The sequence below is a fragment of the Mytilus edulis genome, chromosome 12 (genome assembly GCF_963676685.1).
Source record: "Mytilus edulis chromosome 12, xbMytEdul2.2, whole genome shotgun sequence".
In the NCBI taxonomy this organism is placed as follows: Eukaryota; Metazoa; Mollusca; class Bivalvia; order Mytilida; family Mytilidae; genus Mytilus; species Mytilus edulis.
In genome coordinates this window covers 32,496,036-32,561,490 of record NC_092355.1, presented here as the reverse complement: position 1 = coordinate 32,561,490, position 65,455 = coordinate 32,496,036, and the positions used below count along the sequence as shown (strand labels likewise).

General features: G+C 32.7%; 1 protein-coding gene across 1 annotated transcript; it reads left to right on the top strand.

Annotated features, from left to right (window-relative positions):
• Positions 1–21,530: 21,530 nt before the first annotated feature.
• On the top strand, positions 21,531–39,489 carry LOC139498292 (uncharacterized). Its single transcript, XM_071286655.1, has 3 exons — positions 21,531–21,951; positions 30,363–30,557; positions 38,836–39,489. Exons 1-3 carry the CDS (start codon positions 21,564–21,566, stop codon positions 39,450–39,452), a joined length of 1,200 nt encoding a protein of 399 aa, XP_071142756.1. The 5' UTR covers positions 21,531–21,563; the 3' UTR covers positions 39,453–39,489.
• Positions 39,490–65,455: the final 25,966 nt, after the last annotated feature.

The following is a 65,455-nucleotide window of genomic DNA, read 5'->3' as shown; positions in this document are numbered from 1 at the left end:
TTTTGTCTAATTTCAACAGGTTTTTTTTCTTTGGAGTCCTTATGAAATTTCGAACTTATGAATTTTTACAGATTTGAGCTAGGACTTGTGTTTTTTCCATGCTATTAGAGGCCAAAATGGTGCTTTTTAGTACTAATGAAATTTCTGTGTCCAGCATATTATAGACGTTTTCAGAAATCGGTTATGAACGAGTTATCAGTCGTAGCCGCGGGGCGGCGCGGCGATCATCCGCCATTGACAAAGTGCAATATCAATCAGGCTGTTTCACTATATATACGATTGCTCAGTTTTCATTACTTGAATGGTTATTGAAACTTCAATAGAAATGAAGTATTTTGTTTCTCAAAGTTGAAGAAAAATGAAATATATCTGTCGTGGAAGATGTTTAAAATTAAATAAAATAATTAAAAATTAAATATGTCTGTTTTATTCGTAAAAATGATAAAGGTCCCTGTTTAACTATCCTTATTGATTATGAAACTTTCAAATATGTGCAAGGTATTTGAGGTATTGGAAGGCTCCAGCTCTGATCAATTATCTAAATAACAACATATGCTTCTAGTTGACACCTGTGGTTTCACCGCGGAGAGGATGTTAGAATACCCTCTGGCAATGTGTTACGTCAGTAACAGGTAAATGCAGGTAAACTGATTAAATGTTATCTTTTTTTTAAAAAAGAAAAGAACTCTATTGTGATTTTTGTGAGAAAACATACTTCCAAAGGACTGTAAATGTTTAACCAGATAAAAAATGTTCTGTTCAAGTTAGATAATGAAAAAATCTTAAAAACAAAGACAAACATAGTGAAGGAAAAAGGCCAAACAAACAGTGCACACGCACTGCCACAAATATTTCTAATAAATATATTCTGCTTCTTGAAATGAATTTCTTTGTTCACAGCTGGTATTTCAGTACTGAAACGCATGTTTCTAGTTTAGCTTTCCTGGGATCAACATCGATGTTGAGTCCCAGAGCTTTCCATTAACTTAATGTCATTTGCTTGGATTTAAATCCCGTTTTTCAAAATGTTTTTATTTTTTGAAAAAAATAACAAATTGTCTCTATAAAATATTTAAAATTATGACTTGACAATCATGCCAACAGTGCTGTACAATTTTTTGAAATTTATTACAATACACTAAAATAAAATAAAAAAAAAAAGACATGACAGAAGATGCAATTTCTCAGTAACAGGGTCAAAACTTATTATGTAACGTAACTTTTTTTTAATACATGCCATACAATACCTGTTACAAATGTGATTTTTGTATATTACTTAGTTACTTACCTGTAATACACGTTAATAAATGAACTGATAAAGCGTTTCCTATACATAAATGACCCCATGTAGATTTATTACAAATTAAGGTAACAAAACTGAAAATGAATAAATTTTTACTAAAACAAGCATATAACGAAAGGTATGGTGCAGTACGTCAACTACTGTTGTCCATGTTGTTAACTTTTGCGAACCTTTCGAAGCCAGTGGAGAAAGATAAAATAATAATCTTTTCATTTTTTTCAGTCTCTCTTTTCTAGGGGAAAAAAAATTTTGCAAAGTATATATATATACAAATTCTAGACACTTCTAAATGGAAATTATTTATTTTACATTTTTTGTATTGAATTCGGTAGATGAACTACAATATCTGTAAGTTATAATATGCAATACACAGACATATTGTTTCAAAAATGAGTCTGTCAAATTAAGGACCCCCCTAAATTTCAAATGACAAGAGCCAAGAAATTTCGTACTGTTTACACGGGTTTTAGATACAAGAACCCTAGCATGTAGCATCCAGTTTTCTTTACAATTAAAAAATATCTTTATTCATTTTTATTTTAACAGAAAATGTTAGCACGTATTATACTCAGGATGTGGCACTGTTTCTTTAACACTAACTTCCAATCCTTTTTGTTTTATATTAGATAAAAAAAAAAACGAAATAAAACACACTAATTTCGAAAAGAGGACGGAAAAAAACCTGCCAGAGCATCAATTATTGTTTAAATAAACAAGTTTTAGGGAAGAATTACAGAGATTGAGATTTGAAGTTTAATTTGTTTTCATCTTCAATAATATGGTACCTCAGTTGAATTAAACAAGTTTTGTTCATTAACAAACACACAATAAGCAAACAAACAAACAAACAAAATAAACAAACAATCAAAGATAAAATCCAGTAAAACGTAAGATGTAAATTTTTACATGAAGAAATTTTAGGGAAGATTTTAAAGAAACTATGAATTTGAAATTAAGTTTGTTTTCATGTTCATTCTTGAAAATCGAATTAAAACAAATTTCAATGTTATCTTTAAAAAAGGCAAATAGCAAGATGTAATTTAATTATTCTGCCATATCAAAAGTAAATCTTTATATTTTTTACTCCATGTAAGCAGGGAATTTCTATTGATGTAAGCTAGACACAAAGTTTTGTTTTGCTTACTCTACATTCAACTTCTTATTACAGCAAAATGAAAATCTTTATGTAAATCATAAATTTATTTATTTTTCAATTAAACAAAGATAATAATCTGAATCCCTTGTACTATGCATTTACTTTCTTCTTTCTTTCATGCAAAAAAGCGCACAGAAAAGTGCAATTTCATCAACTTTTTTCTAACCGATTTTCGTCGGTAATTCACGGTGAATTACCAAAGATCAATAAATTGTAGGCGGTTAAATTGTTGACATTATACCTTCACGGATTTATTACGTTCACAGCAGGTGTTTTCATTAAACAACAAGCCGATTTAACTGTTAATTATGACACCTTCACTTCAAAAACAATATATTAGCGTATCGATAAAACCCGAAAGGATCCGATTGATTGCACTTTATTAATGGCAAATCCACTCGGAGCTCGTTAATGGCGGCGACCGTGTTTTAACGAATACAAAGGTCTATTGTGTCCATTATTTGAATAGTGTGTCAACGCTTGCCCAGATGAACACTTATTTAACCACTGTGGTCGTATCATGCTGCGCTCAGCGAAGCTCTTTATTTTTATTTGGATTCCTTATGAAATTTCCAACCTAAATCATTCTTTTCAAATTTGAGTTGGGACTTCCGGTTTTCGAGCTACAAGGGTCTAAATTTCTGTGTCCAGCAGCAAATTATTGTGTCCAGCAAATTACTTTGTCCAGCATATTATTGTGTCAATGCTTGCCCAAACGAACACTTGTTCTACCACTGAAGTCGTATTATGCTGCCCTCAGCGAACCTCTTTATTGAAATATATTTTCTGTATGAATACATGTATTTCTTCATATTCATAAGATTGATTTCATTTTGGACACTTTTGATTGCGTAGTTTTAATTTGGCGGCTTTTGTAAATCTGTTTGTTCTTGGCCAGGGAGATATACCTGAGATTTTGAGAAGTACAGACATGTTTTTGGTCTACTAAAAGTTATATTTATTCTTGAAGATATATATTCTCTAGGACATTGATTTACTGACATAAATAAGACGCAAGTTGCACTTCTTTATGACATTATTTTTCAGCATTTTACACAATAAACCAGAAAATAACGTGAATATAAAAGTCTTTTTTTTTCTTGTCATCGCCCACCATAAAATATTATACACACTTGTTTCCAATTAACTACAGGTGTGAATGTAGAATTAGACAGTTTTTACTATGTCAACAAATCAATAATTGTACGGCTAATTGTAGAGTTATGATTGTCTGATAAAAATGTGTTTATTTAGGGAGCTACCATTTGATTTTTATGGGGGGGGCTAGGATGAAATTTGAAAAAAATAGGCAGGACAGGAGTTTTAATAAAAAAAAAAAAAAGGCAGGATGAGACACTTGCAAAAAAAAAAGGCAGGATGACAATTTATGTAAAAAAAGTCAGGATAAACTAAAAAAAAAAAAGCAGGACCGAATAGAGTGAAAAATAAAAAGGCAGGACAGAGATTACAACTAAAAAAAAAATGCAGGACAAAATTTTTCATCCTAGCCCCCCCCCCCCCCCCCCCCCCCCATAAAAATCAAATGGTAGCTCCCTTATAGATGTATAGTTATGTATTTTAAAGAATGTTGCACTTGAAATGTTAAAGTCTTACATATAAATATAGCGAGGTTATAAGTAGATTACGAATACAAGGATTTGTATGATTTATATATGTACATATATGTAATATGCAAGCCATTTTAGTTCGTTATCATATTGTTGTACATGTATTTTGGTTTGCAGGATATGGTTGACATGTAGCAAAATAGATTTGTATTAAGAGTGTGTCATTAACCCTTTTTGTACCAGTATATTTAGAGGTGTTCGATTGACACGTTCTGAGTGTGCTAGAACAGGCTGTTCTGTTCTGTTGAATCAAATGGCATGGAACAGCGGTTTCAGGGCGGCAAATGACTAAAAATAGCAGGAATTCTTTTTTTTAATTGAAACGTACAATGTATGTTTTAACACTTAAAATTTTCATAAAAACTTAATAATTGATAAATTATGTGTTGGACCCCGATTGTTGCAAAAGATATCTGAATAAACACATAAAAATGTACGTTGATAAGATAATCTTAAAGGACACTGTTCTGAATTATTTTATTCCTGTTCTAACTATGCTTAAAATGTAGAACTGTTTCTCACATCTTAACAGTGCTCAAATCTTCTTTCAATACAAGAAAGTTGCTGACGATGACCATTTTCATATGTCAATTGGTTAACTACGTTAAATAGCATCAGACTTCACATTTATTTTTTAAAAACATGCAAAATATACTAGATCAAGTTTTTGTCTTCCATCTTGATAACGTCACTGTTCCAATCACACCATCTCTCCAGGCACAGACAGAACTTGTTCTGGAACATGTTCTGTGTCATTTCATTGATGTTCGGAGCGTTCCGGACTTTCAGAACCATGAATCGAATGCCCCTCATCACTCTAATCTGTCAAATGTGATTGCTTGATCTGTACATGCGTAAAAAAGGTCGTTAAGTAGACTGCCTCGTTTATGAAAACAGTAACTTCAACTTAACATTGTGTATTTATGTCAAATATATGCATAAACTTTATTATTTAAAAGCAGTATTTATTGTATAGAAACATATGTAATAATAGTTAATCTGCATTGTTATAAGACAAAAAGGATATAAAGTGAGTGTCATTGGAACAGCATTACCTCCTCGTACAATAAATTGTTTACTTATGATTGTATTTTGTTATTGCAGATTTATATAATTGTAGTCGTGCTTCCCATGTATTTAAATAAACACAAACACGTTGATAGGTCTTAGGTTCTTTATTTCATCAGAATTGATGTTAATATTCTAACAAAAATGACCCTGAAATAATAACAATATATTTCTTATACAATTCAATAAGTAGTAATTATCAATTACTATAAAATCAATATATCTATATGCATAGAAGAAACTGTAGATTTCCTTTGCTCTTTAAAATAATATTTGTACAAGCTACACAAAACGATATTACACCATTCCGAATTCTGTATTAAATAAGTACATTCTATATTTCTCTATATTTAGTGATATTTTGATGAATCGTCGATAATAGCCAACAAATCCAAGAAATCTCCTGACATCTTCCGGGTTAGTAGGTTTAGGCCAACTCACTACCTTCTCTGTCTTTGCTGGGTCGATCTCAACACCATCTGCTGAGACAACATGACCGACGTATTTGACTTTCCTCTTGAAGAAGGAACATTTATCTGGTGCTAACTTCATGTTGTGTTGGCGTATCCTGTCGAAAACCAGGCGAAGATTTTCCAGTTGTTCTTCGAAGGTCTTTCCAAAGATGATGACATCATCGATGAAGATACAGCAGATCTTGAGATGTAAGTCAGATAAGCATTCTCGTTGTAATCCTGAGAATAATGGTGTTCTCGCTAAAGATGTAATGTATTCAGCCTTCTCTTGCCACTCAGCTGTTGGCTTCGAATGTTCCTCGGTGATAGTGTGACCAACAGAGGTAGTCCCAATAGCTGAGATATCGTACAGACCGGAAGAAATCCATGCTGGTGGTTTACGGTCTCTCCCTGATCTTCTGACTGGTACCGGTGACATCTCTAGTTCCTGGGGTTGTTCTTCGTGTTCTACAAGTGTATCCTTGTATTTAAAAATATAGCTCTACCACATAATTTTACTGGTAATAATAGAACATTTGATCATCAAGACAACTCGATGAGTTCTCCATTTTGACAACAACTGTTTATAAAAAATGCATTTTTGTGAAGGAATATTCAGTATTCAACAAATATGCTAAAACAAGTCTCTTTTTTGTGGACTTAGCCTTTCAGTTGTATCTGACTGTTTGAATGAGTCTCATGCGTTTCACTCATAAACTGATACGGACAGACATACATTGTACAAAGATAATGTCACAATTAAAATGGGGTTTCAAACAATCTGCACCATTGAGTGTGCAGTGAAATATGCTTGATCAACCACTAAGTCCCCTAACTCTTAATAGACAAATCTGTAAAGGATGAAATTGAGTGGCACCTAGTCTTCATAGAAACCCCAACATCATGTTAAAATTCTATATATTTTTCTTCTTTTTTCAGAAATTGGATGTGGTCAGATAACTTGAGTTACAAATAGAACACTAGCTCGCTTGCAAATTCACTGGGATGAGTATATTGTCAGACAGTATGATAAATCATCTGCACTGTCCTCATTCCATTGGTATGCAAATCACAGCATGTAGATGTAAGATGACACAAAAGAGCTTGGTGGCAGTTGAATTTTGGGATGGACTTGCACTGAAGTAATTTACAGATCAACACAGTTACATTGTATAGATGTACACTCGAAAAAGAAACAATGGCACATTTTGTATTGTCAGACCATACATACAATTAATTAAATAGAGGATACAAAGTAAACAAATACAGAATGGACAATGCATTAATATGTGGAATTTTATACCTGAGCAACTTTGATGTGATTTTGTTTTTTTGTTTCCTTAAACCCCCAAAAAAAATATTTTTAATTGGATTTCCGAAGGAAAAAAATTGTTATTTGTTTGGGAATGTACTGCGACGGGCATCCAGGCTATTGCCAAACATTATCTGTGCAATAACTTGAAGAGTATTTGGCAGATTCTTTTCAAATTTGGATGTGTTGTTTCATATGGAAAAATGAAGGTAAAGTTTGACTTTCAAAAATATCTCTTTTTTTCGTTTCCAAGTGGCAGCCATTTTTGTTGCAAAAATAGAAAGTTTGACCATTGTCAGTGCAATAACTCAAAAAGTATATTGCCATTTCTTTTCAAATTTGGATATGTTTCATAAATATCATGAGACAAAATGGAGGTCAAGTTTAATTTTCAAATTTATGGCTTTTTTCATTTCAGAGTGGCAGCAATTTTTTTGTATATATTGACTTTGACCTATGTCCATGCAGTAAAGCAGGAAGTATCTGGCAGATTCTTTACAAATTTGGATATGTTGTTTCATGCGACAAAATTAAGTTCAATTTGTAGAAAAATCTCTTTAGTTATTTCCCATAGACGGCAATTTTTATTGTGAAAATTGGGACTTTGACCATTATCTGTGCAATAAGTCGAAAAATATTTTTCAAATTTAGATTCAGAATCAGATTCTTTTCAAATTTAAATATAATGTTTCCTGCGAAAAAATGAGGGTCAAGTTTGATTTTCAAAAATATCCATTATGTCCTTTCAGAGGCGCAGCCATTTTTATTGTGAAAATAATGACTATGGCCATTGTTGGTGCAATAACGGGAAAAGTATTTGGTTGACGCTTTTCAAATTTGGATTTTGCCATGTTTCAAGATAAAGTTAAATTAGATTTTTACAAATGAAAATAGGGCTTTTGATTGTTGTCTGTGCGATAACCAGAACAGTATTTGACAGGTTCTTTTGTTTTGTTCATGTGGTAAAGGTCAAGATTAATGCTTACAAAAATCATTTTTATATGTTTCTGAGTGGCTACCATTTTTAGCTCACCTCATGAAGTTAGGGAGCTTATATGATTCCCTGAGCATCCACATCTGTGTCCGGTTAAAATCTACTCACACTTACTGACAGATCCTACATGAACCATATTAGACATAGCGCATGGTATTGGGGCCTTTAACATAACATTATTTCATTGCGTTCACGTTGTGAAATAGCGGAAAAACGTCAAAAACGTCATTTGGACAAAATGGCTAGACACAGTCAATTTTAAGCCATTTGGTAAAGAAAAGTCGTTTGGATATAGTTTTATGTAAATAAGGCACTTTGCTTTCTTATGGATGCAAGAAATTGCTTTGTTTTATATGAATATAAAATTTGAAGTAAAACGCATTTTAAACTGCTTTTACTTTTTTGCTTTGAAATGAAACAGTAAAAATAATTACCTATCAATATTTTGTCATGGAAAAAGGACATGAACATTTACACGTGTATCTGAATTTTTTTCGATCTTGATTTTCCGTTAATGGTGTCTCGAAACAGCATATCAGAAATAATGTCATTTACACAAATAGTCTTGCACTCTACATTTTAGAATATAGACAAAAATAACTTTTTTTATTTCTCGTCCGATTTCAACGGGGTTTTTTTTCTTTGTATTCCTTATGAAATTTCCAACAAAGGAAATTTTAGGAATTTGAGCTAGGACCTACGGTTTCCGAGCTACAAGGGGCCAAAAGGGGCTAAAACGACCTTCTCTTTTTTGGACGTCAAATTTTTATTTTTCATCTTATTTTCATTTTGTTTTTTTCATTGTTCCTTATGAAATTCCGCATCGGTACTATGTCAACGGATTTAACATAGCTTTTACCGTTTCCGAGTTATTAGGGGCCAAAGTGGTGCTAAATCCAAAAAATCGAACTTTTTTATTTCTCGTCCGATTTCAACGGGGGATTTTTCTTTGGATTCCTTATGAAATTTCCAACATAGATAATTGTTATGATTTCAGCTAGGACTTACGGTTTCTGAGCTACAAGGGGCTAAAAGGGGCTAAAACGGACTTCTCTTTTTTGTTCGTCAAATTTTTATTTTTCATCTTATTTTGGTTTTGGTTTTTTTTCATTATGTTCCTTATGAACTTCCACACCGGTAGAGTCTCAACAGATTTAACATAGTTTTTACCGTTTCCAAGCTATTAGGGGCCAAAGTGGTGCTAAATCCCCAAAAAAGAACTTTTTTATTTCTCGTCCGATTTAAACGGGTTTTTTCTTTGGATTCCTTTTGAAATTTCCAACCTTTTAAATTTTCCAAATTTGAGACTTACGGTTTCCCAGCTACAAGGGTCTTAATTTCTGTGTCCAGCATATTACTGTGTCCAGCTAATTACTGTATCCAGCAAATTACTGTGTCCAGCACATTATTGTGTCCAAATGAACACTTGTCGACCACTGCGGTCGTATCATGCTGCGCTCGGCGAAGCTTTTTATTGACTATTATTGCTTAAACTATAATAGAGAAAAACTTTAAATTGCAAAAATTTTCAGCAGTACAAGATCTTCAAATAACTCAATAGATCTGAAATCATCAGTGGACTTCCTGTTGGAGTTATGCCCATGAATGGCAATTTTTGGCTAGATTGTACATAGTTTGTAAACTTTTATAAAAATCTTCTCCTCTGAAACTATAAGCCAAGTGGAACCATTCTTGGCCACAATCATCCTTCGGGTATCTACTTTAAAAATATATCCAACTTTCCCTACCGTTCAACCAACATGGCCGCCAAGGCTAAAAATAGAACATAGGAGTTGACTGCAAATATTGACTAACATCTCAAAAATCATTGCAAATAGAGAAAATCTGATAAGGACAAAAATGTTCAGAATGACAAGATCTACCTAAGTTACATTTATCTCAAAATCATTGGGTGCCCCCGTATAGGGGTTATTGTCCATAAATGACGATTTTTTGCAAATTCTAATGCTTTTGGCTATTATCTCAAAAACTATAATAGATAGAAAAAAAAAACTTGCATATGGGTCAGAATTTACTGTCATGGAATTTGTGTTATATCTGACAATTTCTTAAAATGTATAGTCAATTAAGATTCAGAATGAATAAAACATAAAATGGAAGAAAACTTGCATGATGATGATATAAATAATCTCAATAGAATTCCACTTTTTCTGATGCAAGTGTTTCTTATACTAAATTTCAATGTGATTTTTGGTGGACATTTTGTTGAATTTATCGTGTCCGTAAAAATCATGTGGTTAAAAATACGTCATTTAGTATTTAGTAATCAATACAGTTGATTGTATCTTTCAAATACTCTTTGCTATATGAATATTAATATCAATAAGAGGTGTTAGATAACTATTAAATGGTGCTTAATAGGGTATACATGTCATATTAAAGCGAGAAAATATGTTATATTTGCAGAAATTGAAGATGTAACATTTTGTGTCATAAATGTTACATCCAAAAAATGTTACTTAAAACAGCTTTGAGATGTTCCCTGTCAAAAACATGCAGATTTACCCGGAGATAAACTGTTCCAACATTCGGGTATAATGTTGTGCATGGACGGTTTTTCCTAGAAGTACTTCAAATACGCAAGTGTTGGACATCCATGAAATAGTCAATTTGTTACATCTTATATACAACACTAATAAATTAAATAAAAGAGAACCAATTAACATAATAGCAATATTCAATTGATGTTTTGAAAAATTTATGACATAATGTCATACTAATGTACAACCATATTCAACACATGCAGTCTTTTCAATTTTCAATGGAAGAAAACAAGGTTGCAAAATTGAAGGAAGTGCAAACCAGACATTAGTTACATCATGTACATGAAATATTTCAGTTATATTTACCACATAAATATACATGTAATGAAGGATTACTGTGATTAATTTTGTTATTTCTAAATCTGATATCATCAAGATTGTTAACCTGACAAATTTGGTACGGCTAAGTTTGATGTAAACAGATTTATGATAGATGAAGAATGGTACAACCATTTCGCTGCAATAAGTCCGTGTAGAATATGGTTTCATTGTTACACCCTTGAATTGTTTGTCAAATTAAGGCTAATGAAAAATTCATGAATAAAAGTAACCCAATTTACACACGGAGATTAGTTCACATTGCACCACAATATTAATACTAGGAAAGGTCCATGAAAAGATAAGCTAATATAGATACTGCAGTATATGGTGTAACACTGAAACTAAATCAATTTTTGATGTAACAAAGACAACAAATTTGAAAAATAGTTTATAATAAAATAAGTATGAGGACCCAATTGGATTTAGTCAACTTTTTTTTCATCTGCACCATGCATTTCTGATATCCTGTAACCTTTCACCAAAAATTGATTGTGGTATATTCAGAAACATGAAAAGAAAACCGTAACTGTGTCCTGTTACATCCATGAGTTTAAAAGTGAAATTTCTTGAATATGGTTCAAAATTAGACAGAATACTGCTAGTATTTAATCTGTTTAGAGATAATGAAAGACTTAACCCTACACAGATGTTAAATTGTTCATAGAATTTCTGAAAACCAGTATTTACAAGAAGTTTTGGAGTCTGTGTTACATCATTCAATGAAATGAAAAAAATGCCACTAATATCATGTTGCATGAACAAGTTATCTTTTTTCATACAGAAATGGAAAGGCCTTGATCCCTAGGTTTAATTTACAGTGGCCTTTTCATTTTATGAGTAGTTTTAAATTTTCTAAAAAGACAGTTTTGGATGTAACAAAAATTTCATGACAGTAAATTCTGACCCATATATGTTCAGCAATGAAAGCTTTACAAACAATTCAAATGACAGAAATGATCAGACTCCTTGCTATTGGAGTTATTGCCCTTAAATGTTTATTTTTAACTGATTTTAGTGCATTAAACAAATATCTTCTAAACGGTTATAGATAGAATGAAAGTTATAACTGCAAAAATGTTAAGTAAAGGACAAGATCTACAAATAAGCCTGTAGGTCTGAAATCATCCTCAAATCAAGATTTAGACAAAACTGATACCAGGTGAGCGACACAGGCTCCTTGGAGCCTCTAGTTTTTGAAAGTTTCAACATTTCTCATTTCCGCTGTGCACTCGACTTGTTACAATTTACAGACAAAATTAACCGTTTTATGTTATTACAAGGCTCCTAGATCTTTATTGCCATATATCTTTTCAATAAAATAGTTATTCGTTAGTAACATTGTTGTTTCGATCCATTTTACACAATTTAGATTTTCTTTTTACATTCGACACAACTAGAGAACGGCAAAACTTCAAGACAGCACAAAATACCTGCAATACCATGTGCTAAGTCATTAGTATGTAGGATGTATCTGAGGATGAAAACTGTAATGCATGCTTTGGATGCTGACTTTAACCTATATTCTACGCATGAATGACTTGGTTAGGAAACATGGTTAAAGTCCATTTCCGTTAACTAACATGTCCCAGATCAACCAAATAGGTATGCATGATTCATCTAGGAATGACAACTGTAATGCATGCTCCGGATGCTGACTTTGACCTATATTTGACGCATGAACGACTCGTTTAGGAAACATGGTTTTCGTTAAAGTCTGTTTCCCTTTAATGACATATCCCAGATTAACCAAATAGGTATACATGATGCATATAGGGTGCAACTGCAATGCATGCTTCGGATGCTGACTTTTACCAATATTCTACGCATGAACCACTTGGTAAGGAAACATGTTATAGTCCATATGCATGATGAATCTATGGTTATATTGACCAGACAAGCTTGATATATCATTGGTAAAGGTTTATTCTATGGTTATCATGACCAGACAATCTTGGCATATCACTGACATAGGTTTATTCTATGGTTATCATGACAAGACAAGCTTGGTATAACGATGACACAGGTTTATTCTATGAATATCATGACCAGACAAGCTATGTATATCATTGACACGGGTTTAGTCTATAGCTATCATGATCAGATAAGCTTGGTATATCATTGACACAGGTTTATTCTATGGTTATCATGGCCAGACAAGCTTGCTATAACGTTGACACATGTTTATTCTACGGTTATCATGACCAGACAAGCTATGTATATTATTGACACAGGTTTATTGTATGGTAATCATGGACATACATGCTTGGTGTATCATTGAAACAGGTTTATTCTACGTTTATCATGACCAGACAAGCTTTGTACATTATTGCCACAGGTTTATTGTATGGTAATCATTGAATTAATGCATGTTATATCATTGAAACAGGTCAATTCAATGGTTATCATGACAAGACAATCTTGGTATATCATTGACACAGGTTTATTCTGTGGTTATCATGGCCAGACAAGCTTGGTATTACGTTGACAAGGGTTATTCTATGGTTATCATGGCCAGACACGTTTGGTATATCATTGGCACATGTTTATTCTATGGTTATCATGGACAGACAAGCTTGGTATATCATTGATACAGGTTTATTCTATGGTTATCATGAGAAGAAAAGCTTGGTATAACGTTGACACCGGTTTATTCTATGGTTATCATGACCAGACAAGCTTTATATATCACTGACAAAGGTTAATTCTATGGATATAATGACCAGACAAGCTATGTATATCATTGACACACATTTATTCTATGGTTATCATGACCAGAAAATCTTATAACGTTGCCATAGGTTTATTCTACGGTTCTCATGACCAGACAAACTATGTATATCATTGACACACGTTTATTTTATAATTATCATGACCGGAAAAGCTTGGTATAATAACGTTGCCATAGGTTTATTCTACGGTTATCATGATCAGACAAGCTATGTTTATCATTGACACACGTTTATTCTATACTTATCATGGCCAGACAAGCTTGGTATAACGTTGACACAGGTTTATTCCTTGGTTATCAGAGCCAGACAAGTTTGGTATACCATTAACACAGGTTTATTTTATGGTTATCATGACTCGACAAGCTTGGTATATCATTTAGACAGGTTTATTCTATAGCTGGGGAATTTGAAAATTTTCAACTAAATGAGACGGTAGCGTATAAACACTGCAAAATATAGTTGAATGAATGACAGTTTCTGATAGATCAATAATTTAGGAAGAAAATGAGTGGTATTATATAAAATCGGTGAAAGGAAAGTATTTTAAATAACATTTATTTGTTAGAATTTTAACATGTTTAAGTGGAAGCATTTCAAAATGGCGACTTAGATCCCTTTAGGTTTTTTTCGTATACGGCTGGATAGTAAATTGCACATTGATAGTAAACAAATAAATCTCGAATCGATGCCCGCGGTAATAATGTAATAAAGATAGACTGAAAATACAAATAAATAATAAAATTTTTATAAATTTTTTATCCAATTACCGAGCCCCTGTGGGGGGAGTCGGTCTCTACCAGAATCCTATGATCAGGGACTTCTCAGAGACCCTCCAACTGGTGTTTGTTAATACCAAACGCTTGAACGTTTCGCTCCACCTTATTGTAAATGAAAATCCAAAATTTTCATTTAAAAATCGATAATTCCAATCCGGTGATTGCATCTGCAATCTCAGCTCAATCAAAACCGAAAGTGAAAGTAGGGAACTTAAACACAGTGACTGCATTCGCAATCTCACCAATTAAAAACGAAAGTAGCACTTTCCGCCCGGGTTACACTAATGTCCTGACCAATGTCCTGACTGACAGAAAAAAAGTTAATTACATCGTCATTTCTCAATAGAATGACTTCAAATTTGGAATATAATTAGAATTAAACATTTGTTTAATAAATTTAAAAGAAAAAATGGAAAATTTTATTCGGAAAGATATAAAAAGTTGACCTGACCACTGTCGTGTTTGTCCTGACCGATTAAATTACGTATGCCCTGACAGCTAAAAAATTCAAATAACTTTTTTATTTTTCGAAGAATTTAACTGAAATTTGAATTACAACGAGTTTATATCATATTTTTAATAAATATAAAAGAAAAAAGTCAAAATTGAATTCATAAAGGTGAAAAAAGTTGACCTGACCACCGCCGACTTTGTCCTGACTGACGATCTTTCATATGCCCTGACCGCTGGAAAATACAAATAACTTTTTTATCTTTTGAAGAATTTAACTGATATTTGTTTAATCCTATTTTTAATAATATTAAAGAAAAATGTTAAAATTTAAATTTAAAAGGTAAAAAAAGTTGACCTGACCATCGCCGACTTTGTCCTGACTGACGATCTTACATATGCCCTGACCGCTGGAAAATACAAATAACTTTATCATTCTATACAGAATTAAACTCAAAATTGGCCATTATAAAGTTTAAATCATACTTGAATATATTTAAAAGAATTTAAAATGTAAAATTTGATGAAAAAAATTGTGCCAACGCGTAAAAAAAGAAGAATAATTTGTTACGAAAAAAAAAATCAAAATTAGGATACGCTATGTTCAGATAATAGTTCCCTATGGAAATTTGGCACATTAAGGTAGAGGCTGACACTGGTCATGTGACTTTTGAAGGAATTTCGTACAAAAGCGGTGAAGATTATAAATTGGGTTTTTTGTTTGTCTTGTGTTTATGATGTTTTTACAGGTTTCACGATAGAAATCCCGTTGTTGAACTTTTCCGATTATGTCTTTATGGAGTACCCCATTAACAACGGATCTCTTTAAATAATGTCAAACCTTTTTTCGTCAATCATGTTTTAACTTACACTGTTTTGTTTTCCTTACTCAGTCAGTGTTAAGTTTTCGTTATTTTGAGTTTTTGAATAACCTTGGTCTGACTACAAATGTCCGCATTCTGACCAATTATGATGTTCTCCCGACTGGTTTCAGGTTTGACGACTAAAATCCCAAAATTGTCACTTTACTGATTATGTCTTTTATGGGTAACTCCATCTACTACGAAACTCTTTAACAACTGTCATACGGGTGGGGGGTTGAGCATGTTATGAAACCAGGTTTGACCCACCATTTACCATGTTTACTTCGGAGAATGCCTGTACCAAGTCAGGAATTTAACAGTTGTTTTCCAATCATCCATGTGATTCAGAGAGTGGAGTGTGTTATCGATTTTGACAGTTTTTTGTATTTTGTCAACATTGGTACATTCACACCGCAATGGAAGAGGAAGGTTTAGCGCGCTGTAAAGTCTCGATTCAACCCACCATTTTGTTTGAAGTCAGGACCATTGCGGTAACCAGTTTCTCTGGTGGTGAATAACCAATTTTGTCTGTTTTGATTTTGATTTTGACTATGATTATGATCACTGTTCGGTAATTTTGTTTTTACCCTTATTTGTAAATTATAAGAAATAAATAAAGAGAATAAAGAACATCTTTACCGTATTGTAAGTGTAAAATTTTAAGGTGAAGTCCAAATTCCTTAAACTTCAAGGGCAAATTTTAAAAATTTAATCAATTTGCAAAATCCTTTTGTTGATAGTGAGGATATAGCAGAAAATGAAGCTTTTATCCTGAAATTGCACTTAGCATTAATTGGAAGGCATATACATGGTTGTTAAAATAAAAGAAAAGTACTAGTGTGTACTATAAGGACTGGTATAAAGTAAATTCTGATAAATATGCACGAAAATTGAAAAAAAACGAATATACAGCCCCATTTACATGCACAAAATTTACATACGTATGCATATTTACTCATGTGCAAGATTTCTCTGTTCAAACATGTGTCCACCCCTTTTGACTTACCTCATACAATTTTCAAATTTTTCGCATAAAAATTATATGACTATGAAGACTAGAGGAATGATAGTAGAATAGGAAAGAACTATTTTTATTTCCAACAAATCATTTGAAAATGTCTAAATTGATCACCGAAAATGAAAAAAAAAATCATTTTTCAATCAAAAATTTTCTTGAATTTAGAAGGTTCGTGCCTTTTTCTTCATCTTTTATTTTTGTAAATTTTCATTGATAAATTTGGTATGGTTTGAAAGAAGAAATAATAAGCTATAGCCTGGTATATATTACAAAATTTTGCTTTAATGATTTCCTCCAGAAAATGCATTAGGAAATTGTCGTTTTTCCAAATAAAATCATGAACGTAGTTTTTATCAAAACCCAGGTTGCACATTTCTTTGAAATTCATCTTGATTGTTGTAATTAACACTGTTAAAAAGCCAATAAAAAGATCTACATCCTGAGCTTGCTTTTAGTTAACTGCGAGCATTTACCTTAGAGTCACTTTTTCGTGTTTTTATTTATATTTTAATTGTTCTGGTGCTTCTATGAGTGAGTTGGATGCTTTCCGAAATGATTTTACTGTGTGTATGTTGATGTATTTAATTTCGTTTAGTTTTCTTTAGCCACGAGGAAAGGGGGAGGGTTTGGATCCAACAAAACTAGTTTAAACCCGCCGCATTTTCAATGCGCATGTCCCAAGTCAGGACCCGTGGCTTTTGAATTGTCTTGTTCTATTTTGCCATTTTGTTTAAATTCATGTCTTTAACATTCTGGTATTTGTGCATGTTTAGATACATTGACATTTGGGTTTTGTTCGGGGCAATTTAGAGCTCACCACAAGGAGTGGTATTCCACCCTTGTTGAAGACCTTGTGGAGACCTCTAGATTTAATTTTAGCTTTTAGTGTAATGAGGATGTGGTACTGTCTCTTTGACACCCACTCCATATCCTTTTGTCTTATATACATACGTGTATAATTTTATTGTAATTCATTGTTATTTAACAAGGTAATTCACAGGTTAAAGTTCACGGCCGACACTCGGCTAACCGAGAGATTGGTCGGTTAATCTATATTGAGTATGCGGCTATATCGGCGGTTGGTCTGTTAATCGGGTTGGCTAAAGTCTGTTAATCAGGTGTTATCGAGAAAATCATTGAAAGTTCAGCATGTTTCATTGTATAACTTTCTAAATATACTTTCATCATAAAAAGTATTCATGTCTAACAAAACAATTCAATGTACTGAATTCAGTGGTTTAATTATTATTTTTCTAGCTTCGATGTACGATCTATAAAATGAAAAGGCGGGTTACTCATCAACAAATGTATACACATTTTACACACATAAAATGTACACAAAATGACACATTGGTTAAATTTACTTGCATTCAATATTTTGAACATCGAATAAAGAAAGGCATTGTGTTTGTTAACCATATTGATATCATTGTGCGAAAAATCTACACGAAAATCTGTATTTTGGTGACTTAAATTAATCTTTATTTAAAACCTGGTCTGTTAATGGGTCGGATGTATAAAACCCGGTCTGTTAATTGGTCTGTTAAGAGTTATGAATGGCAATAAAAGTATAATTTATTGCTATATGGGGTGTTATTGGATTAAATGAGCAGGCTCACGACGAGCGGCTAAAATATACGAAAACAACACATGAGCAATGAAACATAACACATACGGAAACAACACATGAAATTGAAAATTGATAAAAATGGTTTCAAAAAGTGTAATATTAAAGTAATATTAATTTCATCCAAGAATGATCGCATATATCATATTGATTCTGTTTAATTGTCATGAATGACACAAATTTTTCATCTACATTAGTAATCAGTATATAAATCAGAGATAAACGTCGTAATGAAACTAAATATCAGTAAGTAAAATATATTGGGATGACAAAATATGAAAAATAAAGAAAGAATAATGAGTAAGATAAATAAAATGTAGAAAAAAATGACATAACAATTTAAAGAATACAGAAATAAACAATACCCCAATCCGGACCGTCATGGTATACACGAAAATCTGGATGGAAACGCAGAATATAGAATAATATATAAGGACAGTAGAGAGTGATACATTGCTTAAAACGAGAGAAAAATAATACTTGTTTAAGAATACACACATGAAACACCGATGGCTGTTGAAACAGTAACGGATTGCGATGTACTTATATTGGTGACAAATTCTAGAAGTTTACATGCGGACAACTATGGTGGCAGGTTAATGCCATTTTGCGTTTTAGCGCTTTAGAGTTTTCGCCTTACATATTCTATATGGCGAAAACCCGAAATTGCGAAGTCGAAAACGCGAAAACGCGAAACCGATTTCTCGTTTTCGACTTCGCGTTTTTGCCCTATAGAATATAAAAGGCGAAATCGCGAAAACGCGAAATGGACTTCACCGGCCACCATAGACAACTGTAGTTCTCCTCTGCACTTCTGTAGAAAGGAACTAAACGGAATAAAATGAATTGAAACTTAAAATAAATAAATGTAGCTGCATTCGCTCCTTTCCGTTTACTTCTTTAGAGTGATTTGTAAACAACATATTATTAAGTAATAGAAGAAAAGAACCAATTGGATGATGCTGACGAATAAGGGTTTAACGTCCAGTGACAAATATCATGTTCATATGTGAACGAGAACACGTTATATGTACCCTGTGATGTATTAGAAAGACACTTTCAGTCGGAATTGAGAACGTGCTACTTCGAACAGACACAAAAATTAAGGCTGATTGAAAACGTCAATAAAAAACTCATGCATATTCCAGATGCCAATCCATATTACGCTATATTGAAGTGACACACCCTTCAATAAAATTCAAAGAAAGTCAAAATAAAATGCTCTTTCTAGGATTCTGTGGCACCGTATTGTCATTTTTGTTTACTCAGGAACATCTCATTCTTAAATTTTTCAAGGGGAAAATATAAAGGTAGCAAAATTATTGTCGTGGCTAAAAAACTCTTAACTGACACAATTTCAATTGTCCAACCCATTAACAGACTTTATTCCCATAATTTTCACTAAAACGTGGTATTATTCACGTTATTTTACAATTATGAAATATTGACTAATGTCAATTTATTTTTTAGAACCACAGTACTATTTTTTGTCCTTTAAATGATATCTAAATTTGTTTGTTTCGCCTTTTATTAAAAAAAATGCTATGCGTATAAGCATAAATACTACATACTTGCGCGACGCCTTTTAGTTTTACTGAAAACTGCACAGACTAAGAAATATTTTTACAAGTGCAAAATGTTCTATGATAGACATCATTTTGTCAGACACTTTTCTTTTTTTGATTTGGTTCTTATAACATGCCAAAAATCTGTATATTTAATAGAGTTTAACATTAAATTAAGTGTTTTGCTCTTAACAGACGTATAACCAACCCGATTAACAGACCAGTCGCCCATATAGCCGCATACTCAATATAGATTAACCGACCAATTGTAATGTGTGAATTTGTGTTTATCCACTTGCAGTATATATGTCCCAGTCATTACTCTTGCTTTAATGATTGCCTTTCGTAGTTCGAATCGTGGGAGTTGTTTAATATTCCAGACACGATGTGGTTTGTTTGGTTCTAGATTGCTTGTATTAAGGAATGCTAGGCTTGATTTGTTTTCTACATCAGCTAAGATCTTTTCATTCCAAAATTTTTCCACTTTTGTCTTGATAGAATTTTTCCAATGCTCTTTCTTTGGTATGTTATTTTGTAATTGGGTGATGCTTGGTAGCCCATACATTTCTAGTATATTCCTTATTCTTGTAAAAAAGCTCTTATTATTGTCAAAATTTGTAGTTATTTGTCTGGTTAGTATTTGATGTATTTTATCATTTCCAGAGTTTAACAGAGATAAAAGGAGAGATAGACATCTTTTGTGTATTTCTGCCTCTATCGGTAAGGCTCCTATTGAAAGTAAGACTGCTGCGTTAGATGTTCTTTCTGGTAGGGATTGTATATGCCTGAGATTTTTCCTGTGGAATTTTTCAAGTTGCTCAATATTAGCCTTTGTCATGGGTAATACTTCGAGTCCATATATAAGCCTTGGTAACAACATATGTTTTATAGATGCTGTATGATGTTGGAGGATCTAAACCATTTGTTCCATGGACTCCTGACCCCATTAGAGCATATTTCGTCCTTCTCGCAATTTGTATTCTTTCTTGTATATTGACTTGGCATTCATTCTTTTCAGCTCTTATAATACCTAAATGTACACCTGATTCTGCGATATTTATTTCATTTCCACCTAGATTCCACTTAAAGTTGCTTTTTGTCTTTTAGCAATCAATAATTTGTGTTTTCATTGGATGTATGGTATAATGATGTTCATTGGCATATCTGCTGAGTACATTTAACATTATCTGAAGCTCATTCTCATTGTTAGAGATAAATGCTATGTCATCAGCACATGTTGGAGTACCTGCATATATATTTCCTAGGTGATATCCAAGAGCATTTTCTTCTAATTCCACGTCAAGTAAGTCCTGGACAAAAACTTTGTAAAGATGAGTGGACAGTATTCCTCCTTGTCTTACACCTTGTTTGATGTTGAATGGGGTACTGATACCATCTAGCCATTTCACTTTAGATGTCAAGTCATTATAGAGTTATGTCTACTGTCAGTCGAAATAGAAAGTACAATGATGTATTTTTAGTTTATTCTATTTTTAGATCATGTTATTACTACGCATATGGGCACTATTGCCACGATTACCTGAGGGCACCGATTACCTCAGGGCATACAGCAGCGGACCTAACTGCCATCTGCCAATAAATAGGTACCCTGAACCATGTAATCGATGACTTCCCGACATATTTTTCCGAATAGTTGATAGTTCGTTGTTGTTATATTTTGTATCGGTAGGTATTTAGATGTTCCATTCTGGTCACTACGTCACTACATCAAAATCGATGATGGCATGTTCCAGTGCGGAGACAGAACCCGTAAAGAAAAAACGTAAAACTGGGCGAGATGACAGTGATATATTTGATGAATTCCATAGTAAATTCTTAACAGAAAATCCCTCTTTTGTAGACGCCGTTAATAAGTTCAAGCAAGAAATCACAGCACTTGGAGCCTATGAAATAGGATCATGCAACGCTGCTGACCCGGACAATGGTTACTGCTTCACAAAGGCAGACTGTACTCTAAAGCCCACCCAAAGGACATTTGCTTTTGGCAATCTTTTTATTGAAGCATTTAAAATGTTGAAGAATTTTATCACAAAGAAAGAAATTCCAACAGACAGTCAAACGAAAATGACACTGGAGCTCCTTGTTAAGTTCTTGCTAAATGAAGGTAATTATGTAGAATACGGTAAGAAATATCCTTGACCATGTTGACAGGGACCATTTGCAGTCTTTCCCAAATACCGATGGCCCAACCCACAAATACACGTCAGAATAGTCCTATGAATCTTGAAGCGTTGAGTGCCACACTTTCTGCATGTTTACGAAATCTTCCAAATCTTTATCAAGTCCATATACATGATATAGTTGAAACGTAAGTTTGCTACTATATGCAGGATAAATGTCAAACTAGAATAATTTTAGAATGAAAAAAGTCTTGCTACATATGAACTATATTCTAACATGTCTAATGATTGTCTTCAAGGGATATATTTATTTGAGAAAGAACATGAAAATTTTCAATTTTCTTTTGAAAAGTGAACCAATTTGCAATAGTTCCCAATATGATTAATGTTCAAAGCTACATGTAGTGCTATTCCTTCAACATGGGCCAACTCAAGGGTTGAATAGGGTATAGAAACAGGGTCTTCCCATGGTCTTCCTCCGACCTGCAGTAGAAACCTTGGTACTTTTTGGTGTCTATTTGGCTGTGCAGGATAAAAAAAAAATACGCAGTCACGTCCAGTCAGAAAAGGGACTTTAAATCTAATATCTCTTGTCGGGAAAGTGCCACATTGTCCATACGCCAAAGAATCCCTGCATTAACTCACTTTTGGGTCCGCACAATAGGAATGTTCGCAAATCTCATTTGTGATGTCATATTCACTAATTTGCATCTCATTATAAGTGTCATTTTGTTGGCAAGTAAACAAACTAATAAACAATGGCCAATTACTCAATAAAAAATCCCAATTTTTGTCGAGCCTGCAACTTTTGTTGCAGAAAGCTCGACATAGGGATAGTGATCCGGCGGGCGGCGTTAGCTAACTTCTTAAAAGGTTTATATTTAGAAGGTGAAAGACCTGGATGCTTCATACTTTGTATATAGATGCCTCATGTTATGAAGTTTCCGTCAGTCACATGTCCAATGTCCTTGACCTCATTTTCATGGTTCAGTGACCACTTGAACAAAAAGTTCAGAATTTTTGTAATGTTGAATTCTCTCTTATTATAAGTAATAGGATAACTATATTTGGTATTTGCAAGGTCCTCATGCCCGTCAGACAGTTTTCACTTGACCTCGACCTCATTTCATGATCAGTGAACAAGGTTAAGTTTTGGTGGTCAAGTCCATATCTCAGATACTATAAGCAATAGGGCTAGTATATTTGGTGTATGGAAGGACTGGAAGGTGTACATGTCCAACTGGCAGGTGTCATCTGACCTTGACCTCATTTTCATGGTTCAGTGGTTATAGTTAGTTTTTATACGACCGCAAAATTTGAAAAAATTTTCGTCGTATATTGCTATCACGTTGGCGTCGTCGTCGTCCGAATACTTTTAGTTTTCGCACTCTAACTTTAGTAAAAGTGAATGGAAATCTATGAAATTTTAACACAAGGTTTATGACCACAAAAGGAAGGTTGTATTGATTTTGGGAGTTTTGGTCCCAACATTTTAGGAATTGGGGGCCAAAAAGGGCCCAATTAAGCATTTTCTTGTTTTTCGCACTATAACTTTAGTTTAAGTTAATAGAAATCTATGAAATTTTGACACAAGGTTTATGACCGCAAAAGAATGGTTGGGATTGATTTTGGGAGTTTTTGTTTCAAAAGTTTAGGAATTAGGGGCCAAAAAAGGGCCCAAATAAGCATTATTCTTGGTTTTCGCACAATAACTTTAGTTTAAGTAAATAGAAATCTATGAAATTTAAACACAAGGTTTATGACCATAAAAGGAAGGTTGGTATTGATTTTGGGAGTTTTGGTCCCAACAGAATAAGGGGCCCAAAGGGGTCCAAAATTAAACTTTGTTTGATTTCATCAAAATTGAATAATTGGGGTTCTTTGATATGCCGAATCTAACTGTCATGACTGTGTATGTAGATTCTTAACTTTTGGTCCCGTTTTCAATTGGTCTACATTAAGGTCCAAAGGGTCCAAAATTAAACTTAGTTTGATTTTGACAAAAAATGAATCAGTTAGGTTCTTTGATATGCTGAATCTAAAAAATATACTTAGATTCTTGATTATTGGCCCAGTTTTTCAAGTTAGTCCAAATTGGGGTCCAAATTTTAAACTTTGTTTGATTTCATCAAAAATTGAATAAATGGGGTTCTTTGATATACCAAATCTAACTGTGTATGTAGATTCTTCATTTTTGGTCCTGTTTTCAAATTGGTCTACACTAAAGTCCAAAGGGTCCAAAATTAAACTTTAGTCTGATTTTAACAAAAATTGAAATCTTGGGGTTCTTTGATATGCTGAATCCAAAAATGTACTTAGATTTTTTATTATGGCCCAGTTTTCAAGTTGGTCCAAATCAGGATCTAAAATTATTATATTAAGTATTGTGCAATAGCAAGTCTTTTCAATTGCACAGTATTGCGCAATGGCAAGAAATATCTAATTGCACAATATTGTGAAATAGCAAATTTTTTTTTAATTAGAGTTATCTTTCTTTGTCCAGAATAGTAAGCAAGAAATATCTAATTGCAAAATATTGTGCAATAGCAAGATTTTTTTTAATTGGAGTTATCTTTCTTTGTCCAGAATCAACTTAAATCTTTGTTATATACAATATACAATGTATATTCACTTTTTACTACCAACTGATAAATTAAAATAATCTTTACCATTCAGTGATAACAAGCAGTTTTTTTACATCTTAATATTTTATGATGTATTTAAATGAGTAGTTATTGTTGCAAACTCCATTAGAAATTTTAATTGAGATTAGTTTTGGAATAAGGGAAAGGGGGATGTGATTAAAAAAATTGGGTTCAATTTTTCTCATTTGAAATTTCATAAGGCCGAGAAAAAAAAGATCCGTGTTTCCGGTAACCCGACCGACCCTGTTTTTTTAGCCCCGACCCTAACTTTTTTATTGGATCTTCCAAAAAAAAAAAAAAAAAAAATTATCAACCGACCCTGTTTTTGACACAGGCTTCTGATAGATGACATAATATTTTTTCTCTCTTGCTTCCTCTTGCATAGAAAGCCAGTAAAACATTTTATTAATGTCAAAAGGTATTCCAAATAGGTTAAAATCCAAGAAATTTGCACAGCAGGTGCTTCAAAAACATTGCAAATGGCACACTTCCGGTTTTTGAAACTAATTACAGATCTGGACTTGGAAAAAACATGATAATTTTCCGGATTTCATTTACGATGTCAAAAAAAAAAAAAAAAAAAAAAAAAAAGAATTCCGACCTACCGACCCTATTTTTCAAAATGATGTTACCGGAAACACATATTATTTTTTTTTTAGGCCTAAATAAAAAAGAAAATTTCTTCAAACATTTTTTTGAGAGGATTAATATTCAACAGCATAGTGAATTGCTCTAAGAGAAAACAAAAATTTTAAGTTCATTAGAACACATTCATTCTGTGTCAGAAACCTATGCTGTGTCAACTATTTAATCACAATCCAAATTTAGAGCTGAATCCAGCTTGAATGTTGTGTCCATACTTGCCCCAACTGTTCAGGGTTCAACCTCTGCGGTCGTATAAAGCTATGCCCTGCGGAGCATCTGGTTGTGTTTTGGTCTGTTTTTCTCATACTTTATGCAATAGGTCTACTATATTTGTTGTATGGAATGATTGTAAGGTGTACATGTCTAGCGGGCAGATGTCTTCTGACCTTGCCCTCATTTTCATGGTTCAGAGGTCAAAGTTAAGTTTTTAAGTTTTGGTCTTTTTATCTAATATTATATACCAAAAGTCAACTATACTTGGTGTATAGGAATATATTATGATCTATATGTCAGTCCCGCAGGTTTTATTTGACCATGACCTCAATTGCATGGTTCATTGCACAGTGTTAAGTTTTTGTGTTTTGGTCTATTTTTCTTTAAATAGAAGTAATAGGTCAACTATATTTGTTGTATGGAAGCTTTGTTAGCTGTACATGTCTGCCTGGCATGGTTCATCTGACCTTGACCTCATTTTCATGGTTCATTGGTCTTTGTTTAGCTATCTTGGTTAATGTTAAGTTTATGTGACAGTTGTAATAAAGCTTTATACTTAGGACTATCAACATAATATCAATGATTAGTAAAGAAGGCGAGACATTTCAGTGTGTGCACTCTTGTTAAACTTTAATTGCTTTGTTATTTCTAGATCAATTTTGGGTCTGTAAATTGAATTTTGGATGAGATTCAATGGCGAGTTTTATATACATATGTGGAAAAATGAATTTATCATAGAATTTAGAAAATTCGTCGGTGTATTTTTGAAGAGTTTGAAAATGGACCTAAATTTACATACACTAAATAACTGAATATTTATTTCAGAAGTTTACCATGACTTTGTACTTTAAAAATATTTTTTTAGAACCAAATGATTTTTTAAATTAACTTAAATAATAAAAAAGTTATGATTATTTAAAGTTGAAATTCCACGCATCTTTCTTTATTTTTTGCCCACCATAACAAGATCACAGGTAACCTGTGACGTCACAGCGAACATTCCAATTGCAGGTGGTCATTGCATGGCTAATTATTTACCCTATCCCGCACGGTGCACCCACTATTTTCACAATGGCAGTCAGTATTTTCTGCTCTTCGGTTTTCACTTATTGTTGCGCGTTCTTAATGTGCAACTGACAGTTACATCTGGATGTTTTAATGCCAACAATCAAATCAATATGAGGCAGAAGCTTTGTTCGGATTCAGAACGAACTTGACTGCATATTTGTACATCCAAATTTTGACCGAACGTGACTTCGTATTTGTACATCCCAATATGGACACCACTTACCATGCTTACTGTTTGGAATTCAAAAGTCACCATTTATTCGAACATTAAATATTCTAAAAGGCTTTTGACTTGGGTACTTGGGTAGGTCAATAGAAAAGAAAAATGTTGCACAGATACAATAAGATAGTTTGCTCTAGATATAGTAAACATAATTTCGACTTATTTTACGGACAAGTGGCTTTTTCATTCGGACAAGTATGTTTTATAACTACTTGTCCGATGGGACAAGTTGGTAAAATAGTTAATGTCGAGCCCTGAGCCCCCCCCCCCCCCCCCCACCTCAGTAAGAAAATGTTTGGTGCCTACTACAACTTTAATTTATCGTAAAAACACAAAATTATTTTTCTTGTGTACATGTATGTACGATAAAAACAAATAAAACATTTTGAGGTTATTGAACACGATGTTTCTTTTTAAAATTAATCATTAATCTAAAGCCAAGTCATACATTTTTTGTAGAAAATTGCATTTTTAAATCCATTCACAGAAAATGACAAAATTACATTTTAAACAAATTATTTCTCAGAAGGACAACACCTTTAAACTGATTAATATATAATCTTATCTTTTTGGCTTAAGGCAAGTTTTTCCAATCAATTGAAAGTAAACTTATTGCTTGCGGCTAACGAAACAGTCATCTTTAGTAACCTCTGCATGCAGTTGCCCAAAATACCACCATCTGCACAAAAACAGGGTTGGCAAAAAGTTCCCAGGGAAATACAGGGAATTCCCAGGAAATACTGGGAAATCCCGGAAATACTGGCAAATATAAATTTGATGGTAGATAAGTTTAATATATAGCATAATGATTCATAGTATATCTCTGTAAATTGCAAAAATTAGAATTTCATAACTTTATATAATTTGTGACACCAGAACTTTTTATCCTATAGTCTGACTAATATTGTAAATGGATTTTCCCCTAATCATTCATCCCCTCCAAATAAAATAATTAGTCTTATCACTGCAATCGTGACATTACATTTACTAATGTTGGTTAAAAAGTTTGCTGCATTTATTTTGTGACCAAAATTCTGGGGTTAGTTTCCTAATTTCCCCAAGTACATGTAAAATGGATTAGGCCTAAAATAAAATATTGTTTGTTTCCCCAATCCCGACCGACCCTGTAAAAACAGTTCTACTCATAAAATTTTATTGTCAAATTTAAGTCAAATATTATTTTATTCATTTCCGATTTTCAGGCTTGCAGGATCGTCCAATGTTGTTAAAGCTTTTTGGAAAAAATAAAATTATTTCCCTAACTTCTGACCCACACCTTGTTTGGCAGGGTCGGGATTGGGGAAACATCCAATATATTAATTTAGGCCTTATATATGCTCAAATTTGGTTATTCGTTTCCTTGAATAGTTGTTATTTTTTTTTGGTGTTCTTTATTGAAACTCTAAACATGAAACTTATTTTAGACTACTTAATGTATTAACATTGAAGTTGGCACTAAAATTCATATGCAAAGAATTTAGTATAAACATGAAAAATGTGATAAAAGTCAGTGCTAAGACGGATGAATTACAAAATTAAAGAAATATTAAAGTGTCTGGAAAACCACAGGTACTCGGGGTCGGGATTGAGTTTTCGGCCCTCCCCCTTTTTTGTTAGTCAGGATTTTTTTTTTATTTGTAATGTTTTCAATTATTTCAGTGTTTATCTCTGTTAAAATTACACACATATACTTTAAATACTGTTTGTTTACTATCCACCGCAAGGTTACTATCTGCCACGGTTGGCATCTTCTCCATAAAACATTTTGATAAAATCTACAACTTTCATGGTAACCCAATCAATTACAATAAAATAAATACTTTAATATTGCTTTATAATAATGCAGATGTAAAATTATTTACAAATTGAATGCAGTACGTCTTTCTGTTTAATTTTTAGTCAAAGGTGTGTTATTTATTCCTTTCTCGACATAGATCTCTCATTTCAAACTTAAACGAACGGAAGTCGTCATTTGATGCTATTTTAGAATACTAGATAGGGAAACCCATCTCCATTTAGGAATAAAGTGTTTGATTGCCGCTTTTATTTAAATCCCCGTTGGATTTTTAACAATAATCGACCTTTCCAATGCTAAAATTCTCATTCCAAATACAGTGCATTGGTATGGTGCATTAAATTTAATCCAATTTTTTATTCACTTGTAAACATGCGCCTTTTTCACTCGTAATTCTCTTGCTTTTTTACGCAGCATAATACATTCGGAATTCAATATTTATTTATAAATATCTTCGATGACAACCTCCATTCGTTCAAGTTTGAAATGAGAGATTTACGTGGAGAAAGGAATAAAAAACACACCTTTGACTAAAAATTGCAACCAGTCCGTTAATAGATACTTAAATATAATCTTTAGATACCAGTGGAAATATACAAAATATGATGCTTACAAAAATTAAATTTATTCCGAAAATAATGAAAAGTATGAGTCATTTCCTCTTTGAAACAAAAGAATATATGGCAATTCAGATATGACACCAATAGTAAATGCTGTTAAAAAATATAGGTCCACCGAATATTACTCGCATGTTCACTTTAAAACATTAATGTTTCCTAAATTTTCTTCAATTACTTTCCAGTTATTTTTGACAAAAAATATGAATTACATTTAATAATACAAAACCAAAATGACTTCTTTTTGCAGATGATGGTAATTTGGGCAACTGCAGAGGTTACTTAAGATGATAGTTTCTTTAGCTGCGAGCACCAACTTCACTTTCAATTGACTGGAAAAAACTTCCCTAAAGTAACAAGATGACATTATAATAATCAGTTTACAGATGTTGTTCTTCTGAGAAATAATTTGTTTAAAACGTAAATTTGTAATTATCTGTGAATTTATTTTTTGTATTTAGAATTGTAATTTTTTACAAAAAATGCATGACTTGGCTTTCGATCAATAATTAATTTCAAAATGATATATTATGTTCAATAACCTCCAAACAATTTTAAAAATTTCTTTTTATCGTAAATACCCAAGAAAACTTAATTTTGTGTTTTTATAGGACCGCAGGTTAATGGTTTCCGTACGATAACTTGAGTTCTGATTGAGCAAATGGAATTAGATTTTAACACAAGGTATATAATCACAAAACACAGCTTGGGATTGTATTTGGGGGCAGGAATTTTTCAGGTCAGGGGCTGAATATCAGCCCCATTCCCAATGAAAAAAAGCTTATTATTTTCCCAAAATGGCCTTAAAATCCCAGTGCGTCCATGAAAAAAAAAGCTTAAGTTTATCATCCGATCCGGCGATCATAAGTCATAACGAACTGTTTAAACTGGAATCCGCTTGTATTTGATCATCTTTGGGCGGATTGTAAGAATTCAGCCGAGAACTAGCTTACTTACAGTTCCGGGTATGACAGAAGAGTGCAATGGATTTTAATTCAGAAATCCATAAAAGCAAACATTATGGACTCGTCATGGGCAAAAGTCATGAGTCCCTGGACTTACTTGAATTCCTTAGTGAGAACCCTGAATACGTCATTATACTGCTTATATGACATACATGTGCTTATAGATAGTAGATACTTTGTACATGTGTATAGGCTGGTAAACTAAATTTCCTTTACTTTTTCAGAAATCCAAGAAGGATTGTCACGTACAAAGGAATGTGATGATGAAACTGAATTAACAGTACTGCTGGCCTTCCATTTATTTTCTCAGCTTTCCACATCACCCTACTTCACAATTGATAATAGAAAGGCCAACCAGATCAAAGTATGCCCATGTAGAAAGAGACATGGAAAAATTGTATATGGTGATACAAGCATAGGTATAATTTTTTCTTACTAGTCATACAAAACATAAAAGTAGGCTTGTCTTGTTCAAGATAGTGTCAATTTTTAGCTCACATGTCTAAACATGTTAAAAGCAGCATGCCCATTGAATTTTATCAGTGGGGGTTCATGCACCTTCTGCCCTTCCATTTTGAGCATGCACAGAAATTTTTGAGGGTACATGTAACAACATTCACTTATCGACTTTAAAAAAGACTAATACTGGAAAAAGACAGTAAATAATAATTACTGCACTTCTAGATAGAAATATGGTCATTCACAGTCGATTGAAAGAGTTGATATAGGGTTTCATTAAAAGAGTGTAGAACTGTGCATTTGGGATCTGACAGTATGCGACTGCATATTTATACATCCCAGTCAGCCATACGGACAACCTAACATAGGCTGGTTCAAGAAAGGCAATATTAATATATATGTACCTACACATGACCTAGGACTGATACCTTTAATTCATTGTCCATAAAATTTTACAAAAATCTTCTCCTCTGAAACTACCAGGCCAAATGAAACCAATCTTGTTCACAATCATCCTTAGGGTATCTACTTAAAAAAAAATCAGTTGGTTGACCAACATGGCCGCCAAAGGTTCAGATTTGTCGGATACCCTTGCATAAGGGTGATTGCCTATAAATGACAATTTTTGGCAAATTTTAATGCTTTTGACTATTATTCATAATTCATAAACTATAATAAATTGAAAAAAATATATATTACAAATATGTTCAGCAATAAGAGATCTACAAACAAAGTGGCCGAAATGATCAGAACACTCATTATTGGAGTTGTTGCCCTTTAATGTTTATTTTTGCCTCATTTTAGTGCTTGAAATAAATATCTTCTAAACTGTTATAGATAGATTGAAAGTTTGAACAGCAAAATGTTAAGTAAAGAGAAGATCTACAAATAAGCCTGTAGGTCTGAAATCATCTCAAATCAAGATTTAGACAAAAGTTGAAACCAGATGAGCCACACACGTCACACTTAGTTGTTTTGATTTTGTGTTTTTTTTTAAATTGACATAATAGTTTTTTCTTAAGGAATAAGCAAGATTTTGTTTATAAATAAAAGAAAATGTAGCTAAAAAAAAGAAAGAAATCGACAATGATTTTTGTTTGAAATTAGCAAATTTTTTATTTTTAACTGATGTTCTTGGCTATAATCTCATAAACTATAATAGATAGCAAAAAACTTTAAATTGCAACAATGTTCAGCAATAAAAGCTATACAAACAAGTCAAATGACCAAAATGATCAGACCACTCATTATTGGAGTTATTTCCCATAAAAGTAGATTTTGACCGATTTAAGTGTTTTTTTAATAAATATCTTCTGAACAGTTATAGATAGATTGAAATTTTCAATGCCAAAAATGTTAAGTAGGATAAGATCTTCATATAAGCAGATAAGTGTTTAGGTTGAAATCATCCTAAAATGAAGATTTAGACTAAATTGAAACCAAGTGAACGACACAGGCTCCTTGGAGTGTGTCAAAACATGTTTCCATCCACACTTGCCCCCAGCTTGCAGAGTAAACATGTTGGGAGGTGGGGGTAATGTAAAAATGATTTTTCAAGATATTTCATTGCATATATAGGCAGACAAAGCACAAAAGAAACCCTAAGTAGATTTATATGCCAGCTATGCTGGCACTTATGGTAGAAGCATCGTTTTGGGACAAAGAACGATAACTCTTTCTAGACGACCCATCTGAAAAGTTTCGTCACTCTCGTAAAATCTCGTACGATTATTTTTTTTTAATGACGGCCAAATTTAACGTTTTAACGCGATCTTAATTGACTAAATGGAACAGATCGGAATAATTTCGATGTTAACTACGACATTAATTTTTATTTGTTTGATAAAACAAGAATTCAGAAATTTTGGTAACTTGTGTGGCTTCTTTAAATTTTATTGTACCACGGAAATTACCGAAGTTAGGACAACAACATCTGACGCCATGTTTCGTCTGCTTCAACATTCCATTATCAGTGAGGTCAAAACAAATTACCTAAATAATCACAGGTACTTCATTTAAAAGTAACAAAATCATAGTAAACGATTACATATTTAGCGTAAAAGTTCCGTCCAGGCATGGGAACACAGAAAAAACTTCTGCAGGCAATACATTTCGGATTTTTTGTTATGGCCATGCGGCATGCGGGTAAACTCCGGTGCACTGGTTGACCATGAATACTTTTGTTCATCTGCCACATTATTCCCCACATCAAGGAAAAATGATAATTATACTGTTGAATGTGATCACTGTTATTTATGTACTGTAGTCAATGACAAATCCAGAATTTTTCATAAGGAGGGCCTGCTGACGGGGCGCTCTAGTCATGCTTCACTGCCTTCAGTGATTACCTATATAGGTGTAATACCACCATTGATTTTCCCCTATTAGTCTTTGTTAAATTTGCACTTTTCAAAAAATTATGCAGAATTTATCTTTGTTTCAAATAAAGAATTACTTGGCATGAGTAAAGTTTTATCCTGTCCAGTTCTATAGAAAAAGTTTCACATAACATTTCATTGCATATAAGAAAATAACCATCATTGGAAGTTAACCAATCAAATTTCTCCCCTTATTTTATCTGTGTTCAAGGTTTAGTCACCATGTAACCTCAAGATTACAAAATTTTCTATAGAAATCACAAATAAAAAATAATGGTGTTTTGAAATACCCAAGACATATGTTTATGACACAGAAATAGTTTTACTGCAATAAAATGTAGGATTAATTACCTACAACGGTCAAATTCAAGGGAATATTTTTTTAGACCTACTTTCGTATGCAACCGGATGTGACGTACCATGATTTGGTGGTATTACACCTATAGTCAACAATTTTTTCCCATGAAAAAGGGGGGACCGTCCCCCCTCTGGATCCTATGGTAGCCCACAGACTAATTTAAAACTTAACAAAAGTTTTAAACATGAAAGAATAATTATTCAAATAATTCACAATCTTTTTATTCTGTACTTCCTTTGGCAAACTCTCAACAAATCTTTTCATTGATTACAAAATGTATGTCACACCTTATACAGTCCCAGGAGATGGAAACTGTTTTGTTTTCTCTCTCTTAGTTTAATCATAAAAGGAGACTTGAGTCTGAGTAGTACATTTAGAACTGACTACTGTATATATTGTATGCTCCCATATTGTCCAAAATTGTATTTTATGGGAAGATAGAGTTATGATAACCAATGAGAATACCATGACTTTGATAGGTATATACAGGGCATGTTACTTGGAAGTGTGTGGGGTACATCTAGCTGCAGCAGACTAGTCACCTGCATATTTTATGCACCAGTTTAAACCTGTCAGATAAAAAAATTCACTCTACCAAGTACTTTATCACTATATCACTATCAGGTTCACATTATATTTCAACCTATATTCACTGTGCTTAAACAGCTGTGGGTAACTTAAGTTACCCACAGCCCAAGATGGCGGACTCTAAACTCGTTGATATTTAATTCATACAAAATGTACCTTTTGCGACGTTTTTCATGCAGAATGTAAATATTTATAGGATTATTGAATAAATAAATGACTAACAATTACCATAAATTTGTTAATATAGAGTTCACTAAAGCGCAAGGTCAACTTTAAAAAATGCATAAGATGTCCGTAACTTTTTTATCGAAACTAAGCAGGCTGTCCGTAACTTTATTTTTAGATGTGGGTAACTTTTGATTTAAAATTTTAAGAATTATAATTTCAACAATTAGAAGACAATTAACATCATATTTGTAACCTTCGCGGCCGTTTATACTACTCATTCCCCACCAAATGTGATTTTATTAACGCATCATACTTACACCACAGAAGTTTTATGTGGGGTTTGTGGTACTCCATCCTGGTTATGGTTTGAACTTTTATTTACTGATGTGCGTCTTATCGACGTTTTTCGCTTGTCAGACCAAGGCTTTTCCATACCGTGGCTCTTTAATGTTTTGAGTTTAATTATATGTTTGCGGTTTACCTTCACCTCTGTTTCTTTCTATGTGTATTTTGATGAATACTCTTTGACGCGGCTCGGTATTTATACACCCCACCAGTTAGTTATAGTGTTATTTTGATGAATACTCTTTGGCGCGGCTCGGTATTTATACATCCCACCAGTTAGTTATAGTGTTATGATTTTTTGAATATGTTTCCTAGTATGTTTTTTTTTCTCTCTTTATATGTTATCAGGGGTTGTTAGACTATTAAATTATCCTGTTGTCCTACGTAGTTATTTATATTTTTATAAACTATGTCGAATTGTTACACTATGTTGACTGCTCTTTTCCTTTTATTGTCACTGACTTTTACCTATTGTATCTTTTAGTTTTATTCAGTTTAATGAGATTTAATGCAACTTGCATACAAATGAAATATGCAGCTAGCTTTAAAACTAGGTTTATTCATTTATACAAAATGTCCTTTTTTAAAGTTTTCCCGTTTACTGTAAATCTTGGCCAGGGTGCCGCAATATCACCGTGCTCAACGTCCCAGTGTGTCCAGATTGACACCCCTTTTATTTTACTGTCAATGCTGATGGGATTTGTTTTTGTGGGGATGAGAGAAAAGTGTTTTTGGCTTTTTCAAAAAGACGGAAAAAGTTTGTGCACTTAAGTCTCGTATAGTCTATCCACTGCATGCCTGGGCAATTTGGGTTCCCCTCCAAAATCCCGGATTCACGCTACCCTTGTCGTTGCTGGCAGAAAATCAGAAAGTGTATACATGCTACATGTATGTGTAAAAAATACTTGTGTAGTCTACTTGTTCAAAAATAAAAACGAACAATGATGTTTCAACAGTTTATCTGCTATGATCGGAAACAACCCTCCGAACTAGGCGATTTGGGTACCCCGACGTTTTACAAAATGAAACCCGAGTTTTGCGGATTTGTCGTGATTTTTTTCATATTTTTCCCAATTTTGTCTTCCATCGATACAATGAATTATATCATACTAGACATCTACTTCGTTTTGTGAATATGTATTCAATGCAATCTCTATCATCGGTTTAAACATTACATCCGCGTATGTCGATTCTTTGAAAGTTACGGACATCTCTATTGGTATGATGAAAAAAGTTACGGACAAGTTGTTTTGAAGTTACGGACAGCCTAAGTGTTTTTTAAAATCGTGCTGTGATCGTTTATTTTGTAGAATTTAATCACCTTTCCAGTTTAGGGGTTTCCCTAAACGATTAATACAACTTTTAAATTCAGTTGTTTAATTGATGCATTCGTGGTATTGTTATTCTATAGGAGAAAAGTATCTAACCGACGCAAGGCGGCTCCATCTTGGGCTGTGGGTAACTTAAGTTACCCACAGCCGTTTAAGCACAGTGTATATTTATATTTAGCAATACACACTTATGGCTATATAACATCACAGTACCAAAATTGTACTCAGAAACCAAATTGCACCTTTTTAGTAAAAAAAAACTTCAAAAATCTTCCAAGTTTTCTTTCACCATTTGGAGTTCTCTTATTATCATCTTTTTATGATGAGCAAATTAAATTTGTTACCAGCATCCTTTTCTTCAAAAAGTAATAGTTAAAGCATGGAATAATATCAAATTGTTCGAAATATTTGAAGAAATAAAACAAAATCTGTTTATATCCCAGTTTTAAAGATTTGAAATTAACCATACATGTAATGTATCATCATGATGGATTGTTTGGATGTAATTTCAATTCTCATTTTCAATGACTCTACATGGACTCAAAATTAAATTGGTGTAACTATATTGTAAACAAGGAAAGTCTACAAAATAAGCAAAGAATAAACTTTTCTCTGGTACATAAAAAAAAAAAGTTGAGGACAATTTAGGTGCAATTTGGGTATTCTCATGTTAGCAACTTCACAACAGAACTAGTACTACAAATTTATTTTAATGACCAAAAAGAGTACAAAATTAAAGGCAATAAAATGTTCTGCCACGCATAGCCTGATAGGACCACAGATGTATATTAAGCATATAAAAAACACCCAAATTTTTTATGTCAGTTGAAATCAAACATATTTTAATTTTGGATCCTTTAAACTTCAATATGGACTAATTTGAAAACAGTTATCAGGTGAATCCACAAATTTCTATTAAAGCAGAAATCTCTAACTACATATCTTCTTAATTTCATATGATAATAAGTCCTACAAAAATATTCATGATATTGAAAATGTGTACATTTAATTTTTTTTATAGCTTCTCTCATGTGAAAGCAGTACCTTTTTGGTCACTATTTATGTGTTGCGTCTAAATAAGAACTGTAACACTTTATACTGACCGAACAGGTTAAACAAATACTTCTGAAGAAACCGAAAAAGAAGACAACTTGAAACAGCACCAGCCATGCCAGTATACATGTATAAACTCAGATCAGAATAGCATGGACAATACAGGGGCGGATCCAGCCATTTTTAAAAAGGGGGGTTCCCAACACAGGACAAAGGGGGGAGGGGGTCCAACTACTATATGTCCCCATTCAAATGCATTGATTGGCAAAAAAAAGGGGGGTTCTGACCCCTGGAACCCCCTTTCAATTTCAATGCAATATGTTAATTCTATGTCCTTGTGAATACATCTTGAGGAAAGTTATCAATAAATCTGCAGATAATGCAATTTTATCAAGAGTTTTGTACATTTTCTGTTATAATTTTCATACAATCAGTGAAACATTTGGAATTAAAGGGAAAGAAGATCCTTTTGCCTCGCACTGGCGCATGTCAATTGTGAATATATACTTACCAAATGTATTTTCTTTATCTTGATACTCACAGAGACATTATCAAGAAGACAAGTACATATCATAGGAAAAATACACAAATTACAGATAAAATATTTAAAACACCCTATTTTAAGTACATCTCCTGCCAAATCAGTATTTGTTGCATCTATATATATACTAGATAAGTATAATCAATGTAAATAAGGTAATTTTTGGAAGAAAAACCCAAAATAAAAAAAAAAATACCCCCAATAATGTTGTACCATAACCCCAAAATCAATTCTAATCTTCCTTTTGTGTATTGAACCTCCTAGTGAAATTTCATGGAGATCCATTATCTTATACTCAAGTTATTGTCTAAAACCAAATGTGTCTTCTTGAAAACAACTATGACATGATTAAGCATTACTGGAAAGCAAATTTTTGACATGCTTGTATTTCCCATTTCCATTCTCAATTTTATTTTGCTGTCATATATATAAGAACTTGAAAAGTAAGCTACACCATGTACATGTATAAACAAAAACAAATATATGCAAGAAATGACATAAAACCATAAAACCGACTCTGAATTTAATAGTACATGATATTTATGTAGAACTCATAAACTTGAGATGATCAGAAATACAAATGGTTTTTATTCGAGTCAGATTTTTATTACCGAAACCCTTCAGCAATATCAATTAAAATTATTTAGTCAAAATTTAACACTAGTATTAAGGTTTATCATAACAGTCAAATTGGCAAATATGGCCTTAATAATAATTATCACCTAAAAAAATACTGTGTACAGACTGACATATGTGCTGTTTGGGAAGTTTTTTAGTTTTTAGATATATAAAAGTTAAATTTATTTTGCATACCTGAAAGATAAAATCATTTTTGGTAAAGATCTGGATTCAAAATATTTTTTTTGTCCTATGCTTGAACAGATTTTTTTCATCAATTTTGGAATCAGAATTTTTTTCAGGAAAAATAGCATAACCCCTCATGCCTTTTCAAGTTCTATGTTTGTTCCCTAAACATTTTCCATCTGAACTTTCTTTTAGACATAAACAATACATTAATGTAGCCTTCGAGATTCGTTCTGAACATGCATGAAATATTTGCCACTGGATGTTAAACAACAAACAACCATCAATACATAGGACATTGTCTTAGGCAGCAACCATTTGATTTTCTGGGGGGGGCTATGGTTTTTTTTTCTGTACAAACTTTTTTTTTCACCTGCGGCGAAAAACAATCTATTTTTTTCTCGACAAGTTGAAAACATTTTTTTTCTTTCAATTTTAGCATTACATATAGTGGCAGCTGAGGGTGAAACAAACAATTTTTTTTTCTCAGAATCAAAAACAAATTTTTTTTTCTCCCAAAAAAACCATAGCCCCCCCCCCCCCCCCCCCCCCCCCAGAAAATCAAATGGTTGCTGCCTTAGTATAAAGCTGGCATTTAAGGTAGCGCCTTCCTCATATTACAATATTGAATGATCTAACTGCTTTTCTAGTTCTACCTTTAATTTACTTTAGGTAATCTAAATGTTTGGCATGGCTATTTGGATTTGATCATGGAAGGTGCAGATGTCATAATTGTTACTATTGATGGAGAACAAGAAACTTACAAAGATGTAGAGTCAGCTGTAGAAGTTAAGCAGAGGCATTTTGAAATGAATGACAATTCTGCTGGAAGTAGTTTGGTACAGATAGCAGCAAAAACAATAGTTTATTCCTTTTACTACAAGCAGGTACATCCTGACCATAGCAATACTCTTATACCTTGTATTGGTGTTTCACATTTAGGATTGATTTTTTATTTTTATGATTCTGTAAATGATGTACTTCTTGGGAGTACACATTTTCCGTTGGCTGCATCCTCTCCATTTCAATTGAGTTTTACAGCAGTCATTGGTGTTTGGTTAATATTGAATCACAAACATCTCTGTAATGGCCTTTCGCTGATTGATCTTAAGGAAGTACCAAAAGCACGCTTTACAGATGTTGCAAAAAGCAAAATTGATATCTACAAAAGAGAATTGAAAAGAGGCCAGGTTGGAACAAGCTTTAAACGTTTTAATGTGTTAAGTCTTGACCCACTTACATTTGTTAATTCAAAATTCTTTTTGTCTCCTGAGCTAGAAGACCTCTGATGATGCATTTATAATAAAAGTTTGGCTAGTCAAAAAATTTTGTTTTTATATATAATTTGCTGTAAATTTGTTTTCTTCCATGTGCATTTATCATGTTTATACAGCTCCAAAGTTAAGGGTGAAACGATTCACCGTATGTATCGAAATCGCGATATTTTCAAGGACGATTCGGTTCACGGTACAAGGAGGCCCCTTAGGATATAAACGATATGGTGAGAAAAATATTTGGAGAAAGATAGAAATAGTATTAAAATCGAGTTTTCTTCTTTTGCTGGCAATTAATTAAAAATATTTTCAATCTCTTGAATCGTTTTATTTACGCTTTTAAAATTGTTCCATCAAATTTCCACATGAACGTAAGCGACCTCATAAACGTAAACAACATGGAGCGCCTATGATAGAGATTGAACAGCTAAGACCCCCGTAAAAGTATGCTTTGGAAAGTATCACGATTCGTATCGTTATGCGGGCAAAATATCGCAATATGTATCGTTTGTAGAAAATGTGTATCGTTACACCCCTATCCAAAGTTCATGAATTTCATGCAAAACTGCAATAACAGCCAAAATAACCTCATTTTCAGATCTTGTCATTTAATTTTAGATATGAGCAAAGGCCAGATGTAGTAAGGTGAGATTTAAAAAATATTTATAAAATCTACGATTTAATATTAATGCCATAAATCAAAAGAGTTTTAATAAGAGAACTAAATAAGCAAAAAATTTTGATAGGTTTCGAGATAATTGATGCTAAAAAATTGTTAAAAATGGCGGGAAAAAAAGTCTTTGACTTTTACCTTCGTTTAACATAAGAAAATTTTAGTTTCAAATTATGTATGAAAATAAATCTAGAATCTTATAAAATTTTATTCAATAGTTTTTCATGGCCTATTGAAGACTTTAATAGAAAGAAAAGTTTGGGTTATGGGGGTAAGATATTTTACCCTGAATCAATGGACAAAACCAAAGGAGTCCGAACATCTCAGAAATCTCATCTGACACAAAAATTAACATGATATTTAAAGGATTGATGTATTTTACTGTAATACCCAATTTTAGGGGCCAGATTATACTTCTTATCATACCTCCTCCTTTTTACCAGTAGCATATATGAATTGTTCTGTCATATAATCAAAGATTCACATCATCTTTTAGTAATTATTGTAGGTATTTGTAAAATTGCAACATTGAAATTTTTAGTTTGAATGCAAATGCACTTTGCAGCTGTATGTGCCTATTGATCGGAAATAAGTTATGTAATTTGAAATTCTTCAACAGATCAATAATCTTAAAATTTCAGTTGAGAAGATAATACTTATTTTTAACCGGATTTTTGTGACAAAAATGTAGGTTATTGATTTGGGGATGTACGGCGGGCGGCCGGGCGGTCATGCGGGCGGGCGGCAATCAAATGTTGTCCGTGCATTAACTCATGAACCGTTCAACCAAAGCTTTTAAATTTTAATATGTTATTACTGACAACTATACAAAGGTCAAGTTCAATAATGGCGATTTTGACTTTTACCGTTCAGGAGTTATGGTTCTTGAAAGGCAGCATCAAATGTTGTCCATGCATTAACTCATGAACCGTTCAACCAAAGCTTTTAAAATTTGAATATGTTATTACTGACAACTATACGAAGGTCAAGTTCAATAATGGCGATTTTGACTTCTACTGTTCAGGAGTTATGGTTCTTGAAAGATTGAAAAATGGAGTTTTCAGTCGTGTCCGTGCATTTACTCATGAACTGTTCTTCCAAAGCTTCCCAAATTTCAATATGTTGTTACTGATGGCAGAATGGAGGTCAAGTTCAATAATGACGATTTTGACTTTTACCGTTCAGGAGTTATGGTTCTTAAAAGATTGAAAAATGGAGTTTCCAGTCGTGTCCGTGCATTTATGCATGAACTGTTCTACCAAAGCTTCTGAAATTTTAAAATGCTGTTACTGATGACAAAATGGAGGTCAAGTTCAATAATGACGATTTTGACTTTTACCGTTCAGGAGTTATGGTTCTTGAAAGATTGAAAAATGGTGTTTCCCGTCGTGATCGTGCATTTTCTCATGAAGCATTCAACCAAAGCTTTTGAAATTTTAATATGTTGTTACTGATGACAAAATAGAGGTCAAGTTCCATAATGACGATTTTGACTTTTACTGTTCAGGAGTTATGGTTCTTGAAAGATCGTAAAATGGCGTTTCCATTCACGTTGTTGCATTTACTCATGAACCATTCAATCTAAGCTTTTCAAATATTATTATTTCAAAATGTTGATACTGACGACAAAATGGAGGTCAAATTTGATATTGATGATTTTCACTTTCACCATTCATCAGTAATGGTTCTTGTGATATTGCCAGGACACAAATAAATGTAAATAAATCCGGTTTGCTGTCGTTGTGACAGCCTCTTGTTTATGTCCTGCCACAAGGTTGTTGGGACATATAGTTTTACCCTTTTCCGTCCTTCCGTCATTCTGTCATTCTGTCATTCTGCAACAACCAGCTTTCCAGACTTTTTTTTCTAAACCCCTTGAGATATTGAACTGATTTTTGGTATGTGGGTGCATATTGACGAGTTACAGATCGAGTTTGAGTTTTGTTTTGGTTCATATATTTTTAAAGGAGTTGTGCCCCTTTGACTTAGTAAAATTACTGTAAATTTAAATTACTGTAAATTTCAGTTTTCAAGACTTTTTTCTAAACGCCTTGAGATATTGGACTGATTTTTGGTATGTGGGTGTATATTGATGAGTTACAGATTGAATTAGAGTTTTGTTGCTGTTCATTGATATTTAAAGGAGTTGTGCCCCTTGGACTTAGTAAAATTACTGTACATTTCAATTTTCCAGACTTTTTTCTAAACGCCTTTATATATTAAACTGATTTTTAGTATACAGGTGTATATATATGAGTTACAATTGATTTTGAGTTTTGTTGCCATTTATATATTTTTTAAGGAGTTATTCCCCTTGGACTTAGTAAAGTTACTATAAATTTCAGTTTTCCAGACTATTTTTTATAAACGCCTTTATATATTGAACTGATTTTTAGTATGCAGGTGTATGTTAATGAGTTACAGATTGAGTTTGAGTTTTATTGTCGTTCATTGATTTTTAAAGGAGTTATGGTCCTTGGACTTTGAAAAATTACGATAAGTTTCAGTTTTCAAGACTTTTTTCTAAACGCCTTGAGATATTGGACTGATTTTTGGTATGTGGGTGTATATTGATGAGTTACAGATTGAATTAGAGTTTTGTTGCTGTTCATTGATATTTAAAGGAGTTGTGCCCCTTGGACTTAGTAAAATTACTGTACATTTCAATTTTCCAGACTTTTTTCTAAACGCCTTTATATATTAAACTGATTTTTAGTATACAGGTGTATATATATGAGTTACAATTGATTTTGAGTTTTGTTGCCATTTATATATTTTTTAAGGAGTTATTCCCCTTGGACTTAGTAAAGTTACTATAAATTTCAGTTTTCCAGACTATTTTTTATAAACGCCTTTATATATTGAACTGATTTTTAGTATGCAGGTGTATATATATGTTAATGAGTTACAGATTGAGTTTGAGTTTTATTGTCGTTCATTGATTTTTAAAGGAGTTATGGTCCTTGGACTTTGAAAAATTACGATAAGTTTCAGTTTTCCGGCTTTTTTAGCTCACCTGGCCCAAAGGGCCAAGTGAGCTTTTCTCATCACTTTGCGTGCGTCGTCGGTCGTCAGTCGTCCGTTAAGTTTTTACAAAAATCTTCTCCTCTGAAACTGCTGGGGAAAATGGAACGAAACTTGGCCACAATCATCCTTAGGGTATCTTGTTTCTAATTTGTATCCAATGTCCCTGCCGGTCAACCAACATGGCCGCCCTGGCTAAAAATAGAACATAGGGGTAAAATGCAAATATTAACTATTATTTTGAAAACCGTTGCAGATAGAGAAAATCTGACAGGCCAAAAATGTTCAGAATGACAAGATCTATCTAAGTTACTTTGAAGTCAAAAATGTCATATGCCCCCGCATTGGAGTTATTGCCCATTAATGACGATTTTTGCCTGATTTCAACGTTTTTATACGACCGCAAAATTTGAAAAAATTTTCGTCGTATATTGCTATCACGTTGGCGTCTGCGTCGTCGTCGTCGTCCGTCGTCCGAATACTTTTAGTTTTCACACTCTAACTTTAGTAAAAGTGAATGTAAATCTATGAAATTTTAACACAAGGTTTATGACCACAAAAGGAAGGTTGGTATTGATTTTGGGAGTTTTGGTCCCAACATTTTAGGAATTAGGGGCCAAAAAGGGCCCAAATAAGCATTTTCTTGGTTTTCGCACTATAACTTTAGTTTAAGTTAATAGAAATCTATGAAATTTTGACACAAGGTTTATGACCACAAAAGAATGGTTGGGATTGATTTTGGGAGTTTTGGTCTCAACAGTTTAGGAATTAGGGGCCAAAAAAGGGCCCATATAAGCATTATTCTTGGTTTTCGCACAATAACTTTAGTTTAAGTAAATAGAAATCAATGAAATTTAAACACAATGTTAATGACTACAAAAGGAAGGTTGGTATTGATTTTGGGAGTTTAGGTCCCAACAGTTTAGGAATTAGGGGCCAAAAAGGGACCCAAATAAGCATTTTTCTTGGTTTTCGCACCATAACGTTAGTATAAGTAAATAGAAATCTATGATATTTAAACACAAGGTTTATGACCATAAAAGGAAGGTTGGTATTGATTTTGGGAGTTTTGGTCCCAACAGAATAAGGGGCCCAAAGGGTCCAAAATTAAACTTTGTTTGATTTCATCAAAATTGAATAATTGGGGTTCTTTGATATGCCGAATCTAACTGTGTATGTAGATTCTTAACTTTTGGTCCCGTTTTCAAATTGGTCTACATTAAGGTCCAAAGGGTCCAAAATTAAACTTAGTTTGATTTTGACAAAAATGAATCAGTTAGGTTCTTTGATATGCTGAATCTAAAAATGTACTTAGATTCTTGATTATTGGCCCAGTTTTCAAGTTGGTCCAAATCGGGGTCCAAAATTAAACTTTGTTTGATTTCATCAAAAATTGAATAAATGGGGTTCTTTGATATACCAAATCTAACTGTGTATGTAGATTCTTCATTTTTGGTCCTGTTTTCAAATTGGTCTACACTAAAGTCCAAAGGGTCCAAAATTAAACTTAGTCTGATTTTAACAAAAATTGAAATCTTGGGGTTCTTTGATATGCTGAATCCAAAAATGTACTTAGTTTTTTTTATTATGGGCCCAGTTTTCAAGTTGGTCCAAATCAGGATCTAAAATTATTATATTAAGTATTGTGCAATAGCAAGTCTTTTCAATTGCACAGTATTGTGCAATGGCAAGAAATATCTAATTGCACAATATTGTGAAATAGCAAATTTTTTTTTAATTAGAGTTATCTTTCTTTGTCCAGAATAGTAAGCAAGAAATATCTAATTGCAAAATATTGTGCAATAGCAAGATTTTTTTTTAATTGGAGTTATCTTTCTTTGTCCAGAATCAACTTAAATCTTTGTTATATACAATATACAATGTATATTCACTTTTTACTACCAACTGATAAATTAAAATAATCTTTACCATTCAGTGATAACAAGCAGTTTTTTTACATCTTAATATTTTATGATGTATTTAAATGAGTAGTTATTGTTGCAAACTCCATTAGAAATTTTAATTGAGATTAGTTTTGGAATAAGGGAAAGGGGGATGTGATTAAAAAAATTGGGTTCAATTTTTCTCATTTGAAATTTCATAAATAAAAAAGAAAATTTCTTCAAACATTTTTTCGAGAGGATTAATATTCAACAGCATAGTGAATTGCTCAAAGGCAAAAAAAAACTTTTAAGTTCATTAGACCACATTCATTCTGTGTCAGAAACCTATGCTGTGTCAACTATTTAATTTTAGATTTAAAAAGTTTGAAGAAGAAATCTTTAATTGATTTGTAAAATCTTGACATTTGCTTTGTGTAAAAAAAAACCATGTAATGTCAAAAATTTGATCACAATCCAAATTCAGAGCTGTATCACGCTTGAATGTTTTGTCCATACTTGCCCCAACTGTTCAGGGTTCGACCTCTGCGGTCGTATAAAGCTGCGCCCTGCGGAGCACCTGGTTGACTATTATCGCTGAAACTATAATAGATAGAGAAAAACTTTAAATTGCAAAAATGTTCAGCACTTGAAGCTCTACAAAAAATTCAATATGACTGAAATGATCAGACGACTCCTTATCAGAGTTATTGCCCCTTAATGTTGATTTTTGACAGATTTTAGTGTTTTTAACAAATATCTCCTGAACTGTTATAGATAGATTGAAAGTTTGAACAGCAAAAATGTTCAGCAGGACAAGATCTACAAAAAACTCAATAATCTGAAATCATCAGTTGACTTCCTGTTGGCGTTATGCCCTATAATGACGATTTTTGGCTAGTTTCTCCATTGTCCGTTAACTTTTACAAAAATCTTCTCCTCTGAAACTGCTAGGCCAAATGGAACAAAACTTGACCACAATCATCCTTATGGTACCTAGTTTCTAATTTGTATCTGATGTCCCTGCCGGTCAACCAAAATGGCTGCCCTGGCTTAAAATAGAACATAGGGGTAAAATGCAAATATTAACTATTATTTTGAAAACCATTGCAGATAGAGAAAATCTGACAGGGCAAAAATGTTCAGAATGACAAGATCTATCCAAGTTACTTTCAAGTCAAAATTGTCAGATGCCCCCGCATAGGGGTTATTGCCCATTAATGACGATTTTTGGCCGATTTCAACGTTTTTGACTATTAATGCTGAAACTATAATAGATAGAGAAAAACTTTAAACTGCAAAAATGTTCAGCACTTGAAGCTCTACAAAAAATTCAATATGACTGAAAAGATCAAACGACTCCTTATCAGAGTTATTGCCCCTTAATGTTGATTTTTGACCGATTTTCATGTTTATAACAAATATCTCCTGCACTATTGTAGATAGATTGAAAGTTTGAACAGCAAAAATGTTAAGTAGGACAAGATCTAGAAAGTAAAGCCTGTAGATCTTAAATCATCCTCAAATACAGATTTAGACATATTTGAAAACAGGTGAGCGACACAGGCTCCTTGGAGCCTCTAGTTTCTAAATGCCTTAAATCATTGAGCTAATTTTCAGTATGCAGGTGTATATTGATGAGTTACAGATCGAATTTGAGTTTTGTTGACGTTCATTGATTTTTAAAGGATTTAGGCCCCTTGGACTGTAAATTTCAGTTTTCCAGACTTTTTTTCTAAATGCCTTTAGATATTTAAGTGATATTTGGTATGCAGGTGTATATTAATGAGTTACAAGTTGAGTTGGAGTTTTATTGTCGTTCATTGATTTTCAGAGGAGATGGGCCCCTGGACTTAGAAAAGTGAATACTTGTGTGACATTTGCGGGCGGGACATTCGTATCGTTCCAACACATCTTGTTTTTGGAAAATGACGCAGTCATTGTTCCATAACTGCCGACCTGAACTTCATTTCATTTCTCTGCCTACCGCGCTTGGTTTCGTATTTACTATTTTCCATACAAACTGGAATCTGCTTGTGTTATCATTATGCATCATTGTGTAGTATTAAATCAGCCAGGACCCAGTTTACACTGGTTTCTACTTGAATTCCACTACACTCGAACAAAGTGTTGTAGTTTGACGGAAACCAGTTTTAGAATTTGTAAACTACAAAACGTAATCGGTTATTGTTCATACCGTTTTGGTGTTTCATACCGACTTATATGGTTTGAATAAGCTTAAGACCCTTCAAACATTAATGCGAAAGGTATATTAAAGACTGTTTTACAAAAGGATTGAACTGTTTTACTTTCAAAGTCGTACTATAGGGATATCTGTCATATACGGATTTTCACTCTCACCGGTTAATTTCTTCTTTTACACATGCTTTGGAAACTTCCTGCTTAAACATCGCAAGTTTTAAAATTGTTTTTGAGTGAATTAAACTTATTTTAACAATCATGAAGCGTTCTAGAATCATTTTAAAGCAGTTTCTTCTTCTCTTTGATGATGGAAAATAGATTTTCTCAAGAAAATACCGCAAACGATCGCAGAGGAATTGAAACGTACAAGTCAAGTCGGCACCTGGTTAAATTGGCATCTAGTCAAATCGGCACCTATTCGACGTCAATTCGGCATCCAATAATATTTGTTATAATATTTTCTATTCAATTAATTAATTACTGTTACCAAGTACATAGTGAATATGTTGTTGTGTATTTTGGTAAACAACGAAACGAAAGTGAATATAATAATGTTGTGTATAAAGGTAAACAACGAAGCCCTTACCAAAGCTGTTGTTTTAACAATTAGACAATTTGTGTAATTGTAAAAACAAGTCAATTATTAAAATAAAATGGAAAACTATGAGTCCCTTTCAATAAATCAAACTTTCATGCAAAATAATTAGCAAATTTAAGGTGTTTTTTTTCAGTAAAGTTTATCGTTTATACAGCATTAAACCAACAATCCTGTAAAATGCTCAACTGGTTAAAATAATGCAGAAAAATACCCAATATCTCATGTATTAGTCAAAATAATTATGACGTCTGGCAAGGCTATTTTATTATTTTTCTGGGACGCCTTCCTACGACGTTCGTAGGAAGGCGTCCCAGAAAAAAAATTAATATAGCCTTGCGGTCATAGGAAAGTGTTCCAGAATAAAATTAAAAAAGCCTTGCCAGACGTAATAATTATTTGGACTACTCATATATATATATCATTAAAACTACACCAAAAAAGTCATTTAGTTGAGAAAAATAAATATATACAAAATGTACATGAACACCCAAAAATGTGAAAGTTAGTATTTAACTCTTTTTGCTTCTTTCTTTCTTGTGTATTAGCTTCCTATCTAAGGAACACCCCGCAATGGGTAATCAGGAGTATTTACATTAGTGGGTTAATCAAAGATTTATTTTATATTTTTAAAAGTTAATTACACTAGGGTTAAAAGGTAAAAAAAAACAAAAAAAAGTTAAAAATAATCGACAAAATTAATAATGTAAAAAAGGGCCAGTAGACGTGCTCTGTACATATGGTGGAGAGGTTAACATGGTTAAGAGATAAAAATACAAATAAATTTGGGATGGAAAAATATTCACAGGATTAGAAAAATAAAATGTACATGTTTGGAGGCATAAAATCTAAAACCCAACTTGTCCATCATAAGTAAAAAAGTAAAAATTGCTTAGGTACAAAAGTTACTAAAGTACATTGTCTATACTAATCATTCCTAGCATTCACATATTTCCATTTGAATTTCACTTGTTTTCTAAGTTCTTAAGAAGCTGTAAGCGGCAGATATGTATTTTGTAACAGAAGTCTCTAGTCAGTGACTCGACATTCATCTTCTGGGTTTTACTGAGGTTTTGCATACTGTGGAAAATTGAGAAGTCTAGCAAAAGTGCTACAATGTTTTGGTTAATGTTAAAAAGTTGTTCCCATCCTTTGCAACCTATGATATTTGTGACCAGGATTTTGAGAGGAAGGAAATACTTCATACGAGTTTCCCTTAAAGCTGGACAGAATGTTAAGACATGCGTTAAATCTTCGTCCTCCCTCTGACACAGCAGGCATGTTGCATTTATCTTGTATTGACTAAATTTGTATTTGTCGGCCTGTACCAAGTATGTACCAGTGAGCATACGAGCTTTGATCATGCTTTTCCGTACATCTAACAAGCTCTGTGATGCAGATTCCCAGACTGGGTGGACAGTACCTATCTCTAAAATGGTTGTGTTGAGTGAACTCAATGATGATTTTGACTTTGCCTTTTCTTGTAGTTCATAGGTCCAGTATTTGTTAATTGTGGATCTCAGGATTTTTTTCCATACACCTTTTGAAGGAAGTTTTATACTGGAGTCAAGAATGTTTGGCAGGTTGTATTGTTGTAGCAGTAAAATTGATTGATGAAAGAAGCTTTTAGGCTTAAATACTGAAAAAAATTCTGGCAAGCCCTTTCTTATTTTTACCCTATTGCTTAAAATACTGTTAAAAATATATATTTAACATGGGTGACGAATTGACTATATCAGGTGTCGATTTTAACCAGGTGATGATTTGTCCAGGTGCCAATTTAACTAGGTGCCGGTTGAAATTATCTGAGTTTCATTAGACCTTTGATAGCAGTAACAAAAAGATTATTTACTTAATATTTTGTGGGAGAAGGGGGTTCAGACTGTGTGGTATCAGGTCTGTTTGTGCCCAATACATTTTCGCACCCTACACGTTCGCACATTCACACTCTACTCATTCGTGCCCAATTTTAATTCAAATTCAAGTTGAATAATTGGAAAATCATGGTTGTTGTTTTAAATTGCTTTGGTGTAAATACTGAATGTATTTATAGCTTGGTATGAGTAAAACATTGAAGATTTTAAAGGAAAAAACACAAAAGATAATTTTTTTTAACAGCTTTGTCCCATTGATCTGAAACAACGAAACAATAAAACATAGACACCAAAATATAGCAATCCACTAATATAACCAAAACATGATAAAATTTATTCAACACACAGAAACAAACATAGTCAGAATCTCACTTCATTTTGAATTTGTAAACTACAAAACGTAATCGGTTATTGTTCATTCCGTTTTGGTGTTTCATACCGACTTATATGGTTTGAATAAGCTTAAGACCCTTCAAACATTAATGCGAAAGGTATATTAAAGACTGTTTTACAAAAGGATTGAACTGTTTTACTTTCAAAGTCGTACTATAGGGATATCTGTCATATACGGATTTTCACTCTCACCGGTTAATTTCTTCTTTTACACATGCTTTGGAAACTTCCTGCTTAAACATCGCAAGTTTTAAAATTGTTTTTGAGTGAATTAAACTTATTTTAACAATCATGAAGCGTTCTAGAATCATTTTAAAGCAGTTTCTTCTTCTCTTTGATGATGGAAAATAGATTTTCTCAAGAAAATACCGCAAACGATCGCAGAGGAATTGAAACGTACAAGTCAAGTCGGCACCTGGTTAAATTGGCATCTAGTCAAATCGGCACCTATTCGACGTCAATTCGGCATCCAATAATATTTGTTATAATATTTTCTATTCAATTAATTAATTACTGTTACCAAGTACATAGTGAATATGTTGTTGTGTATTTTGGTAAACAACGAAACGAAAGTGAATATAATAATGTTGTGTATAAAGGTAAACAACGAAGCCCTTACCAAAGCTGTTGTTTTAACAATTAGACAATTTGTGTAATTGTAAAAACAAGTCAATTATTAAAATAAAATGGAAAACTATGAGTCCCTTTCAATAAATCAAACTTTCATGCAAAATAATTAGCAAATTTAAGGTGTTTTTTTTCAGTAAAGTTTATCGTTTATACAGCATTAAACCAACAATCCTGTAAAATGCTCAACTGGTTAAAATAATGCAGAAAAATACCCAATATCTCATGTATTAGTCAAAATAATTATGACGTCTGGCAAGGCTATTTTATTATTTTTCTGGGACGCCTTCCTACGACGTTCGTAGGAAGGCGTCCCAGAAAAAAAATTAATATAGCCTTGCGGTCATAGGAAAGTGTTCCAGAATAAAATTTAAAAAGCCTTGCCAGACGTAATAATTATTTGGACTACTCATATATATATATCATTAAAACTACACCAAAAAAGTCATTTAGTTGAGAAAAATAAATATATACAAAATGTACATGAACACCCAAAAATGTGAAAGTTAGTATTTAACTCTTTTTGCTTAAATACTGAAAAAAATTCTGGCAAGCCCTTTCTTATTTTTACCCTATTGCTTAAAATACTGTTAAAAATATATATTTAACATGGGTGACGAATTGACTATATCAGGTGTCGATTTTAACCAGGTGATGATTTGTCCAGGTGCCAATTTAACTAGGTGCCGGTTGAAATTATCTGAGTTTCATTAGACCTTTGATAGCAGTAACAAAAAGATTATTTACTTAATATTTTGTGGGAGAAGGGGGTTCAGACTGTGTGGTATCAGGTCTGTTTGTGCCCAATACATTTTCGCACCCTACACGTTCGCACATTCACACTCTACTCATTCGTGCCCAATTTTAATTCAAATTCAAGTTGAATAATTGGAAAATCATGGTTGTTGTTTGAAATTGCTTTGGTGTAAATACTGAATGTATTTATAGCTTGGTATGAGTAAAACATTGAAGATTTTAAAGGAAAAAACACAAAAGATAATTTTTTTTAACAGCTTTGTCCCATTGATCTGAAACAACGAAACAATAAAACATAGACACCAAAATATAGCAATCCACTAATATAACCAAAACATGATAAAATTTATTCAACACACAGAAACAAACATAGTCAGAATCTCACTTCATTTTGAAACAAGTCAATGAAACAAGTTATAGCAATACACTAACCAAAACATGATTAAGAGTTATTCAACACAAAATAAAACGTTAACAAAATACCACTTTATTTAGAAAGGATTATTATTATTTTTAGCAATACCCTATCCAACACATGATTAAGATTTATTCAACACAAAAAAAAATTGCTGTCTTACTTTATTTTGAGACAATGACAACAATTATACTTATAAGAAAACACTTGCTTACAGAGTTATTAAACACAAAACCAATTAAGATTGGGTGCGAACATGTAGGGTGTGAAAGTGAAAGGGGGTGAAAATGAGTGGGCGCAAACGTGAATGGAAGCGAACGGACCCGTATTCAGACTATGTACCAGTGAGAAATATACAAGCCTTTCTATGGTATTTATTTGTACAATTCAGCTAGTCTTGACCTATTCATTTGTCTTAAAAAAACAGCCAGTTGTCACCTTCACTTCACACACACACACATATACGAATATCAATTATATGCTCACGATACATGTTGCATTGTTAAACTAATTACGGTACGTGAAAATCAAGACTTGCATAAAAACTATCCCAATATTAGAGACAGTGGCGTCATTTTTCTTCAGAGCTTTCAGCTCTTTGATTAATTATACCCCCACAAACGAAGTTTAGGGGTATATAGGAATCAGTCGATCTGTCTGTCTCTCTGCATGTCAGTCTGTCTGTGCAAGTCGTGTCCGGTGCATAACTTTTGGACGCCTTGAAGGATATCAATGATACTTGGTAATAATGTTGCCCACCATGAGAGGGTGCGTCATAATTAAGAGTGGAAGTTCTATCTTCAAGGCCAAGGTCACAAAATTAGTATACAGTTAAAGACCGGTAGTGAGGGAAATAGCAAGTTTATTGTCCCTGATACAGAAACTATTCCCGACGCAAAGCAGAGGGAAGGGGACTTTAAACTTGCTATTTCCTAAACTAACGGTCTTTAACTGTTTTATTATACTTACTACCAGGAGTTATACACTATTTTCTGTACATTTTTAGTCTGTATATACTTGCACAAAACTGTGATCATGCCTTCTGAATTTTACACTGTATTATGTGTACTATGACGTCATATACATTTTGTCCAATGAAATCATCTTTAGAGACATTTGCTGCGAAATATGAAATTACAAAACTGTGCACATGGAAATAATCATCGGCAGTGAATTCTCTCAAAATAGTTGTTTTATCCTTTTACTTCTAAAGGAAAAAATACCATAAGTATAATAATTTAAGATACATATAACATACCCATATTCAACAATTTAAAAACGCTATAAAGGATATTAATTATACTTGATAGTATTGTTGCCCAACTTGAGTGATTGTGTCATGAACAAGATTGGAATTTCTATTGTCAAGGTCAAGGTCACAAACTTAGTTTAATATAACATACAAATAATTTAACTATATAAAAGTTGTTCTGGTGTAGAATTTTAAATGGCTTGAATGATATAAAACATATTTGGTATTATTGTTGCTTACCATGAGACTGTGTCACAAATTAGAAATGGAATTATTTCTTCAAGGTCAAGGTCACTAAATATACTATTATTCATCTGTCAAATCAAAGTCTTGTCCATTGCATAACTTTTGAATTCCTTAAATGACATAGATGTAACTTGATAGTTTAATTACTTGAGTGTGTCATGAATATGACTGGAATGTCTTACTGAAAGTTCAAGGTCACAAAATTAGCCAATCTTAACATACTCATATATTGACTTTGGCATTTTTATTTTCAATGTCTGATACATTTGTAAATGGATAAGGGAGATAATTATATTCAGAAATTTTATGAATGAACTTTCAAAAATATGGATGATTTGATCACAATTTGTGTGTCCAGCATGTATAGTAAGTCCAACATGTTAGTGTGTCAAAACGTAATTTTTTATCCACACTTACCCCCCTATGTGCATAGTCGACATGTTACACGGGGGTATTAGTCCTGCCCGATGGACAGTCTAGTTTGATTTAATTTGATTATTTAATGCAATGTAATCATACATCATAGGTCAATATTTGGTGTGTAGGTAGGTCCTAAGGAGTACATGTCATTCTGGTATAATATGTTATATGGCCTTGAGCTGAAATCACCCTCCAGAGGTCAGTTTTAGTTTTCAGGTGTAGGCCTTGAAATGAGAAATTGCACCAATGCACTCCACGATATGATAATAAAAATCAACCACTTTTCCCAATACCAAGATTTTTCTTCACTGTGCTTAGTCGCCAAAATTGCCTTATATTGGGACTTGTAGCTGATTTTTTATGATTTCTTAACAGTGTTCTCCCTTGTAATTTCAGATAGCATCGGGTAATTTGCAAAATTTGAACCAAAGTCATTCAAGCATGCCATAAAGTCATCTTGTTTTGCCCCTTTGACTTAGAAAAATTACCATAAATTTCAGTTTTCCAGACTTTTTTTCTTAACGGCTTAAGATATTGAACTGATTTTTAGCTCACCTGGCCCGAAGGGCCAAGTGAGCTTTTCTCATCACTTGGCGTCCGTCGTCCGTCGTCGTCCGTCGTCGTCCGTCGTCGTTAACTTTTACAAAAATCTTCTCCTCTGAAACTACTGGGCCAAATCAAACCAAACTTGGCCACAATCATCATTGGGGTATCTAGTTTAAAAAATGTGTGGCGTGACCCGGTCAACCAACCAAGATGGCCGCCACGGCTAAAAATAGAACATAGGGGTAAAATGCAGTTTTTGGCTTATAACTCAAAAACCAAAGCATTTAGAGCAAATCTGACATGTGGAAAAAATGTTTATCAGGTCAAGATCAATCTGCCCTGAAATTTTCAGATGAATCGGTCAATCGGTTGTTGGGTTGCTGCCCCTGAATTGGTAATTTTGAGGAAATTTTGCTGTTTTTGGTTATTATCTTGAATATTATTATAGATAGAGATAAACTGTAAACAGCAATAATGTTCAGCAAAGTAAGATCTACAAATAAGTCAACATGACCTAAATGGTCAGTTGACCCGTTTAGGAGTTATTGCCCTTTATAGTCAATTTTTAACCATTTTTCGTTAATTAAAGTAATCTTTTACAAAAATCTTCTCCTCTGAAACTACCGGGCCAAATTAATCCAAACTTGGCCACAATCATCTTTGGGGTATCTAGTTTAAAAAAATGTGTGGCGTGACCTGGTCAACCAACCAAGATGGCCGCCACGGCTAAAAATAGAACAAAGGGGTAAAATGCAGTTTTTGGCTTATAACTCAAAAACCAAAGCATTTTGAGGAAATCTGACGGGATTAAAATGTTTATCAGGTCAAGATCTATCTGCCCTAAAATTTTCAGATGAATCAGTCAATCGGTTGTTGGGTTACTGCCCCTGAATTGGTAATTTTGAGGAAATTTTGCTGTTTTTGGTTATTATCTTGAATATTATTATAGATAGAGATGAACTGTAAACAGCAATAATGTTCAGCAAAGTAAGATCTACAAATAAGTCAACATGACCAAAATGGTCAGTTGACCCGTTTAGGAGTTATTGCCCTTTATAGTCAATTTTAACCATTTTTCATAAATTAAATTAATCTTTTACAAAAAATCTTCTCCTCTGAAACTACTTGGCCAAATTAATCCAAACTTGGCCACAATCATCTTTGGGGTATCTAGTTTAAAAAATGTGTGGCGTGACCTGGTCAACCAACCAAGATGGCCGCCACCGCTAAAAATAGAACATAGGGGTAAAATGCAGTTTTTGGCTTATAACTCAAAAACCAAAGCATTTTGAGGAAATCTGACATGGGATAAAAATGTTTATCAGGTCAAGATCTATCTGCCCTGAAATTTTCAGATGAATCGGTCAATCGGTTGTTGGGTTGCTGCCCCTGAATTGGTAATTTTGAGTAAATTTTGCTGTTTTTGGTTATTATCTTGAATACTATTATAGATAGAGATAAATTGTAAACAGCAATAATGTTCAGCAAAGTAAGATCTACAAATAAGTCAACATGACAAAAATGGTCAGTTGACCCCTTGAGGAGTTATTGCCCTTTATAGTCAATCTTTAACCATTTTTCATAAATCTAAGTAATCTTTTACAAAATCTCCACTGAAACTACTAGGCCACAATCATCTTTGGGGTATCTAGTTTGAAAAATGTGTCCGATGACCTGGCCATTCAACCAAGATGGCCGCCACGGCTAAAAATAGAACATAGGGGTAAAATGCAGTTTTTGGCTTATAACTATGAATTCAAAGCATCTAGAGCAAATCTGACAAGAAGTTAAATTGTTAATCAAGTCAATATCTATCTGCCCTGAATTTTTCAGATGAATTGGATAACTGGTTGTTGGGTTGCTGCCCTCCAATTGGTAATTTTTAAAGAAATTTTGCCGTTTTTGGTTATCTTGAATACTATTATAGATAGCGATAAACTGTAAACAGCAATAATGTTCAGCAAAGTAAGATCTACAAATAAGTCAACATGACCTAAATGGTCAATTGACCCCTTAAGGAGTTATTGCCCTTTATAGTCAATTTTTAACAATTTTCATTAATTTGGTAAATATATGTAATTTAAATTTTTACCAAATATAGTTCTCTGTTACTAATGGGCAAAGTTCATTATAGATATAATTGTAAGAAGCAAAATCGTCCAGTAAAGTTAGAACTTCAAACACATCACCATCACCAAAATACAATTTTGTCATGAATCCATTTGTGTCCTTTGTTTAATATGCACATAGACCAAGGTGAGCGACACAGGCTCTTTAGAGCCTCTAGTTTGGTATGTAGGTGTAAATTGGTGAGTTACAGATCGAGTTTGAGTTTTGTTATTGTCCATTGATTGTTAAAGGAGTAATGTCCTTTTGACTTACAAAAAATAACTTCAGTTTTCCAGATATTTTTTCTAAATGCCTTGAGATATTGAACTGATTTTCGGTTTGTTGGTGTATATTGGTGAGTTACGGTTCCAGTTTGAGTTTTGTTCTGGTCCATTGATTTTTAAAGGAGTTATGCCCTTGACTTTAAAAATTACAATTTTTTTTAGTTTTCCAGGCTTTTTTTCTAAAAGCCTTTAAATACTGAACTGTTATTTGGTATGCAGCTGTATATTTATGAATTACAGATCAAGTTTGAGTTTTGTTGTCGTTCACTGATTTTTGAAGGAGTAAGGCCCCTTAGACTAAAAAAAATTACTATAAATTGCAGTTTTCCAGATTTTTTTTCTAAACGCCTTTAGATATTGAACTAATTTTTTGTTGGTAGGTGTATATAAATGAGTGACAGGTTGTTGTCGTTCATTGATTTTCAGAGGATATAGGCCCTCAGAAAAGTCACTACTTGTTGACATTTGTGGGCGGGACATTCATGTCGTATCGACACATCTGGTTTTAATTTGTTTTAACAAATGCAGAATGAATTTATAAAAAAAAATTAGGGGTTGCTGGTGAAAAAAATTACAATACTTTAAATGAAAAAAAAAATCCCACAAAATTTATACCATAAAATGAGCAAAAATCCAAAATAGTGACTATCCTCAAGAGTGTACGACCTGATGATCACAAGTTTTAAGTTTGTCCATATATATTGGACAAGTAGATGAAATTGACAGATTAGTTGTATTATGCATTCTGCAAAATTACTGTTTTTCTTGATTTTCAGTGTCCTCATCTCATGTGACCTGAATTTGAACTTGAATTAGGTTTTAAAGATATTCAGTCTCCATTTTGTTAATCGATCAGTTTATAGCTAATGCTCAGGGGTAAAGTTAGTAATGTGGCAGAGACTGTTTATCCATGTTAAAAATACTTCAAAGTTGTGGTTCGCCTCTACAAAGAAGAGGGGGACTATTGGAATACCCCCAGTGTGCCTCTGGGTCCGTGTCCGCGTCACGTCCACGTCCACTGCAAGATTTCAGAAACTGATAGACCTATAACTTTAGTATTTGATATGCAAATGCAGTATGGGCTGACTGACCTTGCCACAATAAATTGAGGTCACATGACCAATATTTCATTGTTGAACGGCTTTGATTTTGTTTTGTGTCAACATTGGTGCTGGTTTCAGTTTACGTTCAAGTTCATTTCTCAGACACTATGTGGCTTAGGATCATGTAACTTGGTGTTGGTGTGTAACTTTTGGAGCTTATCAGCATCCATACCAAAATAGGTCAATTTGACCTACATTACATGCTTGATTGACTTTGTTTAAATTTACATCCGAGTTCAATTCTCAGATACTGTGTGGCCTAGGATCATGTAACTTGGTGTGGGGATGACCCTTTGGGAGTCTGTCAGCATCCATACCATAATTGGTCAATTTGACCTACATTTCCTGCCAGACATGGGGTAATCATAATCGATTGTAATTAATTATATTTTTTTAAGTAATCGAAGGTAATCGATTACTGATATGAATTTCAATTACATATTATCGAAAATAATCGATTACTGTTCAGAATTTTTGAAGTAATTGTAATTACATTTCGATTATTTTTCGATTACTTTAACTTTTTGAGAAAATGTTTGTGCATGACAGTGGTGCATGTTGAAGGTTGTCCTTACAGGATTTTATGTGTCCTTATTATATGATATTGTTTTATCTGTGTTTTCTCTATATCAAAATTGAATGCATGTGAGGATTTCAATATGTCCCTGCATGATTCATGTTAACAATGTTTTCTCTATATATTTAAAAGATAGTTGTAATATTGATAATTTGCAAGTTTTGGTCTAAAACAATAAACATTTTGAAACACCAGATGATTTACTAACAAGAGGAACTATCTAACATTTTATTAAAGTCAAACACACATATTGTGTAAAACACTCATATCTGGAAATGGGCAGACTAAATTAATTTTTTCAACCCTGTAAAAGTATATGAAATTGAATAAATGTCTTAATTTGTAGCTATATGTATTTTTACTTTTCGGCCAAGTACAAATGAATAACAAAATTCCAGAAGATCGCCATGAATTATCTAATATAAATTAAAATTTTGTCATACAACTGTCATGTTAAATTACATCCCAGCTCCTTTGTTCTAACAGGGGTGATCTGAGCCGGATCACCCCTACCAGATCGCCCCAGTTTGAGTTTCTTTGTTATGCATGCTTTCCTTTGTTCTGTAACATTTTGGCGGGAATGTCAAATCCACTATAAAACTTATAATTATTTATACGGAAAAGACTATCTATCAAAATTCACATAGAAAAAATATATTTTTGTATATGCTGGGATTCGAACTCAAGACCTTTAGCATATCAAGCCACGACACATACCACTACACCAGGACGACTGGATACGAAATAATAGTAAGTTGACATACTTAAAGCAAGCAAGATCTTTTTATAAGTGGGGCGAGTTGTCAAACCTTTATTCAGTGGGGTTTAAACCTTTTTCGTTAATAACATGAATAAGTGAGTTTTCAGACTGATTGTTCAATTTGATTTTACACTTTTTCAAAAGTGGGGCGAGTCGGTAAACAAGAGTAGGGCGATTTTTTTTTATAAAGTGGCGATATAGTGTGGGCCGATTGGCAAGTGGGGCGAGTTGACATTATTTGATATCTACTCATCGTGTTTGAGGGTCATGAAGGGTATACATCATATAGTAATATATAAAGTATATTATAATGGTCGTGTGGCATTCTAAACTAGATTTTATGAATTGTAAATGGTTTTCCGTCTAATCTAAAACAGCTGGGATGTAAAATAGTTATCCCATTCGGACTTGGTGTGTCAGTATCAGATCACCCTCTGGCCTCCGGCCATCGGGGTGATCTTACACTGACACACCGCGTCCTTATGGGATAACTATTAATTATCACACTACCATGACTATATTTTGTATGTCCATAATAAATCACTGACAATGAAGTCTGACAAAAGTGCCTATATGAATATCATACTACAAATACAGGAGAAATTTAATGAATTGGGCAAAATTAAAGTCTTTAATTAAGATTGCAAATAATTCACTCTTTGTTTCTAGCCTGCAAAAACAAATTAAAGCCTTTATTCCTAATTTCAAATGACATAATCCCTTGTATAAACATATGTAAACAATGATACCTGGCATGGTAATTTACACACCTTTAGGCTATAAACTTGTCACCTCGTTAAAAAGGTGTCAAAGATCATATAAACCACATAAAACTACCTTATTTAATTAATACAATTTTCATACAATCAAATAGTTAAAGATAAGTATCCAAGCTAAGAACACATTTTACTCAACAGTTTTCTTTGTTATACATCCAGTCAGCCAAAACATATCAATAGACTAATTACAGGATTACTCAAGTTGTAAATATGTGCTAAATTGGATATTGTATAGAAAGGTATATACTATGAAAATAAGAGCTTGGGGCAAAGCCCCTCGCTCTAATTTTCATAGTATATACCTTTCTATACAATAACCGAGACATAAAACTACCTTATTTAATTAATACAATTTTCATACAATCAAATAGTTAAAGATAAGTATCCAAGCTAAGAACACATTTTACTCAACAGTTTTCTTTGTTATATATGGAAAACACAGAAACAAGTGTCTATCTTATATATCTTTATTCTCACAAACCAAATACAATGGTATTGAGAAGCATTGTATAAATAACAAATGCACAATATATACAGTAATTTACAAAAGTAAGATGGGTATAGTCCCAGGAGAGTCCAAACATTTATATATAATTCTTATAAATTTACATAAATTTTTCAGCACATAAGGATCATATCACATCAAAATAAACACCAAAAACAAATACCATCATCTCAATTGCCACTAAGAAAGAAACAAAATATGGTAAAAATGACTCACGACAGATGCATTGATGTAACTCAGTACTAGCTTCGATCAAGAACATGAGAATATACTGCATAATTGAAAATAACTTTCTCATAATATGAGTTGTAGATAGGTTCGAATGAAACATTTGAAAATTATAAAGTGTTGCCATAATACCTATACTGAAAGCAATAATCGATTACAGTAGTAATTTTTGTTAAAAGTGATGTGTTTCATAATTTGACTTGTTGATTTATTATTGCAGTTTTTAAATTGTTCAGCAAGTGTTATTCTATTGTAGATTTCTAAGTTTTGAGCTTTTTTTTTTGTATTTTTTTTTAGCTTACCAGGCCCAAATAGCTAATTGAGCTATTACCATTAATTGGAATTTGTCATCCTTCTGTCTTATTTTTCATGAATATTCTCTGAAAATACTTATGAGGCCACTTTTTTGGCCCTTTCAAATTGAAAATAAAAAACTGTCACAAATTCATATAATATCATTCTTCAGATATTGCTAAGACATTGATCTGTCAGATATCAATACTGATATTTCTTACTTTTCTATATATAAGCATTTATACGCATATTACTGTGCACAGCAAATTACTTTGTCCAGCATATTATTGTGTTCAGTATAGTACAGTATCAATGTTCGCCCAAATAAATACTTGTAAGACAGTTAGGGTCATATCATGCTGCACCCAGTATAGCTCTTTATTCTCTATCATTTTATAATATGTCTGCTTAGTACCGTTTATTCATTTCATTGATACCTTTATCTATCAGAGTAGGGGAGGTGATAGAGAATTCCCTCAGTTCATCCATTTGTCTTGTCAAATTTAGTTTTAAGAAACAATAAATCATAGAGAAACCAATGCTTAATGGTAAATGAGAAAGTCTCAAATTAGATGACCTTGACTTCATGGTATGCATGATTGACTGATTGTTGAAGTTTGTGTTAAGTAAAGTAAAGAAAATTATACTCAACATGTATGAAATTGCCTTAATAGAAGAAATAGTTAAATTAACAAAAATGTGTTAAATGGCAGCCAGTTAATATTTATTTATTTATATACATGTATATGTCTATATAATGAATTCTAGTTTTTGTTATACCAGGTTGAAAATGAATTTGGAAAAACATTTGATGTTATAAAAAAATCACTATCTGTATATATGTGAATATATGATTGATTTAAAAATATAGATATGCATTGTGATTTTTACACTATATTTTTTTGTTTTCATTTAACAATATTAATGGTTTTTACCAGCACAGTTATTATATAAGTTATTCATTAAATATGTATATTTGGTATATACCTCATTTACACATGATTTAATTTTTATTTTTGTTATATGTATCTTAGATGTATTAATCATAGATTCACTGTATTACCTAGCATTCATTTGTAAATAAAACTATTTCATATTTCTAATATTTGTTGATTTTATTGTCTTGAAAGGAAAAAAGCATAAAATTGATATATTTATAGTATGAATTTTTTAGCATAATTACTACTATTACAATTACAATTACCTATAACAATTATTTATTTCAATTACTATTACTATTAAGGGGGTAGACCTTGGTTCAGGGAGATAACTCTTTAAATCAGTGAAGCGTTTGTAAAAGTCAAGTTCATCAATGTATTTTAAGCATTTACCTGAAACAGATTGAAAATAATCTATGTAACCTAGAAGCTTAGAATATATTTTTGAAAATGGTTGACAAAAACGTACTGATGATTTTAAGAGTTATTTCCCTTAACCTAGGTCTACCTCCTTAAATTGATTAAACCACTGCTTTTGAAAAAACAGGGGTATACTGTCTGTTATAGATAGACACTGCCATCATGTTTCTTTGACAGAGAACCTTTACTGTTACCTAATCAATCCTTTGTCTGTTTAAGATGGAAACTGTTATCATGTATCTTTTTCAGAGAACCTTTACCATTTCAAGATAAATCCTCTGTCCATTACAGATGGACACTGTCAGCATGTATCTTTGTCAGAGAACCATTACCCCTACAGGATAAATCCTCTGTCTGTTAGAAATGGACACTGTCATCATGTATCTTTGTCAATACAATTGTCATTAAAGATGCCAGGCAAATATTTTAGCATGCCAGACACAGGTTTCATCTCCTCAAGACTCATCAGTGGCTATCAACCCAAAATCAATGAAAAACCAAACAAATTACTAAATGTGAAGAGCTAAGGATAACCAAATACACCCAAACATGTAGCCAAATCTTGCTAAGGCAATCTATGCCTGTGTGTAGAAAAACCTTAGTTTCTGAACAATTTGAGAATTTATCAATTGTGAATTTAGAAAACTAACGCTTCAAAGAGCTTTTATCATTACAGGATAAATCCTCTGTCTGTTATAGATAGATACAGTTATCATGTATTTTTATACCCCCGCTCCTAAGGAGAATGGTATACTGTCCCCTGTCCGTCAGTCCGTTCGTCTGTCCTTCTGTCTGTAACACTTTTTCATAACACTTTTCTCAGTTACTATGTTTCACAGCTATTAGATATTTGGTATGAAGCATCAGGTTGGGGTGCTCTACAGTGTTAGCGGTTTTCAGGTATGTCGCTTTCTAACTTCCTGTTTACGTACTTAGTACATATATTAGACATATGGGTATTTATGAAAAATTTTCGTAACACTTTTCTCAGCTACTATGTATCATAGCTATTAGATATTTGGTATCAAGCATCAGGTTGGGGTGCTGTAGCTGTAAGCGATTTTCAGGCCTATAATGATACGGTTAGCTAGTGTATACTTTTGTGAGTATTAGCTCACAGTTCATCTTGTTGTTGATATAACAATTAGTATATAATTGTTATCCTGACTTAGGGTCTAAGTATGTTACAATGATCTGAACCTGAAATACAGCTAATGTGTACTAAATGTACAGACCCGTTGAAATAAAATTAAGTATATAATTGTTTTCTTGACAGAAGGTCTAAGTAAGTTATAATGATCTGTACCCTAGATACAGCTGATATGTTATTTAAGGGGAGACATTACTGGGAACGACCTTTTCATTTTTTAATAAAAATTTGAATGAGTATACGTTTTAAGGAGTTACATCGAAATATCGATTTGAAATATAACCTTATGGAGCTTATAAGACATATAGGGGAAACGTTGAAATTTCGGCACGTTTTATTAAAATAAAATAAATTGAAATAAATCAAAATTAACCAAATTAAAATAAAATATAATAAAAAAAAAAAAAACATAAAAAAAAATTTAACTAAATTAAATTAAATTAATTTATATTAAACTAAACAAAACTAAAATAAAAATAAAAGAAATTCAATTAAATTCAATTTACATAGAATAATTTAAATTAAATTAAAGTAAATTATATAAAAGTGAATCAAATTAAAATAAAATAAAATAAAAATTAAATTCAATTGAATAAAATAAAAAATTAATGAAATTAAATCAAATTAACTTAATTAAATAGAATAGAATAGAATAAAATCAACTTAAATAAAATAAAATTAAATGCAAATGAAATAAAATAAAATAAATTAAATTAAATGAACTTGAATAAGAATTAAATTAAAATCAAATTATAATCAAATTAAATTCAAATCAAATTATAATCAAATTAAATTACATTAAAGTAAAATCAATCAAATTGAATTAAATTGAATTGAAATAGATTATTGTTACAGGATAAATCATCTGACTGTGATAGATTGATTCTGACACCATGTATATAGGTCAAAGTATCATTATTGTTGCAGGATAAAGCATCTGACTGTGATAGATTGACTCTGACACCATGTCTATAAGTCAAAGTATCATTTTTGTTACAGGATAAATCATCTGACTGTGATAGATTGACTCTGACACCATGTCTATAGGTCAAAGTATCATTATTGTTACAGGATAAATCATCTGACTGTGATAGATTGACTCTGACACCATGTCTATAGGTCACAGTATCATTATTAATACAGGATAAATTATTTGACTGTGATAGATTGACTCTGACACCATGTCTATAGGTCAAAGTATCATTATTGTTACAGGATAAATCATCTGACTGTGAGAGATTGACTCTGACAATATGTCTATAGGTCAAAGTATCATTATTGTTACAGGATAAATCATCTGACTGATAGATTGACACCGACATCATGTCTATAGGTCACAGTACGAATATTGTTACAAGATAAATCTTCTGACTGTGATAGATTTACTCTGACACCATGTCTATAGGTCAAAGTATCATTATTGTTACAGGATAAATCATCTGACTGTGATAGACTGACTCTGACACCATGTCTATAGGCCACAGTATCATCATTAATACAGGATAAATCATCTGACTGTGATAGATTGACTCTGACACCATGTCTTTAGGTCACAGTACGATTATTGTTAAAGGATAAATCATCTGACTGTGATAGATTGAATCTGACACTATGTCTATAGGTCAAAGTATCATTATTGTTGCAGGATAAATCATCTGACTGTGAGAGATTGACTCTGACAACATGTGTAAAGGTCACAGTATCATTACTGGTTCAGGATAAATCATCTGACTGTGATAGATTGACTCTGACAACATGTGTAAAGGTCACAGTATCATTACTGGTTCAGGATAAATCATCTGACTGTGATAGATTGACTCTGACACTATGTCTATAGGTCAAAGTATCAAAATTGTTATAGAATAAATCATCTGACTGTGATAGATGGACTCTGACACCATGTCTATAGGTCACAGTATCATTATTAATACAGGATAAATCATTTGACTGTGATAGATTGACTCTGAC

Coding starts and splice junctions, on each gene's coding strand:
- LOC139498292 (XM_071286655.1), top strand. CDS start 21,564: ATGATGGCATGTTCCAGTGCGGAGACAGAACCCGTAAAGAAAAAACGT. Junction 21,952..30,362: donor TAAGTTCTTGCTAAATGAAG/GTAATTATGTAG, acceptor TTACTTTTTCAG/AAATCCAAGAAGGATTGTCA. Junction 30,558..38,835: donor ATATGGTGATACAAGCATAG/GTATAATTTTTT, acceptor AATTTACTTTAG/GTAATCTAAATGTTTGGCAT.